Raw genomic sequence first — 72,089 nt, forward strand, 5'->3', positions numbered from 1 at the left:
CTGCGTGCCTTCGGCTTCACCCTGAGACAGTGCTACCAGCAGGTGGGCTGCCTTTTGCTCTTCATTGCCATGGGCATCTTTGCCTTCTCTGCCATGGTCTACACGGTGGAGCACGACGTCTCCAGCACCAATTTCACCAGCATTCCCCATGCCTGGTGGTGGGCTGCAGTAAGTAAACTTCTTGCTCACTTACATAAGTAAACATGTCTTACCTTGCTTGGTAGCCAGAGATCCTCCCTTCCTTGCCCTCCCCTTTCACTGCTGGCATTGCTGGCAGTCTTGAAAACAACAGGCTCAGATCAGTGAACATCTGCTCTGAATTCTGAGCTTACGGCACATCTGTGTGCACACATACACACAGATGCACTCATTCACCTCTCCATGAGCTTAAACCAAGGCTTGATCAGGCAGGCAGCCTTGAAATTCCCATATCTCCAAATGGAGACATTATTTTCACCTTTAAAGAAGGAGTGAGTAAAGACACAGGAAAAAAAAAAGTGTTTCCCAATTTAGTGCCATTGTCAGTGTTGCCAGAACAATAGGAGAAAAAAATGCATTCATTAGGGTATCTAGTTACAGGGTTTTCATTCTTATTTTATGTGTGTAAATCTTCTGTGACCCACCATAAAACTGCAAGATGACAAGTTTATTAACTACAGTCAGATCACTCAGACTGTAAAACTGAAAGCTGTCCCAGACAAATGTTAAAATCCATTAGGACCAACAGCTGTTTTACACAAGAGATTGTGTTATGTTCTGGTGCAGAAGATGTGTGTATTTATAGCACCCCAGATGAAACCAGGGGGTAGCCAGGCATTGTTGATGCTGAGGGAAGGCACACGACCCACATCTTGGCCATCCATAAGCCCAAGGCTTGTCCTTGATCATTGTCACACACATTTTGTTTCGCAGCAGCCTGCATAGCCCATTTTTGTGCGGGGCCTCAGGAGAACTCCTGACCCCTGGGCATGGCTTTGGGTCAGGCTCTGCCCCAGCCACTTCCCTGGGGAAAGAAGCCCATGCAAATTGACTGGGTAGGAGTTAGAACATCTCTGGTTGATCAACATGGACACTAGAAGCACCAAGATGCATATGGGGCTTGCTGGACAGTAATTCCAGCCTATTCAAGGTCACTTCTCCTTGCCAGCCATCCTGGAGCCCAAGGTCTGCACTTCTGGCTCAGCCATGGACAAGGAGGGGTGGTGGTTTACCACACGTCTGCAGTGATCCAGCACATGGCAGAAAAAAGGCTTGCAGACAAGCACAGATGCACACATTTATATGTGCTCATGCATATGTGTAACTGTGCTGAATGTCCTTTAAGCTGGGCCATGGTAGGATGGAAAAATCAGTGATTAAAGGAAATGGTTGTGTAATGTGGCTTTCACAGATCATCTGTAAGTGATATACAAAGGCTATGAAAACATTGGTGATTCATACATCACTAAAATATTTTGTTTTCTGAACATGCAGGTTGTAAGCCCAATCTTTAGGGCTCATTTTTTCAAACTGGTGTCACCATAATCATTTAGATTTCCTAATAAACTTACATGGCTACAAAAAGGCCTGTTTAGCTGAGCAAATGTCTTCAAAACAGGAGCTGTATCATACACATCGCAATTCCAAAGCACAAAACGCTTTTTAAAGCCTCTTCATTTTTAAGGCCGTAAATAAAAGCATCTAAATCATTCAAATTTTATAAAAATCCAACAGCATTCACCATCTCACACATGCAGGAGAAGAAGCATCCTCCTAAATTGTCACAGGCAATGTATATGACTATGCCAGAGGTACAGAACCTTATCACAGGATAACATTTTTGTCCTGGCTGGTAGAGATAAACATCTTGCCTTCATCTCAGTATTTATTTTTGGCAATATTTATCCTGTATTATCATCCAAATCCAGTGACTTAATTTCCATTAAACCAAATCACTAATCCTTTTTATTCCACAGGAAGCACCAGGTGCATCCTAAAAATGTGCTCACCCAGTGCTGTCTCCTGTACTCTAGTGCTTTCTTCTTTTAAAATATCATTCTATTTACCATTTTAGAGGATGGCAAACTCTACACAGTGACCTTCTGAAGACTTATTTCAGTGCTAAAGCCACAAGGGAATTACAGTGAAAGTCCTATGGTCTGTGGCTTTTTTTGTTTTAGGTTACTGTTTAACAGATACTCACAGTGTCTTGAGTATTAAGACTCAAAATTAAATAAATAAAAATTAAATTAAATTAAATTTTATTTCATTAAAAATAAAAATAAAATTAAATAAAAAATTAAAATAAAATTCACTGGCTGAAAAAGATCCCTTGCACAGACCAGAATGTGAGAGGTGACAGAAACATGCAAGGTTTTCCTGCCAGGAAAAAAAAAGTAAGTCATATTCACTAAGTGTAAAAAATTATAAAACATTAGGTGTGCAATTAAACTATTTAAATTAGGAGTTATCTTATGCTGACTATTTGACAATGCTACTACATCTTTCAAATGTAGCATCTCCATAATAAAACAGCTATTAATTTCTGTTCTGAATTTCACAATGGAAATATTCAGTGCTTGTTGTGGCACTGGACCCATAACACAGTTCCCTCACAAATCCATAGGCTACAAAGAGAAAATTGTATTGACTGAGAAGAAAAGTGTGAAGGTATGTGCACAACAAGCTGGCAAAGTGTTCAGATTCATATAAAGCAAATATATTAAACACCATCACTCTCAAAAAACCCCAGAACAAATCCAACAACCAAAGCTGAAACATTTTAAATAACCCTCAAATTCTTCTTCAAAAGGAAATTCAGCAAAAATTATCCCCCTGTGTATTTATTTAACACTATAACTGTAAATGTTGCAACCATACACTGCAAGTAAAAACTTTCAGGCTACAGTTCCTTGTAGGTATGTAATCATTAAAGGACATTTTGTCTAGAAACTTTGAAATCCTAGATCATAACAGGAAAATTTATTTCATAATTAATTGAAGCTTTTCATGTGTTTTTCCCTATTTCCTAAAATATATATTACAAACAAAGGCAAAACTCAAAATACAACCCACAGAATAAGTCCCAAATACAGGGTTTTATCAGCACAGTGGATTTAGAAACAGGACATCTGTTCCAAGTGACATGATGAGGCAGCAGGCTGGCAGCAATCAGCGGATTTGCATGGTCAGGGAGTCACAACTATCCTCTCCCCACTGCCAAGCACCCTCACCTTCTGGACAGGCTGGTGTGGAAATTGTCTGGGAATTCCCTCTGCAGGGCAGAAAGTTGAAAAATCCTCCTGAATGGTGTCAAACCATTGTCTTTCTTTACTTCATGAGAGGAATTTTTTTTTTTTTTCTAATTAGGAATGCTTTGCCTAAGATAGCTAGTATACAAAACAATCAAACAAACTAAACAAAAAGCAGCACAGAGTATTTCAGACTTACCATGCAAAGTACTAAAGAGCTAACCTTAACATTGCCCTTGATCAGTGAACACATCTATCTATGTATTTCTTCTCAGCTAATAAGTTGTCTGTTGGTTTGCCTGCAGGTCAGCATCTCCACAGTGGGTTATGGAGATATGTGTCCAGAAACTCACCTCGGGCGCCTCTTTGCTTTCCTCTGCATTGCTTTTGGGATAATCCTGAATGGCATGCCCATCTCCATCCTCTACAACAAGTTCTCAGACTACTACAGCAAGCTGAAGGCCTATGAATACACAGCTCTCAAAAAGGAAAGAGGGAAGGTGGACTTCACACGGAGAGCCATGAGGAAAATATCAGAGTGCTGTGGAGAAGGTGCATCCCGCCCTTTGTCACAGCAATGAGAGTTTGTGCTGTGGATATTGGGAGGCAAAGGGGATCAAATCAGCCAAAAAAACCCAAATCAGCCAAAAGATAAACTAGAAGGGCCAAAAGTAACAAGACTAGATGGTGAGATCTGTTTTGAAGGGGGGTGTTTTCGAAACCAAAAAGGCTCAGATTAAAACAACAGATTGTTTCAAACTCTGATAGCCTGCGAGCAGCACTTAAGTGCTCATTAACTCTGTGAAATTACATCCTTCAGATTACATCCTCTGGATAAGTCCCACATGAAGATCTAACCCCCTGCTAGTGATTAGATTGACAATAAAGACCCAACATAATTGTACAAGCAGAAAACAAATTGCTATCATTAAGGGTCAGCCACCTTACTTCTGTTAAGGCAGTGTCAAAAATTAAACAAACAGAATACCCAATATACTGACTGCATTACTTAAATTGGTTTTGCATCAGCTTTCTAATAGAGGAAAATGGCCTAGAGCACTCACCTAAATATTAGCAGCAGCTATACTCCTTAAAATGTCAGCCTCTTTTTCCATTGCCAGATAGATTTGCTTCATTGTTCCAATTTTATTTTTCAAATGCAGCCCTGCAAATGAGCCCTTCTATTTTCATGCCTAATCAAGCAATGCACTGCTTTTAGTATTTCCCACCATCCCATCTCTATAATCATCTTCCAGTATGACAAGTACTAGTGAAGAATTCTGGAGTCAGAGTTCATAAATCTTATTCATCAAATCGAAAACATTTCCAAACCTAATGCTTTTTAGTTATAGGATTAAGTGATAATTTATTTTGCAGTATTTAATGTATCTTCTTATTGGATTGTTAGAATAATAGACTTCTCAAGGAATATAACTATAAAAGCAGTATTTTAAAAATAATCAAAGGAAATACGTAATGGGTAATCACTCTTAAAGATTATTCATACAGAGGATTTTATCAGCACTTAACTGTAACCAATTTTAAATATAATTAAAAATCAAGATAACTTGTCTGGTACATGCAACCATTAGGTACACAATCCTGACACCTTAGCTCACCCCCAGGAGCACCTCATGTCATAAGATTACCATGTCTTCTTGCACAGCAGGATGGGATTTCTCATGTGTCTAAACTCATCCCAAAACTTAAATAACAAATAAAAGCAAGAATAATTAATGGAACTGCAGTTTTATGTATTACTTCAGAGACCATCAGGAATATATTTTTTTTTTTTTTACATAAGAGCAGTCACACCAATTTAGAGACAGTAATCTGAATAACTGATCTGAAAGAAAAATCGTTTTATTGATAATCAGATGCACAGACCCTAAGGAAAATAAAAAGTGTAATAAAAAGGATCAACAGTAACAGTGCATTGATATGACCCATGGCTGTTACTCAGCAGCACTCTTGCTGCAAAGCATCTTGATGACAGAGATGCATTTCAAAACTCCTGAACTCTCACGCTGTGTCTGTGCTGCCCTGAGGAATGCAAATTTCTGCGTTAAGATCTCAGGGCCACATGGGACACAATGGTGTGAAGCCCACCCTGGGACGGCTGAGGGTGAAAATGTTCATTAATTTTGACGTGTCCATGCAAATTGTGTCAAGCATGGGGACATTTCTCCTTTCGGTGGTGGGAAGGTAATTAGTAACCAACTTGCTCTTCTCATTCTTTACCTCCAGACAAACGTATCATAAGCCCATCTGTCACTTTGTTCTTTAGGAATGACAGTCAGAACACTGTGTGCTGATCAGCTCTGTTAAAAGCTAAACCATGTCTTTAAGGCACAGCTGAGCCCTGGGAGTTCAATGTGATAGATGTTTGCTGTTCTGGACTGCACACAATGCAGCAGGCACAATCCTGGCACTCACTGAGAAGAATAGCTGCTTTGCTTTAGCTTTAGGGGATTTGCATAGCCCTTCTGCACAGCAACAGGACAAGAAGCTTCCAGGAACCACAGGAAACCTCTTGCCGCAGTTCAGTCAGGTGACATGTTACAAGCATGCAAAAACACAACAATGCTTTATTTTCAACATGCAAATTGTGTTAGACCCATTAAAGGCATTTAAAATCTGATGATTACTGAATCTTCCAAAAACACAGGACACTGTAAATCAATTTCTTTGCTGAAGGAATTCATACTTGCATGGCCATGCAGATGGGATACAGATGCTCAGCCTTGCATGTCAGCCTCAGCAGCCTCTTGCCACCTACAGAAATACAGATCCTGAGCACTAACTCTGCTGAGACTGGACTTTTTCACAGCCTCGGACCTGACAAAGATAATTGGTCTTGTTTCCCACACCATTTGCCTCACCTGCAGGACCTACTCAAGTAGACATTTTTGAAGACCTGAAATGAAATAGATTTTCCACACCAAACACCAGCAGAAGAAAAAGGAGTCTTTCTTCTGAATCAGGAGTCAGAATTGAATGTCCTAGGCAAATGCTTTATATGTTCAGAAAGATTTCAATGCACAAATCAGTACTGCTCTAACTGTTCAAATGCAGCCTGAAGAGGGTCTCTTGCACCCCTCTAGCTGAATCTGTTCCACTCTGCACCAGGTAAATAATGGCCCACAAGGTGACAGTAAAAGGAAGACCACACAGCTTGGTGTTTCCAGCACTCAGCTGGGTAGAAAAGAGTGTGTCACAGGCCCTGCTTCAATTAGGAGCTATGAAAATACCCTGACCAAGCAGCAAAGCCTTCCCAAAAACCCTGTCTCCTCTGGCCAAAGCAATCTTTAGTTGGGGGCATTAGTTTGGAAGGAACCCAGAGTCTCCACACACTACAGCAACATGAAGATAAAACTCGTACTTAGAGCACCTCACAGGCTAATGGCTATGGGCCAAAACACTGCCAGACACAGAGGAGAGTGATTCCTGTCCCTTCAGAAGCACAAGACATGGTGACCACCAGGTTTCTCTCTGCCTGAGCACCAAGGCCATCACACTGGGAAGCTCAGCTCACCCAGCAGTTGTTCCACTCTTTTTTCTCAAAGCATTTGCACCCCTCATCCCCCATGCAGCCCCACCATCTCACAGATGGCAGCTTTGGTACCACCTTGTCTCTCCTCTGTGCACTGCCTCAGCACACAGATGTGCCTCTTTGGGGGAGAGGGGACAGATTCTCACTTACCTCATGACTAAGCTCAGTGCCAAGAGCTGTGACGAGCACCAGAGCTGGCACAAGGTACATATCACAAGTGTGCAGTCCAGAGGACACGCCTCTGGCACTGGAACACTAAGCATAAGGCTACACAAAGCTGCTGTTTTGTTTTGCAATACCTGTCACCCCTGCTCTGCTGAACTGAGGAGGCCAACTGGAGCTTAGTGCAGTAAAGCACTTCCCAGAAAATTAGAAGTTGTTGCTTGGTAAGTTGATTTCCCAAAGATTCGTCATTTTCTTCTCTGGATTATTTTATACAGTTTTATGTCTTTGGCTTAACTATTCCTGTTTTAGGGGCAACAAGAGTAAGTCTGTGCATTTCAACAGGAAAGATTATGCCTAAATTTGAGGTACCATTATAGGAGCCAGACAGTGCCTGGATTGCTCAAGGTTCTGTCCGTGCCACCACTTTCTACACTACCTGTGCAGACAGTAATTAGCGAGATCCTCCCACAAATTCTCTCCTACTCCTACCATACAAAGTGGACCTCCAGCCAGCTCAGAGGAAGGAACAAGTTCTTACTCCCACAGAACAGACTTTTGAGAACCTGCAGAGGGCTGTACAAACCTCCATCAGCTGGTTTTGAAAGAGGATTAAGCATTTTTGCCTTTTTTTTTTTCCTTTGGACGCAACGTTTCCTGCAGAAGACTCAGTTAATTTATTGTGCCACATCCATGAAGGCTTTTAATGGCATCACTGTCCCTTAATTACTAGAAGGAAACAATCAAGTGGCAGACTTGATGACATCTAAAAACAATGCTGGAGAGTCGTGATTGTCACGGTTACTTGAATTCCACAGGGCTTTGGCAATAAAAAGGTTTTGAAATAACAGATCAAGGGGAAACATGCTTAAACACAACAAAGACAGGCAATACTATTAAAGTAGACAGTCTTGTTTTATGAGATGCTAATTTGGCATAACTAAGGTTTTGGGGAAACAGGGTGGTGAATCCTCAAACCACTGAGAAATTTGGAATCTCTCTAAATATGGCCATGCTGAAGTCTTCTGTTTTAACTAATTGCAGATATTAATGAGACCCAGAGGGAGAAGGAAAATATATTCTATTATTATGCTTCACTGTAGACTTAGCAGACATGGTGTCTCTGTAAGACAAAGAAACAGTTTATCTGAATTGCTTGCCTTCATTTTAGGAGGACCAAACATTGTTTCTTTTACTCGACTTAGTCCTGGGAATTATTGTGGAAAAGGAGGAAAAGGGAAGGGAAGGGAAGGGAAGGGAAGGGAAGGGAAGGGAAGGGAAGGGAAGGGAAGGGAAGGGAAGGGAAGGGAAGGGAAGGGAAGGGAAGGGAAGGGAAGGGAAGGGAAGGGAAGGGAAGGGAAGGGAAGGGAAGGGAAGGGAAGGGAAGGGAAGGGAAGGGAAGGGAAGGGAAGGGAAGGGAAGGGAAGGGAAGGGAAGGGAAGGGAAGGGAAGGGAAGGGAAGGGAAGGGAAGGGAAGGGAAGGGGAAATAATGATTTAAAAATATGGGTACAGTAGTAGAAATGTAGACTATCCCTACATGAGTGGAAAGAATTCCAGTTAGAATATACTTCTGCAAAAATCCTGTCATAAAAGAACACCACTTTTTCAGTGCAGTTCAGGAGCTGTTTCCTTTTCTCATTCAGAAAGACAGCTACTTTAAGGGGTAGCTACAGCACACCACAGGTTAATAGGCATCTGGTACTATTCCCAGGTTTCTAAGGTAGATAGCAATATTCAGTGTTTAAATATTGTAAGTAAACGAAATTATTTTTTTAAAATATCAACTAGGAACACTTCAAGGTTCATGATGAAATATAATTACTATCAAATAAGACTAAGAAATAAAAATCATCACCTTGCTTAAAAAACAGCTTCAACTGTTTAGATCATTCTGGTTTTATGTCATGCAAAAATATGTTTATCTACTATTACAAAACTTTTATTGACTTTTCTATTTGGTAGTATAAAAATTACATGTCTTTTGATTGTAATCCAGTCCTTTATCTAGGACTAAAATAGGGAAAGGTCAGAGACAGAAGTTTTACATGTACTTAGTTAATTCAATGGAAATATGCTGAGAAAAAATAAAGCTTTCTACAAGTCCTGAGATAATCGAGGTTTTTAAATAAAACTTGTCAGACCCTAGTTCTACTCTAAAAAATTACTCTGTACTGTCATTCAAACTCCTTAAGTGGATTTGCTCGATTTATGAGCAGAAGAATTTGACATCATTAATAATCAGATAAGCAAGTACCATACTTTAAAGCCAGTCTATTTCCACCACTTAATAACTGTCCTTCAGGCCACCATGTTCACTTTTTCCTTCACCAGTTTTGGAAGATGCTGGTGGGTGGAGACGGGGACAAGAATGACAACACACGACAGTGAACAGCACAGAACAAAAAAAAAAAAAAAAAAAAAATTCCCAAACCCAGCACGTTCCAGAAGTTCAGGAAAATTCAGGAAATCACAGGCAGGTGACAGCACCCTCTGCTGCGATGGGGAGGGCTCTTTAGGGCAGGACAAAGTAGCTGGGTGGGTCTCCTTGTGGTAAGAGGAGCTCCTGGCATGGAACATTGTTCACTGCTGCCACTCAGAGGTTACAGGCTGCCAGATTCCCCTCTCCATGAACTATCTGGTGCCAGCTGCCTGCCACGTTAGCCCAGCTGTGCTGCACCTTCCTCAGGTAGTCTCTACCAAAAGCCTGAAGTCTTGTCACTCCAAGAGTGGAGTGTTCACAGTAGTGTAAAAAGTTTAGCCATTTTTAAATTCATTTGTAGAGAAATAATGCAGACATTTTTCGAATCTTTAATTTGTACTCCCTATTTTTTCTTCACTGTCCACTATCAGAAGACACAGAATTTGAAAGAGGCTCTAAATGTTAATATTTTAACCTGTTTAGATAAACAAAGGGAAAACCCCATAAAAATTGAAAATGTCTACATAGAAAAATGGGTGGCATCAATTTGTAGAACAGTCATTGAAAGCATTTCAACTGTAAGAACAACTGCCTTGAAAACTCATGCTGTCACCATGCTGTGAAGATGACTTCATAGCAAGTGTTGTGGCAGCTGATGCTCTTCATCTCATCACAGCCTGGGAGCAGAAACTCTAACAACCACAACATACTGAACCAATTCTTGTATTATCCTATTACTCTCCCCGCAAAATAATGTTTTTTCACAGATGTTTATAATTCAGTCTACCCTGGCTTGGTGGGGGGTGGTGGTGTTTGAGGTTTTTTGGTTTGGTTTGGTTTTGGTTTTGGTTTGGTTTCTTTTTGTTGTTGTGGGTTTTGGAGGGTTTTTTTGGCGGTAGAGGTAACTGTTGGTTGTTTTGGATCCGTTTTATTTTTTTCCCCATAAGTATCTTATTTGTATCATTTTGCAAACAGATACAAAACTTTCTGAGGACTTCTCAATTCAATGCTTATCGCACCCTCTTGTAAACCCAAAGGTCCTATAGGCTCCCTCCTATATGCATTTTATTTTTGGTTTTAAATTCTAATTAAATATGTAATGCATGTAAACACACTCTAGTCAGACAGACTGACAAGATACCTGAAGGGCAGGCAAAACCAGCTGTGGGGAGGACAATGGAAATCAGAGAATCAGTAGGATTCTTGCAATGTGTAAAGCATAAGTGTACTTGTAAGGCACATTCTGACTGAAAGATGCAAAAATCCAGCAATTAAAACCATCTTCTATGACAGCAAATGACAAGATGGTTAAATTCACTTCAGCCAGCATGGCCCTTGACAGAACCTCAATACAACTACTGCAAGAGGACAATCACAAAGATGATGTTTAGCTGGACATATGCAAGGAATTACTGCTGATAACCAAGCTTAACTCACATATTTTCCAGTTTTCCAGCCATCAATGACTTTCCCTTCCCTCAATCCCTTCAGGCAGAACAGTGTAACACCCTACTGTCTGCTTTGATGCTGCAGGAAAACGGGTTAGACCTTCTTTATACATTTACAGAAAAATCATCATGTCAAGGAAAGCTTGGACTGCTGAAATTTAGATTGCAGGGATGAGAGAAAAGGTGGGGGACCCACTATGACACATTCATGATCCTTAAACAGCAATGATTTCCAGGAATACCTGTTCCTCTTTTACGAGATGGTCAACACAAGGTATTTACTATTTAAAGACCTTTAAAAAGGTTTCACGTCTTAAAAGTATGGGATCTTAAAACAAGACACGTGAAACCACAGAATGGTCTAAACAACAAAAACCTTTTTGAAAGAGAAAAAAACGCAATTTACAAGATGGTGAATGTCAGGGAGCAACACAATGCAAGAGTTTTAAACCCCAAGCATAAAACAAAGAAACTGATGGAAGAATACTATGGTTTAGGGTAAATGAACTCTGGTGTTTTCACAAAGCAGCTGAGCAATGTGAAACACACTGAAGCAAAATGGATGGGGTTTGGCAGTAATCTTGAATTTGAAAATGCCAAATGTTAAATGGGCAATACAGATTTCTTCCAAGAAATCAGAAGGAAATATGTCTTGATTAATGCAATGAACTCTCGCATGAATCTGTTCTAAAGGCATAAGAAATTAAAAAGCCCCTACTTTTAATATGTGATTATTACAACTAATTTTTTAGATATAACACAGGAATAAAGAAAACACATGGCAGAACTCCATGTGTAAGTACCAAGTGGTATGCATATGTGGACGTGGCCTTGTGCCCATTCTGACAGTCTACAATCCAACTAGGCAAGAGATGGACAGGACTAAGAAAGAAAAGTCTCACAGCTTATGGGTCACAGTCTGTCTGCAAACTGTGCCCAAACATCCCTCCTTTATTCCCAGCTAAGTCAAACACTCTGCATTTTCTGTTGGTCCCACTTCTTCCTCAGTTCTGCAGCCAGAAACAAAGTCATTGTGTACCTTTTTTTTTTTTTTTTTTTTTTCTTTTTCCTTTTGAAGAAAAGGTAAGTTGTTGGAGTCAGTGGGAAAGCAAAACACTGCGTGCTCTTGGTAGATCCTGTTGCTAGCGGAAGGCTGATTCTTCTGTACCTTAAACCAAAACCTACTAAGGTGCAACTACACCCATCTGCATGCCTCTATTTCCAAGGAAATGGAAAATACACTGTTACACAGTAATTATGCATCAATACTGAGGAAATGGGTCTTCCATCTTCTAAGAACAAAAAATAAAACAATCATTACCATTTTTTCTGTCCTGGCACTCAGAATGGATGGTTCACCCCCCAGCTTATGCCAGGTAAGGTGAGATTTGTTGGCTGGTCTTAAGGGACAGGCATTTCACCTGGGGAAAATGGCTTTGGAACAAATGCCCCATAATTGCTGGCACAGCCTTTCTTCTGAGCAAGTAGATGACAAAGAAATTTAATTGCAGCCCTTGCACTTCCATTGTTTTCCTGGCAATAAAAAAATTACTAAAAGCTGTGTTAGGATGTTGGCAATAATTTGAGCACTTTGGATTACCTAAAGTAGGCAAAAGAGTACATATCAAAAAAAAAAAAAAAAAAAAGGCACACGCTTTAAAAAAAACCCAAACCAAGAAAAAAACGCTATTATTTCAGAATCTTTCAAAAATTTACTTCACACAACCACAGAGACTCCTGGCAGACTGGGACAGACACAGCACTGCATCCAACCAGCTTCCTCACTGGGAAAGAACAGGCTACTCCTTGATGTGGCTTAAGCCATTGAAATACTCTCTCATACTCCACATAACCTGCTTTCTTCTCCTTCCATTTAGGCTATTCCAGAATTTTTTCTCAATTAACATTAGGAACACACCTTAATAGTAAAATTTATGTTCTACCTCTGGTAGGAAAACAGTGGCAACTATAGCATAACCTTAACTGATGGCTACTTAATGAAGAGAGGCATTTCTCAGTTTGTGGTAAGGAAAACTAACACCTAGTCACTACAAATTACTGCATGTAACTTAAAATAAATGATGTATGCAGACTCAAAAAATGCAAATAAACTGCCTGGTAGAGATCCAGCTAAAGCAACCGTAATTAAAGGACACAATCAAAACATCAGATCAGATCCATGTAAGCACATTTTTACATGGCTCTTTGCTGTTTGGTTTATTACCATCTTCTCTAGCTATGACTTATTTTCATCGCTCCCTGTAATCCTCTTGACTGGAAGTATGTCTGTGCCAGATTCTAAGTATTAGTTCCCCTTAATAACCCAAAAATTGAGAAGGGTTGCATCAGATTTTTTTTCCCTCTCCATTTTTTTTTACCATTAATTATTCAGTCACAAATCTGTTGTGTATTTCATTCAGGTTGGATTTTTGGCAGTAACTGAGACTTCTTTAGAAACAGTTCACTAGAGTTTAAATTCATTATCTGCTGCTAATTAAACCAATCTGTTTTATTGTCACGAAAGAAAATCCTGTTACAGAAACTAATGAGCTCCAATCTTTAGTAACTGAGAGGATGTGTTTACAAGCAGGAACACTTAATGCCAGTGCCAATCAGATACTGCAATTAAGTACATTTTCTGTATGTATATGTTTAAGTCTAAATAGTTTAAAGCAGTGAAATGCATAGTTTCATCTTTATAAACATTTTGTTCCCACTGGTCCTGTCTGAGGGCAGTATTTGTTAGTTTACAAAAAATTATTATAAGATACTCAGATAGTTAAATCCATAAAAAACAAATAAATCATAAACCCAACGTAATGTGCAGTTTACTTCGGCCACTTTGGGCAGTACATGAATGTAATAGTAACGAAAATGGTTCCCAACACTGTTTATTTGCATCTGTTGATTTACTGATACTTTGCTGACTGTGCTCCTCTCTAATTCCAGCTAAGTTTATGAGTAGATGTAAATACTTAAAGGTTAATCCCAATTAGACCTGCTTGGCCCTGGCATTAAATGTTTCTGCTTGCAAACACATCTTCTCAGTTACTGAGGATTGCAGCTCATCAGTCTCTGTAACACCATTTTCTTTCATGACAATAAACCAGACTGTTTTAATTAGAAGATAGTGAATTTAAACAGTAGTAAACTGTTAAGTCTAAATTACTGCAAAAAAAAAAAAAAAACCAACCTGAACAAAATATGCAACGGATTCGTGCTGAATAATTATGGAAGTACAGAATGAATCAGTTTGGAAGAGACCACAGTGGGTCATTTCATCCTACCTTCCTGCTCAAGCAAGGTCATCCTAAAGTAGTTAGCTTGCTGGCAACTTATGGGAGAAAATTCTCCAAGTAAAAAAAAGAAAAAAATCTAACCCCTAACACTCTTACAGCTGGAGATTTAATCAGTCTGGTTCTCTGCTTGGACCAGTCCATCAGCACGGCCTTGAGCACCAGCAGGGTGGGTGTTCTATGAATGCCTGATTGAAGGAAGCTTCGGGACTTTTTTCTAAATGGGGAAAATAAAATATTGAGTTTGTTTTTCTAGATCAAAATAAGGTACAGGAAAAATCAATAGGATACTGATTTCGTATCACGTGGAAGTGAATTCACCCCTCCCCCATTAGCACTAAAAAACAAAAAAAAACCCTAGTTCCCTTGTGTTCATTTAGGCTCAAAAGTGTGTAGTTAGAAGATCTGAGTGAAACCAAAGTCCATTGAAAGTCAGCTGTTCCTTCAGGACTGTCTCTGAAAAAAGTCAGAAACACTATTTCCATTCCATTCTTGTCAGTTCCTAGGGACAGTAGCCTTCCTCACAGGGTAAAAATGGGACTTAAGTAGTCTTCCTGTTTGTTGGGGGGTTTTTGTGTGGGTTTTTTGTTGTTGTTGTTTTGTTGTTGGGGTATTTTTTAGGGTTTTTTTTTGTTTTGGTTGGGTTGTTTTTTTGGAAACCAGGAGGAAAGGGAATTAAAACAAATACAGTTGCCCAAAGACAGTATGTCCAGAACAGATGCTTCTACGGTAACCATGACACCATACATGCAAATCTTAACAACACTAAAAACATTTTTATTCCAGTTATCAGGAAAGATTAAAGCCTTGATTATGCGTTCAGAAGTTGCCATTAGCTCTTAAATATTGAGATTTCAATCTCTGAGAACAATCTTCTATTGTGCACAACAGAATGAATAAAGTGACAAGTTGTTTTAAAAACTATTTAATATACAAATGCATACACTGCTTCTGAAAACCATGGTACAAAATCTTACCAAATCTCATTTGACTGCACTGATGTAAATCGTTACTTTAGGTTCATTTAAACTAGGAAGTCAATTTCTCCAGTAATGCTTCTATTCCTTTTACATTTTTATACTGCTTCAGCTTTGGGATGAGCTTTTTTAGTTCTTTCTTGACTGTGCTTGCCATCTCTTCATCAGGGCTTCGGAGAAGGCTGCAAGACACAGGAAAAAAATGAAGGATATCAAAGGTCAGCATACAGGTTTATAGAAAAAGAAGCTGTCCATGACAAGAAACAATAACTACTTAAGAAGAATATAGTTCAAGCCAGATGCTATCACCCCCTATCATAAAAAAAAAAAAATGAAACACTCTATAAAATGTGAAGCACCAAGTCACAGAACACAGCCAGTAGAGGATAAATCAGTCTGCAAGAAACTGCTGACTCTCTGCTCAAAGCATGCTCACACAATGGGGCAGACCAGGTTGTTCATGGTTTCACCTACTCTGGGCTCCAAACCTGCCAGGCTGGGGACAGCCAAAACTCCCTGTGCCCCAGCCCCACTGCTGCACCATCCTCATGGGCTGCACCATCCTTATCTCTAGCCTAAGCCTCTTGTGTTTCAGACTGTGCCTCTTGCTCTCTGCTCATACGCTGCTGTGAAGGGACCAGCTCTCCATCCACCCTGCTGGTGCCAGGGATGCTCACAAGCTGCCCCTTCTCCCAGCTGAATCTGACTTGGCCCCACAGCCTCTCCTTCCAGGCCAAGAGACCCAGCCCATGACCATGCCAGTTGTCGATGCCTTTCTTGTAATGGGGGCCCTAAGACTGGGTGCAATGAAGTACATCTGATACCCAGCAAGCGCATTCACTATTGCACTTTCATGCTGCAGCTAGTGAAGAACAATGAAGCCTTACCAGTTCTGTTCTCCTTTTAGATAGTATTTTTGGAAAACAAATCAGGTATCTCAGATAAATTATCTTCCTCAGAAACAAAGAAACTTATCATAAGCTGTAAAAAACTATCAGCTTAGTAGTGACTGCCCTTTTCCCCTTCTTCAGTTAACAGTGAAATGTTCTTAGATTGAAATATAAGATCTACTGAGTTAATGGCACACCTAATTTGCTACTTCAAAATGATGAGTGAACACTGCCTAGAAAAGTGCCTTCTACAGCCAGTTTGTGCAAACCAGATCAGAAATACAAGTCTGACACACAAATAAACTAAGACTGAAACAAACTCTAACACCCATGTGCTGGTAATGACAGAGGCTGCATAATACTACAAGCCCTTACAAGTCCCTAGGGTTCTTCCAAGTGGCTCCAAATTTGCATCACCTTCAAAGCTTGTTTCTTACCTACTTTTTAAACAATGATTAGACATGGCAAACTGAACTGAGTATGACTTAAAGGAATTAAGGTAGCTTAAAATGAGATTTAAATTTTGTCTCCTTTAGGGCACCAAATGCTGTGCTGGATGGAAACTCTATTGGCAGAAAAACACTGGATGTCCATCTGACAACAACACGACTTTCAGCTACTGAATTCCCAGATTTATTTCTATGACTATGAAGTATTACAACAACCTTCAGCAGCAAACTGTGTTACACTTTTACCTGTAACAGTACCATTTAACCAACTGGCCTTCTTTAAAACTGAATTCAACACAGCTGAGAGTGATATTTTCTCATCTCTTCTTTGAGTCATGTACCCCTGATAAAAGCAAGAAAGCCCCAAAATCCTGGAAAAGCACTTGGTGAACACATTGGTAATTAACATGGAGAGGTATATATGCTTCACTCACCATAAGAGACAAGGACCACACAAAGCAGCAAGCCCCCCTGGACAGCATTTTACTTATCTCTAGAAATGAATGTCAGCTTCTGACAGTTATACATGTAAAGCTGCTTTCAAACGCATAGTAACCACAGGTATGTCAAGACTATGTTCTTAATACAGAACATCTGCATGTTTGATAACACAGCCAAAAGACCAACAACACAGCGACAGGGTGGAGTATTTTTAAATTACTATTCTGTAAGTTCTTACAAGTTCTAGAAAGATGGCACCTATGTATTTTGTGGATGTAAAACATAACTTCCACAGATTACAGAAATAAAGGAAGTCAATCACACATTTGGTGAAGTATATTCTCACCCATTTTCTACCCTGATGCCACACATCATTTACAAATCTAAAAAAATACAGAGAAGTCATATATAGGAGTTCAAATAGGCAAGCATCTATGACATTCATGTATGTACAACACTAAACACAGATGAGCATTTCTATAAAATATTTTTATAAAAATCAGGTATTTATATAAAAATCAAAAGCAGTATAGCAAGGAAAGGAGAAGGTTCAGAAGATAGCAGGTTACTGAGAAATGCACATGCAGTGACTACTTGCAGTCAAATAAGCTTATAGACAAATAAGCTTAAAGGACTAGATTGCCAAAAATCTTCAAATGGACTGAGTAATTCTGAGTTTCAGATCTGCACATGTGTGACAGATTGCTTCCGAAAGCCAACAACAAACCAAAAACCAAGCATGGCTTTAAGAGGAACTAGCATTGTCTGAAAATTAGCTCGAATGTTCATAAAGAATCTGAACATTTGAGATTCTTTATGACAAAAGAAGTGTATGGGTTTTGATGGCCTGGTTTTTGGTAGTGTGTGGGGTTAGAGAGCTGCGGGAACCTTCTCACCATGTCCAGCAGAGCCAAACCCTGATGGCTCTGAGGATGGACATGCTGCTGGCCAAAACTGGGCCAAGGGGAGATGCTGGTAATGCCTCTGTGATGACATATTTAAGAAGAATTTCAAAACAAAATAGACACAGTTTTGCTTCCAGCCAAAGAGAAGGAGGTGAGAACATGTGAGGGAAACAACATGGAGACACCAAGGTCAGTGGAGAAGGAGGGGCAGGAGCTGCTCCAGGCCCCAGAACTGAGATTCCTCAGCAGCCTGTGGTGAGACCATGGTGGAGCAGCTGTGCCCCTGCAGCCCCTGGGGATCCACGGGGATGCAGAGATCCACCCACAGCCCCTGGGGATCCACAGGGATGCAGAGATCCATCCACAGCCTGTGGGGATCCACAGGGAAGCAGAGATCCACCCACAGCCCCTGGGGATCCACAGGGGATGCAGAGATCCATCCACAGCCCCTGGGGATCCACAGGAGATGCAGAGATCCATCCACAGCCCCTGGGGATCCACAGGGATGCAGAGATCACCCACAGCCCCTGGGGATCCACAGGGATGCAGAGATCACCCACAGCCCCTGGGGATCCACAGGGATGCAGAGATCCACCCACAGCCCCTGGGGATCCACAGGGATGCAGAGATCCATCCACAGCCCCTGGGGATCCATGGAGGATGCAGAGATCACCCACAGCCCCTGGGGATCCACAGGGATGCAGAGATCCACCCACAGCCCCTGGGGATCCACAGGGATGCAGAGATCCATCCACAGCCCCTGGGGATCCACAGGAGATGCAGAGATCCATCCACAGCCCCTGGGGATCCACAGGAGATGCAGAGATCCATCCACAGCCCCTGGGGATCCACAGGGATGCAGAGATCACCCACAGCCCCTGGGGATCCAGGGGGATGCAGAGATCCATCCACAGCCCCGGGGATCCACAGGGATGCAGAGAACACCCACAGCCCCTGGGGATCCAGGGGGATGCAGAGATCCATCCACAGCCCCGGGGATCCACAGGGATGCAGAGAACACCCACAGCCCCTGGGGATCCAGGGGGATGCAGATATCCATCCATAGCCCGTGAGGATCCACAGAGGATGCAGAGATCCACCCACAGCCCCTGGGGATCCACGGGGGATGCAGAGATCACCCACAGCCCCTGGGGATCCATGGAGGATGCAGGGATCACCCACAGCCCCTGGGGATCCACAGGGATGCAGAGAACACCCACAGCCCCTGGGGATCCAGGGGGATGCAGAGATCCATCCACAGCCCCGGGGATCCACAGGGATGCAGAGATCACCCACAGCCCCTGGGGATCCACGGGGGATGCAGAGATCACCCACAGCCCCTGGGGAAGGTGCCCGTGCTGGAGCAGGTGGATGCCTGCAGGAGGAGGCTGTGGTCCTGTGGAGGACTGGATGCAGAGAGGGGGCCCAGCTTCCAGGCTGGAGCAGCGTGTCCTTGGAGGGCTGCACCCCATGGAAGAGTGACCCACTCTGCAGCAGTTTGGGGAGGATTGTGTGCCCGTGGGTGGGACTCACACTGCAGCAGTTTTTGGAGGATTGCTGCTCGTGAGATTGGAACCAGGCTGGACAAATTAATGGAGAACTGTCTCCATGGGAGGGACCCCATGGTCTCACAGGGGAAGGACTCCAGTCCCTGGGCAGTAGAAGAAAACCTCAGGTGACAAACTGACCAAAACTCCAAGGCCCTGTCTCCCTGAGCTGTGGGTGGGAAGGAGTGAGGGGCTGGGGGAGAATAGGGTGGGGCTTTTTCAAGGGCTTATTTTACTTCTCATTACCCTCCTATGATTCTTTTAGTAATAAATTCACTTCCTAACTTCAAGTTAAACTTGTTCTGCACTTTGAGTGTTTTCTCCCAGTCCTTATCTCAACTCATGAATCCTGTCATAATTTTATTTTTTTTTCCCTCCTCTGCCCAGCTGTGGTACAATAGGGTGAGCAAGTGGCTTTCATTTGCCTGACATTTGGCCAGTGTCAATCACTACAAGAAGTATTTGGGTTCTTTAAATTAAAAGGTTTTTAAACACTCAATGATTACTTTATGGTAAAAAAACCCCTACTGTTACTTTACACCAGACTAAATTTATCACTACTGTACAATTTGGGTAATCTCTTGATTTAGTACATGCAGTTAAACAAATATGGGATTAATAGCTATGTGATAGTGAGGTAAGCAAGTGTCACATGAAATGGAACAAAAGGAGATGGTTATGCTTGTGTGCTCTCAGCAGCCTAAACAAAAAGACATCATGCCTACAAAGTCATCAAGAGAAGTTCAGCCTACAAAGGATTTAGATCTAAGTGAAATAAACCAAAGACTACCAACAAAATTCCATCAAACAAACAAACAAACAGTCCTACAATATGCTTTTTTCTCTCATTCCTGGTAGTTAAGTTTCAGTGTGGGTGAAAATACTGCCAGTCTGGGAGCTAAGATCCCTGGCTTGGTAACAAAGGACACTTGTCAAGGCTCCACCTATAGTGACATGAGTAATAGCAGAGAAGGGGAAAGACAGCCATTCCTCACAGACTTTTCCACAAAATACACTACTCCTCTGCTGGTTTCTTTAATGAGCAATTACCAGTTCCATGTGTTATCTCTAAGTCTTCAATGTCTGTTAAAAGACTATTGTCACACTGATTCCCGAACAGTTTATTAAAGTGTTAAATACGTGCAAAAAAATATTAATTGACTTTACAACTTTATTTTAACAATCCCTACAGCTTAATACATTCACAGGTTAAAACTACCAGTTCTTCTCACCAGTGATCTGAGTGATAATGACAAAAAAACCTTAGAATTAAACTCAGATTAGTTAACAGAAGTGAAAATTACTTTTGATTCACCTCGCAAGAGCACAAACATTGAAGGAGCCCTATTCTAAACTAACAAAGACCAAAGATGGATAGCAAATAGAAAGGAATCTAAAGCAACTTTAGGAGAGAAAAAAGTAGAACAGGAAAAAAGAGAACAAGGGACATAATCTTCAAAATCATGCTGTCTGTTTGAATTGTTTGCTGACTTTGGTTCAGTCAAAGTCTTTATGAGGTGCCAGAAGGGCAAAGCTGATACACAAGTTCCAGAACACAGACCACACACTCCAGGCTACAGGACAAAACCTTGGGTTTCTATGACCTGATACTGACAGGTAGGTACAAAGTGAAAGCAGTGATGCTTAACACTGCAGTTCACTCTTGATAAAACAAAATGTTAACAATAATCTGATCCCTGTGGGGTGTTTTTGATCTCACTAGTTGCATGGTTCACTGCTTCAATTTGTGAGCCAGGTAGCTCATCACAGGTCTTTGCATAGTCTGTTCTTATGTATGGTCTCTTCCAAACACTGCTCTACTTCAGCATGAGAACTTTTTAGGCTTTGCAACTAAGGCACCAACACAAAGCAATAATTTACCAAAACAAACAAAACAATTTCCAGATTTTTTGTATGCTGCCACCAGTCCTAGATACTCTAAAGTTAATTATTTTAATGTAGCTATTTGTGGACTGCTCTTTTCAGAGTTTTGTGCTTGTAAAACAAGACATGATAGGCAAAAATTTAAAAATTATTTTGTTTTTAATCTTCAGATTTGAAGATTAATCAGATTGAGCTGATTCCTAATACTACAAAAGATGGAACTTGAGGTATAACCCATGTAAACTCTGGATTTAATTTTTCTAATCCCTGTTTCATTCAAGACTTGCCAGCTGCATTCAAGACAGCACACCCTGAATGTCATTTTGTTGCTAGAAATTCCAACTGATGTTCTCTCAGCTGTTCAAGAAATCAACAATGTAACCTAATCAGAAGCAGTCATGTGTCTGTCTAACTTACCAACAAAGAATAATGGCACCTCGATTTACTTCTGCCCAGGTCTTCAGATTATCAATACCAACATGCTCCACCAGTGTTCTCCCAAAGCAAACTGCAAAATGTGGGAAAGAAGCAGGGGAAATAAAAAATGAGACAATATCTTTCTACAAAGAAGCCTGTTGAAAGCTCTCTGTAGTTTTGATTTAATCAAATTGTTTCCAGTCCCCTAAGCATTCACAAAGTTCTGCTCCCTCAAAATAATTGACATGCAATGCAATGCAGTGCTCACCTTTATAGATATTAGACTACTTCCAAGTACTGCATGGAATTTGTTAGACAACAGCAGCACTGTGTGACAGTTTACTATTATAAAGTACACAAAATTGTTTGTTTTTCAGAAAGGGTGTGAAAGGCTATTAATATCTTAGAGAAGGCATGCAATCCAAAGAGAGAACTTGGCAAGAATCACAGAATCATTCTGGTTCAACAGATCACTGTATGCAATATACTAAACACAGAAACACCTCCGTTGAAAAATGCTACATTTTTAAGCATCTGTCTCTACAACTGAAGGAAAAGAATTTGAACAGAAGTTACAAGTCAGATTTTATACAACTTGTTCCCCATGTGATAACAATTTGCTTGGGGTTTAATGACAATTTAATAAACTCAGGGCAACAATTCTGAATGGTACATTTTGGAAGAAACCAAAGGGAACAGCATGTGATTAAACTGGAAGTTGTACAGTTTTTGCAGAAATAAATCCAGACTACTATCATCATTTCAGATAGTCACGTCTCTCAAAGACACTAATAAAACTTTTTTTTTGCACATTTTCAATTATCTGCTTGAGAAGTGGGACAACAGCCTACTTTCAGAAATATTTAGTAAAGCAAAACTAACATTTTTAAGGGAAATACTGGCTACCTGAATGCAGCAAGAGGAAAAGAAATAAAAAGTTTAACAAGATCTGATAGTCCTACATTGAAGAAAAACCTATTATACATTGAGGAGTTCCCTCAGATTACACTTTGCCAACCATTTGCTTTCATTTTTTGAGCTTTTTGTATGAGCAAAAGTAAGCACTATTAGGATAGAGTGATACACACAGAAGATTTTACAGTTATGTAATAACGTAAGTTTAAAAGCTAAATTAAGATGAGAACATCTGTGCCAAATATCTGCCTTATGGAACACAAACTAGCAAAGATGTCCTATTTTTGTGCACAAATTATTTTAGTAACAGTTACAAAGAATTAACCCAGCAGCACTAATGAACACAGTAAAGATTACAGCCTGGCTTACAAGCATAAATGAAACAGGGGTTCCTGTAAGAAAGACTTTACTGTTTCTATTATTATCCTTAACCTACTATGCAATTGAGCAAAGCTATCAAGACATTTTAAGCACAGAAATAAACTCCCCCCAAATACACAATAAAGCCCTGAGAAAAAACCCCAACTACTGCTTGCATTGCAAAAAAAGCAAACATATTCTTGGCATTCTCTTTGTACAGCAGCTCACAACAGCAAAAAGACAGAAACAATAACGTGACATTTTCCATATACTAGTATGCTCAAAGAAATAACTAACTATCTTATTTGAGGTCAGATAGCAAATTACTCTGAGGTCAATCTGAGCAAATTAAGCTGCATTTCCAACATACCTTCTTTCCCACTCTCTTTCAATTTTTCATCCTGCTCTAGCAACCATTTCAAAACTAGATGGCCTGCTGGATGTTCTGCAATGTGAAGCTTTAAGGGGAACAGACAAAACAAAACAAAACAAAATTATTTAGTGATGTTGGTTCAAATTTCAGTTACATGTCTGGCCATCATTATTTCTGCTTGATGTATTCACTCTGCCATCACACTGATTCAGTGAGTCATGACCTATGCTAATATCAACAAGTTTGATGTAAGTTTCTGGCTGCTCATTCAAATTGATCATTTTTAATTCTTACCATCTTCCCTGTAACATTTAACTTTCAGTAATATAAACTATGTTTACCAACATTTCATCCACCCTTCCAAGGACTTCAGTCTCAATAAACAGAACCTCCTGGTCTAACTGCCTCTGCCAGAACTTCCACACCTTTCACATTTCCACACTCAAAAATCAGCTACAGCATGGTTCAGAGAAAGTCACAGAAAACACGTGTAGTTCACATAAAATTTCATAAAATGTTTATCAAGGAATGCAAAATACAGAGCTAAAACACAACTGTGGAAATCTGGAGGATATCTATCTTAAACACAGCATACATTGTGTTTTTTTTTTTTTCCTGGTCTATGAACACATATCTGACTTGAGTTTAACAAAGTAGGGGAGGGCCACTCTTTGAGTAGAAGGTCATACTGTGCAGACAAAAAGCTCTTATCTAAGATCTTTCCCCTTAAATGGAGATATGCACACCTAAAAGGTAAGAGATCCTGTCCCTCTCAGTGTAAACAGTCAAATGACCTATAAAAAAGAAAAACTTTGCTAAGTGCTTGATTGCACAGTGATAACATTAGAAGAGAGACTGTTCAACATGCTTATCAGCAATCTTCCCACTAAGTGTTTAAAGCACTTCTGAAGATTGAAGACCATGAAGCACCTTGCCCTATAGCTCACAGGAAATGCTAGCTCAAGCCACCATCATTCCAGATGGACTAATAATAAACTACGAAATCAACAAATCAGAAAACAGGATCACATCTAATGTACAAGTGCTATCAGGGTACTACACTGATGTCTTACACAAAGGAAAACAAGACCAGACTTCATTGCAGTAATGCAGAAGATGTGCAAGATCTCAGAACCTTGTCTTCTGTACATTACCTGTCCATCACAGCCCCCTGGAACCAGCTCTTCTGCTGCCAACTTGGCAATTGCATCTAGTGCAGGCTGGATGTCACCAAGAGCTGTTCCTAAAATATCAGCAACCAAGACAAAAGTAGCTCTGTCTACCACTACTTCTTGGGTATGTTCTTGCAAATATTCCAGCAAAGGTGAGGAAATGGCTTCTAGGAGCTCCTGGCGACGGAGTTCAGTATTCTTCTTGCTGATGAAAGAGACAGCGGGTTACTGCAGAGGATTTGCATTGTATGCACACCAAGGAACAAGAAATTTCAGAAGGTATGTGATATTTGAGACATTTTAGATTCAAATGAATACAAGAATTATTGGTCCCTTTGTTTCATGTACAGTTAAATGCATGTTGGACAAAGAATTTAAGAAGACATGGAGTGAAAAAGCATTTAAAGCTACCCCAAAACATCATAGAGTTTTTTGTTAGCAACATTTACTACTTCTTTTCATTTTGTTATCTCAGCTATGGAGATGTATTTTTTACACAGCTTACTAGTCATCTAGAATTGCTCCTTCTTCAAAAGCTGGTAAACATCAATGTCAATACCAGAGACTAAAATTAAATTACCAATTTCCATTTTCATTGCTAGATTTTGAGATATACTTTAATGCTACCCCAAGCACCAGTAATGCATATCACAGATTTTCTTCTACACAAAATTTGATATATGAGCTTACACACAAAAATATATCACAATATTTGCAAAAGGGGCAAATGTATTATTTATATATAATTACATTATTTAGATTTATTACAATGAAAAGTTGAAATTAAATAATGAGAAAAAGTTGCATGACTTCTTCTGGACTCTTAAGAAAAAACATGTAACATTCACATCTGAATTACCTATAGGCATTTCCATCTCCCTGTTGCAGAAGTGTGATGATTTCTGGAACAAAATGTGCAGGATCTCTAGGACTTAGCAAGTACAACAAGACCTTCTTTCCGTATTTGTTGTTTATTATATCAGGCAAAGAAGCCTTTATTTCCTGTGAGAGTGAACAAAGCACAAGAAAACATCAATTAAGTAACAGTTCTTGGTCATCTGCAACTGAACTGTGAAAAAGCATCAGGAGAAACTCTAAATGACAGAGACATGCTATCTTTTGTTGGTAATGTCTCAATCTTTTTGGAGTCCTCATGAAAAAGAAGGATTTTTTGCTAAAATCTGCCCAAATCCTTACACATGCCAAGTGTTCAAGGTTCAGTTGCAATCACACACAAAAGTTTAAAGCACCATACACAGACTTTGGTCCAGGATAAAGATTCTGTGGACCTGAGAGATGATTACAAAACACTTTCCTCATGAGGATTTAAAGAGCTTAAAACCCTCCTTTACCTACAAATTCTCAGCTATACTGTAAACCCACATAAATTATGTACTTCACAATACTATCAAAAGAAACCCTACAAACCAACAAAAATGCCCACAAAACGACAAAAAACCCCCCCCAAAACACCCCTGGCTTTTTCTCCCCTCCAAGTCTTATTAGAATTTTACCTTCCTAAACCTAGATTTTTTTATGGACAGAATGACAATCTCTATAAGGTATTTTTGTTGTCTAATTGCTCTTTGAAGTAATTTAAAAGATTGGTTTCCACCTCACCCCCACCTAATTTTCATTCACTATCTGAAGAGCTGGTTTCTATCCCAAGATTTTTCTTTTTTTCCTTTTCCTGCCATCCTTTCTCTATTCTTGACCTCACATATGTCCAGATGGGCCAACTGTGTACACATGAAGGCCACATCTTGTTCTCAATTTTCTGTCCAGACTGGTGTGGCAGGATGACCAAACAGTGAACATTCCATCACCTTTGTGTGGCAGCTGAGGTAGCTGGGATTGATAATACCTTAGCCCAGGTGGCTTATGCAGAAACTATAAATCTGAGACCATGGGAGGTGGGACATGCTCCTACTTTTCAAAGCAAGCCTCATCAGAACCATTTTCTCCTCATATTCCTTCATACACAGATTTGCCTCATCTTTATCTCCCTGCCAACTCTCCTAAACCAGTCAGCCCTTACAGTCACAGTATGAGAACTACTATTACAACATGTACATCAATGTTAATTTCTCTGATGAGAGCATGCAAATTTCTCTGCTTGTAAAATCAATTTGGTGACATCATTATTCTGAAGTTTTTCACTGATTGAATCTCTAAGAAATACCAGCAGAGCTCAAATTTCTATGATGAAATACATTGACTTTAACGAGACTCCAGTCACCCTTCATTCAGAATCAAAATTTGAGCAAGCACTGAACTTAGCTTAAAAATTAATTCAAATAAGTAATTAAAACAATGTATGAAAGTGCTAAGGTCTGCTAGGAGAAGAAAAAACTAATCATGATACACAAATGTAATGAAAGAGAAAAGATGGGAAGTATAAAGCAGACGGACTTCTACCTTCATCCTTCAATACACTGACAAACACACTGACACTATTTAATATACTGTTTTCGGAGAAATTAAATTACTTACTGATATAATTAGCTGCTTCACAAGTTTTGTGTCATCAATGCAATCAAATGCTGCCAGCAAGACCAGATGAGAAAATTCACCCTGCAAAGATGAGACACCAAAAACCACATGAAGTCATTTTTTTATGAATATACTGACTTAGAATCAGGATTTCTCAGGGTTTGTCTCAAACATAACACAACATGAAGCACAAGGAAATACTGACTACTGTCATAGAATGAGAGAAGTCCAACATTTAAGTTTCTCTAAAAGCAAGGCTTGTTAAGAGAAATATGTCATTAAAACAAAGGTATATCTTCCACTTCAAGTGGATATACTGTTTTATCACATTCAAGTTATTAACCTAATCCTACTGTATTATCAGCATCTGAAATAACAGTATTTTCCCAACAGCAACATCACATACAGACTTCATTTCTATTGTAGATTTGCTTAAAACTGAACAAAGTCACATACAATATTTTTAGAGATCATATCCCTACAATGGGCCATACAGACCCTACTGCACTGCTGGAGATCAAGTCTCCACTACACTCAAAAGGGCACAAACAAATACACTTCTATGTCAGAGAGGCTCTTCATCAAAGTGCAGCCAGATCTTCTGTGCTCCACTGTTGTGTCAGCTATTATTTATCCACTGTCTCATGTATTTCCATACAATACAAAATCCATAAAATGAAAGCAATAATTTGCTCTAGTGGAAAATTATGGAGAGAAACATTACCTCGACCAGTGGCCTTCAAGGTGGGTTGCACAAGACAATCCACCGTGGTGCAGAAGGAAAATAATTCTGGCACCATTAATAAAAAAATAAAAATAGACTGGTTATTTTTATCTCCTCCTTTCAAATTTTCTGTGTCTGTGTATGCTTTATAATGTACACTATTACAGTAGTAAAAGCATGTAATTTATACATAAATATATATATTGGGGATGCATGCCTAGGATGTGATCAAAATGCTTGAAATGATTGAGACCACAACAACTAAAAGCAAATGAAAAACCCCACAGCAACCAGGAAAGAAAGTTTAAAAAGCTTTTCTTTACAGCTGCAGTTTTGCCCAACCCCACTGACTCTGGTTTCAACTGTTATTCTGCTGCTTCTGCAGCCTCCAAACACATTATTAGTTAAAACAGAATTCTTCCACTGTATGCCAATGTATTTTGAAGCTTCCTGACTTGAAAAAAATATTGAGAATCTTCAAAGAAATACCCATGTTGAAAGAGCCTTTTCAATGACATCTCCAACACATCTTGATTTTTCTTCCTTTTCTTTATACAGCCTGCTTTATTCCCAGCCCAAGAGAATTAACCAATGAGCCATATGAAGTTGTAACACAAAATTGGGAACAAAACAAAAAGTAGAACGAAAACTGAGGAGTAATAATGAACTCAGCCATAATGAGGCACAGCACTACATGTAGTGCCCACAACAAATCTTCTTGGTGTGTCTCTAAATATTCCATACAGTTCAGTTATTTTATTTTATCTAATACACCACTGCTATTTACTGGTTATATTAACATCTCAAAGTTGTTCCTAGTACCAAAGAACATTCAAGCTAGCCTTTATCAAATGCTAGTTTCAGAGACTATGAAATAAATGTTTAATGAACACTCACCGTCGCTATTTTTTCAATATACGTCTTCATAGTTTTCACAATGACTTTTCTGTCCTATCCAAAAGGAAAGAGAAAACTCAAATGAGCCTAGAATAATAGTGATTCTGAATAACTAAACTGCTATTTACAGCTTTCAAAAAGATCATCTTCCAATTTGCCTTCTAAAGCAAAGGCATCTACCAAAGACTCACACATAATCTATTAGTTTACACCTAGAACCAGTGTGAAAAGTTAAACCTGAATTGTGACTTGACTCCAAAAAGATCCTGTAGTATATCTACAAATCCAGATCAGTGGGAGATGTCAAGAAAACTTGGGAAAAAATACAGCAAACAAAAAACCCCAAACACAACTTCACTCACATTTTTTCTGTTAATAAAAGAAGTATGCATTTCATCTCTTCATTTGGAATGAAACATAGTCAATAGAACCTGAAACTAGCTTGGTTTAAACCCCTATGACTAGTAAAAATATTTTGTCAGAAAGTTCCCTCCTTGTATTTTTTGGCTCTTGGAATCACTGCTCAGTCTTCTTTAGATCTATTACTATGCCTAGATCCTAAGAACTCAATTTTTTTTCTGCATTCTTTAAGAAGTAGATTATTTTAATAAGTTGGTTTGTTTTTTTTTTTTAATATAGAAAAACATAAGAGGCATTACAGTATTTCCAAGATGTGATGACATACATTACACCAAAAGTATTTCTGGATACTGTATCAATAGATGAAACTAGAACACACTTCCTATAACATTTTGTAGATCTTGGCATTCCAAAGCCAAACATGGTTCACATTAAGGACTTTTTTGCTGTTCTCTTCCTACCATCAATTTCACTTTTATTAAGAAAGCCATGGGACAAATGAAATACCAATAACCTTACAATGGAAAAATGGTTCGCAGCCAAATCTCTGCTAAAGCTAAAAGGAGATGCTTCCATTGCAAAAGTTCTAATGAATTCATTTTATTCACAAAAAATCCCCACTGCTGAAGTTTGCCAGCAGATAAAGAGGGGCCAGTTTTCAACCTTGCTCTCAAAATTTTTAATTGCATGAATCTGTGTACAAGCAGAAGGACCCATGTGGGCAGTCAGAGAGGACAAAGCAGAGGGAAGGCAAACATTACCTTGGGGGTGCCATGCCACAAACAGTGCATTGCCACTCGGGCTCCATCATGAGTGTGTGCCAGGTAGATGACAGCCTCTCTGATAGCTTCTATCATTTCCTGGGGAGGAAAAGGTGATAAGCAAAAAGATGGAAGAAAAGGCTCGGGGCAGGTGGATGAGGGCTTGAAAGGATTATTTTGTCTGCCCACACACTACACTGATCACTGGCTCTACAGAACCACTCTCATTTCCCTGACCTATGAAAAACTGCCTCAAGAGGAGGAGTCCAAAAGACTGTAAATGACACAAGCTTTCTTCCTTTAAAACAACACTGTTCATCATATTCATGCCATGAAATCACAACTGTATTAAAGGTCAGTCAGCTGACCTACTACAAAAAATTCAAGAAAGGGTGCTCAGAACTGAGACAGAAATTAGAGAAAAAGACAACCATTAATTTAGGAAGAAATCTTTGAAGCTGATGCATATTCATACATACAAGAGTACTATCCAGCAAGTGAAAAAAACTAAGAAGTCATTTATGCACCAGGTTACGTTATAAATCAGATATGACAAGATATAGCCAAAAGTTGTGTCTTCATATCCAAGGAATTACGTTTTCTGAAGCTATCTGACAATACCATCGACCAAAGAAAAAAAATCACAGCTGCTTGGGCAGATACTACTTCTGTTACTATCCAACAGATTTCCTTCAAGTGCAGCTCCCACTTATGCCCCTTTCTATCCCTAGTTCTTCTTGCTCTGTAGCCAAAGGCTCCAAGCATTTTACCAGTTACTCACAAACTGCTCTGTCACAACACAACTGGTGTCACTAGCTGTAAGCATAGGCAGGAACAGATCTGCTGAAGAGGTTTCCAAACCCCAAAGAACATGTCCACATACCAGCACATTTGCACAGAAAGTCAAGCAAGGAGATTTTCCCTTATTCCCCCGATTCACGGAAGTCTGTGAATCCAAAAGCATTCTCAGACACAGCATTGAATGAAATCATGCAGAATGCTCTGGGCTCTGAAGATTTGGACTCAGAATAGGCCACAAATAGTCAGCCCACTTCCAGTCAGTCTGTTAATTTAAAAAACCCTTTGAATTGTTAATAAACCCAGAGCTAAGAATTCAGGAGTCTGGTCTGGCAGAAAGAGGCATGAGACAGCAAGCTTAGAAGGCTCTGCCTCACTTGAATCGAGATGTTTCTGAGCTGCAGAACCAAGGTGAGGCTGGATGGACACATCCTGAAGACAGTGTGGTTGGATAGGGATAGGCGGCTCGGAAGACATTCGGTTGTAACGGGAAGGAAAGAACACTCCAACCCCCCAAAGATAAGTTATCACCACAAGAATGTAAGCCCCTACTAACATGTGCCAGTACTTTTCCATTCTCCCTTCTAACCCAGGAAATGTAGCAATACCCCTCTGACGTAGTGAAGACCCCAGAGTATATAAACTGCATTTTTGAGATAATAAAAGCCTTTTGTAACCGTCTGCCACATTGGTGAATGCGTTGTTACTAGGCCCGGCGGTACCAGCAGAATGTACACGCCGTGCTGTCGGCTCTGAAGACCAAGCCTCCACAGTTGCTGAGAAGAAACAGCAACAAGACAGATAAAGCCAAACAGGATACCAGCTTAAACCACTTCACATCACACAGATGGATTTAGGCCTGTTGGGGGTTAGGTTTTGCTCCTTTTTACTCTAAAGAATTTTTTCCCCATAAGTTACCAAGGAGACTAAATGTCGTACTTAAGACTATTTAACAAAACAAAGGGGTGGTCGAGGAGGGGGGTGGGGGTTTTGAGGCAGGAAACGAGCAGAGCTTCAGGTAGCCTGGGGGTCTGGTTTTTGGCGTTCAGGGAGAAGGCCCGGCTGGGTTGGTGCTCCTGCTGGAGGATGTCACTGCAGTCCAGTCTTGGAAAATCTGCCATCATCTGCTCACCCTGAATTCTGAGCTTCTCTGCCCGCCCTGCGAGAATTCTGAGCTTCTCTTCCAGCCCTGCCCTGCCCTGGTAGTTCCATCAGCACTGCTCATCTGCTACAAAGTGACCCTGCATCCCCCTGCCCCGCAGGGACACCCTGCCCCTGCCTGCTGGGACATTCTGCCACTCTACAGCTACCAGCCCGAGACTCCTTTTCCACTGTTCCAGCTTGGTGCTCTGAGGATCCTACAAAGGCACCGAGACCAAACTGCCCTGGGTTTTTCTGAAGCAAAGTTCTCCAGGTTCTTGGTCATGTTTTTCTTATCAATGCTGTAGGGTTTTTTTGTTGTTGGTTGGTTGGTTTTTTATACATACCAGTAACGAACTGCTATTTCTATTTTCAGAATCTTTTGATTCAGAAGCTTTTCAAAAGCTTTTAACTTAAAAAAATTATAACTGGAAAAAGGGTGATGGTGGTGGTTTACATTCTCCATTCCAAGAGAAGCTCCAGCTTTCTCTGGCAGATACCTGTCTTCCCAAACCAAGACAAGGCCTAAATACAAGAACATCTGATGTAACCTTCAATGTGCAGTTAAATATGGATATAATAGACTAAGGTTTGGTTGCTAACAGAAGGGCCAATCTCACTGTATTTTGGTCAAGAGATTTTTGGACAATCACTGCAAGTTTTTAAGAAACTACACACTGGAAAGGTGGACTACTGCAAGCAATGGCCTCACTTTTACCATTCCCCAGCTACTAAGAAAGATCATTTAGCAGGAAGAGAGGAAACATCATAGTCATCTCATTTTTTAAAAAAAAATTCAAGTATCACATACACTACTGTGAAAGTTCACTGTGACTATAAATCTCCATACAACATTACTCTCCCATCATCTATCCAGAATCACCAGATGTGTAGAACTCTATCAATGAAAGATCTGTATTTTTCTCTAGTTAGCTTAGTACCTTTTCACAAGATAAAAACCACATTCAATGGAAAGGCAAAAAAAGACAAAAAGCAAAATAAAGATACTTACAGATCTTTGTTTCGGAAGAGCGTAAGTGAAAAAGTCCAAAAATACTTTATGTACCAGGGAGTGCTTTATCACCACCTCTCTGTATTTGGATAGATGAAAATAAGCAACAAGTTCACAACAAACCATCATTTTAAATTATGCTAGCAATGCCTCATTTGTTTTTTAAAAAGTTAGGCAGTGAAGTGAGCAAAAAACACACAGTCATTTTAGATTCAGATGTTTAACCTTTACCATACATAGAAGAGTCTACCAAAACTTACAAATTATAGAACCCATTTTACCATAAAGACCAGTGAAGAATCATATAATGCATTATGGAAATACATCACAGTGCAACATTTCTACCAACTGTCTGACTGGGAGAGAGGACACTTTAATTCATAGAAGCTGAGTTCAAAATTAAGGCAAGATATTCATTATGACACCTGGGACAAAACCATATTCTACTCAGCACAGCAACATTACAGCTTAGAAGAGTATCAGTATCCCTGCTGTCTTACAAATATAACAGTGCCATTGTCTGTGTGTCAGAAACAAACTGGTTTGTGCTACATTGTCACACTTTCGGCCAACTTTTGTCCTTACTTTTGTGCCATTGGTGTAAGAATCTGTTTCATTTCATCTAAGATGGCCTCTCTCTTTTCAGGTTGAGTTTCTAGCACTTTATCCAGTGTTGAGACAGCTGGTGTCTGAAATGAATACACAATCAGAGGTTTAAGCATACCAGTATAGTATCAGAGTTCATAAAAAAATTACAGTGCTTAGACCTTTTTCACTCAAACGCCATGAACAGCAAAACCGAAATTAATTTTCTGCAAAACTAACAATTTTTTACAATTTTAAAAATAAAAATTGCCTTTTCTGAGCATGCCAGAAGCTGTAAACTAAAGTTTCTATAAATTAAATATTCCTCATTAGCTAACAAACCTTACTTCTATAGGCTGAGCTGCTTTTTGCCAGTTATATCAGCTCTTCATGCCAGATACAAGGCAAAATACACAAAACTGGCATTGTGTCAGGGTCTGCTCCTGAGCTGAGCAGAAATCCTGCTTTATGGACTCATCAGAGGGCAACACAACAAGTTAATGAGCTGAGAAGCTAACAAAGACCCAAGAAATTCCAGTTCAGGAACAGCAGAGAGGAGGAATATATACCATATACCTTACACACAGAAATATTGCATCTTAACAAAAGAATTACACTGGTAACTCTTTTAATCTGCTGTTAGAAGTCTAACTGCAGAAACAATTAGAATAAATATTTTTAAAATCATCCCTTTTTAAAGACTACATTGCAATTTATTTATAAACCTACATTGTGCTGAATCTTGGTTTTGCACCACAATGTATGGCTACTTAAGGCAGTAATGCAAAAAATACCAGAATGATGAAAGCTAACACTGCACTTGATTTCATGGGCTGTTTGATTCTCAGTGCAAATTACAGCCCATAATCACAACATGCCTCTCTCTACTACTCACTTTTACACAAATGCCTAACTAAAACTTATAATAACCCATTAGAAAATATAGGTTTCAGAAATGAGCTGTTAATTTTTTAAGACTATTTTAACAGAAATCTTGGGTATAAGTGAACAGGTGAAAAAGTCATTGGAGTGGAGTTTAGTAATTGTACGAAACAGTTCTGTACTTTGTAGCAAAATTCCTAACTCTAAGGGATAATCAACTTTCCAAGTCAGCAAAAATTAAAAACAGAATTTAAAAAAATGCAGTTTTTAAGAAGGTTCCAACTGCTTGCTGAGGATCTGCCATAGACCTAGGTTTCAGTGGAGTTTAGATTCAACCCCTACAGTCTCCACAGAAAAAGAGAACAGAGAGAAAAATTAAGCCTAAATGGAACACTCTGTGTGGATACCAGGCACTTCTGCCCACACTCAGTCCTCTTGAGATATAAGGTAGAGATGACAGAAGACTCATCTGTCTTAATTAAGTATTAATGAAGAATTACACTTAAGTCTTACCTCAGCAAGGATGACGTCAGCCTAGACACTGTGAGAACTGAAACTATTTAAGAATAAAACTGTCTTTGATGAGCACAGCAAGCTCACACATGAACACAGCATATTTTACATATTCAGACTTAAAAAACAAAGTAACAACAATTTCATCTAAACTAGAAATGTGAAAGTAATCATTATATTTAAACATGCTGAACTAGGCTACCTTTGGACAGCTGACAGAAAGAAATGTAATCAAAAGAAACAGCAGGTAAGAGAGGTAAGGCATTACTAACACAATACCTTACAGGCTAAACTGTTTTAAACCATGAAGTATTGAAATACCACCTTGTAAACCTGGAAAGTGTTCCCATACAGCTCTTCTGTCAGCATGTTCCTCTGCTCCAGAATGGCTTTGTCATTATATGCATACTCCACCACAGCAGATGCTTCGGCATGACGGAGCATTTTTCTCACGTGTCCTCTGAAACTTTTTATTATTTCTGCAATTTGCGCTTTTGTCCTGTTTTGTAGGGAAAGAAAAACAGCAAGAGTTAAAACTTACAGAGATAAGGTTACCTACTGACAGCTTTATTTTTGGAAACACATTTAGGTAGTAAGTTTTATAATAGGAACCATGAAATCTATGAATCTGAATCAGCCTTATGGTACTTGGGAAAATATTTTAAAAAAACGCCAGAAATGTGGAGAAATTAAATTGTAAGGCATTTCAAGGGAAAGTAAACACTGAATAAATTCTAGAAAATAACAAATGCCATCCTGAAATGCTTAGCAAAGAAAATTTTTAAAAGCCAGTGTTTTATATACAGCTAAGATCAACTCTGAGCATACATCTCACCATTTTTTGTCATGTTTTCCTTGATGTGTACGGCATTTGCTTTACTTCTTGCAAAAAGGAAAAAAAGTCTTAGCACTCCCTTGCTTTTAGTCCATAACATTGCAAAGATGTTTCCAGAGATATATTTTTTACTTATGATCAATCCACTACAGATTAAGAAGCAGCATTCACATTGAAAATGAAACAACAAAACACTGATGAGCAAACTCACTTGATACTCACCCATACATAAGAAACTTCTTCACAATATTTCTGGAATATTTTGACTTGCTCAACTCTACCAGGCTTTCTAGAAGAAGGGAGAAGCATTCAGCAGGTTTATTTTTCATTACATTAACTCCATTAAACAATACATCACTATTTAACTAAGTATGAAAAGTTGACTAGAAATGACACATCAGTTCAGAAAAAAAAATTAAAATACTCAAGAGAAAACAACATGGTTTGTTTAAATGCATCCTGACCACAATACAGAAGCATGTAAGTAAAATGAAAATACCTTTCAGTTCTTCAAATGTCTCTTGCCTCTGCTTCTCATTACCATACTGAATAAAGCACTGGATCACTCGGGTTGAATCATGTGCAAATGCCAGCTAAAGGACAGAAGTATTTCATTACTCTAGGCTCTTCAAAAAACAAAATGCACTATAATTATTTTAATGTTTGTGCTCTCTGGCACAGTTTCACGCCACTTGTAATGTCAATTATAAAATCAGAAAAGCAGTTACCTGCTTATTACAAACCAAGACTTATGGGTTTTTACCCCTTCACAAGTCCTCTACAGAAACACAGAAAGAAAACACAGACAACAGCTGCTGACAATTAATGACATGCATTAAGGGTTTTCATACTGAAATAAAAACATTGAATGGTATCTCCATTTTGGTCCTCTTCTTTATAATTTCAGAGTAAGTGTGATGAAACAGTTCCATTTCAGCACAGAATATGAAAAGCTCAACATGTTCTTCACTGCAAATTTATACTTTTCAAGGATAAAGCAGAAAGACTGCTTAGTATAAACAAGCATGAGGACACTAACTTCCATAGAAAATTGCAACTAATTAGTTGTAACTAATCAAACCTCTGAGTTCCTGAACCCCAGCTAAAATCAAATTTCACAGGACTAAAGCTACTTGGCACCCTTTTACAACAGACAAAGCATCCCAGAACTACTGTCCTAAAATACAGGTGCCAAATGCAGTCTTTCAGCCCTGTTTTTGTTCTTTTTACCTACAGTTTCACCATTGTTTAAAGAAGATTTTGTGAATTTGTGCACTATGCCATTAGTTTTTTCTTACACTTTTAATTTTCCCATGGAGAAGCTTCTGTAGCTCATTCATCAGCTTTTCTCGTTTCTCTTTATCACATTTTTTTCTATAAGAAAAAAAAAAAGAAGAAAAAGTAAAACAACTCTAATTGAGGAAGCAGCTTCTTTTTTAGTATGATTCACTATAAATTAAGAAGCAAGACAGTACAAATAGAACCAGGTTGGCTTCTCCCCATCCAAATTTACACTGTCATTCATTAACCCTTCACAGAGATGTGATTAAGCTGTTTCAGTTCATGGAAATCAAACTAGAATCTCACACTTTCTTGAGTAAAAATATTTTTTAAACATAAACTCAAACTTGCAGAGTTGCTCATGGGTCCAAAGATCTGTCAGCATGCAAAGCATAAACATTTAGAACAAGCAAAATTAACTTTTCTTGCCGACATGGGACACCAGTTCTAGAATTACATCCTCAAGAGACAATGAGCCTTCACAAAAAAACTCATGCAGAACCAGAGTGTATCAGTGCATGCTCTGTATTTCAGTATTCAAGACAAAAAAAGGCAATTTCTTAAGCAATTACTGACAAATTTATAATTTTTAGCCTAAAATACAAGTTCAGTCCAGACATTCCTAGGACCATAGGCTACCATACTCTTTTTGAAGTGCCTACAGAATTGCATGCAGTGTCACTGTTCACCCAAGGAAATTCAACTTGGAAATACAGTTTTATATAATTACAAGATGAGAAACACATAAATCCTGGCAATTTATGACTAGAAGTCAGTAGAGTGGAAGAAAAAAAGTCATTACCTTCTCATGCTTTCCCATATCTGTTTTGATTTTACAATTATTTCATAATTGCTTTTATCATTAGTTTGTCTGGTTTGCTTTAACTCTTTCTTTTTCTTTTTGAATTCATTCCATTTTGGCTTCTTAGAATCTGACCCTTAGGACAAAAAATAAATATATTTTCTACAGTCAACAAAAGAGAGCAATAGAATTCTTTGCCAGTCTAAACTCTGTCACTTCTATGACTTGAACTGCTAATAATTCAGGACCTTTGCATGCAGTTACCCAGCTAGCCAACATGAAACCACAAATCTTAATTAAGTGTGCTAAGCTAGCAATTACTGCTTCTAGACTACTGGAAGAACAAGGCAAACAATTAATTTTCCTCAAAACTGTCACAGGGTGCATGACAGATCTCTTTATAGCTTGAAAATTGACTGAAAAGGTACTTAGCTGCTGTGGCTGCTCCAGTAATTCTCCTGTTCTAGTTCCCCTGTTTAGGTCACATACACGTTTTCCCTCATTCTAAAGGAGAACCCTAACTCAAAATACTTATCTGAAAACTCAAGGAAAAAAAGTTAAACCCTTTTTACACGCCTAATTCTTTTACTCAGCCAAAATCCTTCAGTATAGCATTTTACTACACAACCACTGTACACTGCCACACAACGAACCTGGGCAAAATAACTTTATGAAAGAGCCACAAGTTATGCATTAAAGACACCACCTTAAATTTTTAGAGCTTAAAGCACTTGTCATTGGTATTTAGCCCCATGGCATTTAATCCATTCAAAACCCCATGCTTTCCTTTTCAAAAAGCATATTATTGATTTTTATATCACTCTCCTAAAGCAACAGTGACAAGAAAAACTCGCTTTGAGAGCAGTGCAATACAGAGGCTGTGATTTACTCTTATGAACAACACTTAAAGGTTTGCTGTGGGTTTGCTTTCTGAAAAGCAGCCTAATTACAACATCCTACTGTTATCAGATTTTTCAGACACCCAGTACATATTCCATGTGAATCCAGTCTGCAAACATGCAAGAACAGCAACAGTAAAATACTCAACATAATCTACTGTCCTCCAAACAAATGACATTTTTGCAGAACTTCAGAACCCCTCATTTAAGATTACACTTCCCATTTTACAACATTGATTAACTGCCCCAGCAGAGCTTTACATTAGAGAAGAGGACAGGAAAAAGATCTCAAGCAGAAGAAATTAATTTGAAAAAGAAATCCATCAAACACGATAAAACCAGACAACTATTTAGGCTTTGTGTATAAACACCAGAAAGAAAAAAAAAAAAAAAAAAAAAAAACAAGCCGTAAAATGTAAAAGCAGTGTTAATACCCATTATGGGTTTTTTTCTCTCAAAGGATAGTCTGGACCACAGAAAGGAAACAATGTAAAGGATAATCAACTTTTTTTCATGAATTTCTATTCTAAAGCTTACAGCAAGTACTTTTAGAACTGTCCAAAACACACGATGAAAATCTCTGTGTTAGCAAATCACTGGCAATAACAATTGCCAGTTTCCAGCTAACCACTTAACACTGCCATTAAAATAAACACAGCTTTAGGATGGTATGACAATTTTTAAATTTGCTACTGTGTCTTTACTTTTGACTTCCAAGAAAATTCCAAACTGCTGATTTCCATGACTTCAGCCTCAAGCTTAGTCAAGTGAAGTAATTTTTCCCACAGCAAAGACTAAACAGGAAGTAAACCTGGAGTCATTCAGCCAATTTAGAAAGGCTGAGAGAAAGAGGAAGGTCTTGATGAACAATGTGTTTCCCAAAACTTGTTTTCCCTTGAAAAACAGGCTTAAAAATCTGCTCACCTCCCTCTTCACCATCCTGGAGTTTTCTCTTCTTTCCAAGCTTTTCTGGTTGCTGTTTCCTCTTAAACTGTTTGACAGTAGCACTTCCAGGTTTTAACTGTCCTTTAATAAATTTCTTGGGAAAGGATTTAGGCTTTCCTTCCCCATCTCCTTTGTTAAAGACTTTCTCTGCTGGACCTGAATCTATTAACACAGAAATTAAAATGCTATCATACAACTATTGTTGCTTCAAAATTAAAAAAAAAAAAATAAAGTTGCTGTAACAAGAATTAAGCTACTTCGTAATAATAATTACATATTTAACAAGAATTCTTATGTGCTTCTCAAAGCCGGTGTTTTCACCACAGCCCCTGGGTGTGTAAGTTTTCTCTAGGAAAGTTCTGCCCAGGCATTGTTTTCTGGACAGCACTGTAACAGCTCAGGCATAAAAAGGATTATTCTACATTAAGAGTTCCACCACCCCTGACATCAAAGTCATCAATCCCCAAATCCCCAAACTTTCATAGTTCATGATCAGAGCTGTTTCAACATCATCTGTTTTAAACAGCAGCGAAAGGCATATTCTCAATCCTAACCCACAGCAGGTTCCCACTCAGCTTCTCCTCTCAGGTAATTTTATCTCAAGGTGCAGGAATGCCAAGTCCAAAATCAAAAGGTTATCAACTTGAAAATTTTAAACTGAGAATATTTTAGGTGAATCAAACAAAGAGCACACTGCTGGGCCAAGTTCAGCTCACGTCACCTCCAAGCAAGCCAGTAAACAACCACAACCACTCAGTCAGGGCTCCTACTGACGACCATTCGCCTTCTTACCATTATCTTTTTTAAACTTCCTTTTCCCGTGCGGCGCTTTTCCACGAGGTCCTCTCGCACCGTTCCCCACGAACCTCTTTTTACCCTTGCTCTCCATCGCGGCAACACTGCAAACGGAGCAAGAGACAGCATTACCGCACCGCCGCGGCTCCCCCGGGAGGAAAAAACAGCCTGCGCCTCCTGGCAAACACCCATGGAGAAGTGGCACCCTCCCAGCGGACAGTGGGGTACCCGAGGCACAGGCAGGGAGGCTCAGGGAGGCCCGCCCAGGCGCACCCGCGGTCCCCGCTCCCCGGAGCCGCCGATCGCGGGCCCGCCGCCCTCACCCCACACGTGCGGCCCCGACCGCGCCTGCCGGCTGCGCGCGCCCGGCGCCGCTTCCCATTGGCCAACGCTCCGCTGCCGTGCGACAGTGCCGCGCGATCTTGCCGTAAAGCGCGGCGGGGGCGGGCTCTTTGCCGTGAGGGTGGGCCGGGCCTGGGGGATCCGCCGGGAAACGGTCTTCCGTGTGGTGTTGTGAGTGGTGGTATCCTGAGGGAAATTAGGAACGGTATTCCCAGCCGGACGAAGGAAGTGATGCTTTCCATCTGCTCAGCCCTGGTAAGGTCTCAGCTGCAGGGCTGGGTGCACTTCCGGGCTCCTTAGGACCAGAGAGACGTGGAACTCCTGGAGCAGGTCCAACAGCGAGGAAGAGAGGTGACTGGAGTATCTCTCAGGGGGAAAGGCTGAGCGAGAGAATTCTGTTCACGGAGTCATAAAATATGCTGAGTTGGAAGCGACCCAAAAGAATCGTCAAGTCCAGCTCCTGGCACTGCACAGATATTCCCCAGAATCACACAGTATATCTGAGAGCATTGTCCAAATGCCTCCTTAAATGCCTCTGTCAAGCTTGGTGCTGGCACCAGTTCCCTGCTGAGCCTGTTCCAGTGCTCAGCCACCCTCTGAGTGAAGAACCCTTTTCAAATACCCAGCCTGAAGCTGCTGTGACACTTCAGGCCTTTCCCTCTGGCCCTGTCACTGGTCACCACAGAGCACAGATCAGTGTCTCTGTCCCTCCTCCTCACAAGGAGAATTGCAGTGAGGTCTCTCATCCAGGCTGAACAGACTGAGTGATCTCAGCTGCTCCTCATAAGGTCCCCTCAAGGCCCTTCACCATCTTTGAGGCCTTCCTTTGGACACTCCCCAGTAGTTTTATATCTCTCTGTCATTGTGGCCCCCAGAGCTGCCCCCAGCACTGGAGGTGAGGCTGCCCCAGGGCAGAGCAGAGCAGGACAATCCCCTCCCTTGCCCAGCTGATGCTGTCCCTGATGTCCCCAGGACACGGGTGGCCCTCCTGGCTGCCAGGGCACTGCTGGCTCATGTTCAATTTGCCATCAACCATCCCCTTCCCCTTCTGCCTGGCATCCTGGGTCCCTCTTCTCAGGCATGGATTGCTGGGGACACAGTGGAAATGAGAATGTGGCACAGCCTTTGATGCCCGGGAGCATCGGATGGCACCAGCTCTGTGCAATGTGTGGTGGTTTGAAAGTCCTTTGGCAAGGGCTGGTTCCCTCGAGGGGGGCTGGGTGAGGGCTCCTGGACATGGAAGGTGCTCATAGATGTGTTATTATTACACTTGATTACTGAGGTAATTCTCTTTTCATCTTCGTTTCACTGAGGTCCCATCACTAACGTTTGCTGAAGCAGTTCCAGGAAGAGGGAGTGTTTGCAGAGCAGATATGTGAACCCAGAAGAAGCTGAGGCTCCTACTGCAAGTTGGGCTTCTTTGAACACACTCTCATGGTTCTAAGTATCCTAACTGGGAATCCCTGAGAATCAAGCATCCCTGAGAGCAGGGATGAGAGAAGCACATGGTTACACCTGGCTGAGCCCAGCCAAATTCCAAGACGTTTTCTGATGTCAGGAATACTTCAAATGTGCCCTACTAAATAGCCATAAAACTTGTCAGTTACCACTTCCGGTGATCCTTGTGTCTCCCAGCCTCCCACTGTGTGCAGATGCTACCTTTTTTGGGCAGCTGAGGGAGAAACCTGGAGGGCTGCTGTGTGATGGAGCACAGCACAGAGCACAAGACACAGAGGTGAAAGTTAAGGGGTGTAGCACAGCTCCTGCTCTGTCTTTTAGGTCAGTTTCAACAACTTTCCAACTGCTTACACTGAGGAGCAACCTTTTATGCACAAAGGTCTGCCTTTCTGCAGTCCCTTGACTGCCACACTGAAGTTGCTCTCCAATTCTAAGGCCAGTTCTGGATGCCCTTCCCTGAGGAGCAACATGCTCCAGCACCTCCTGTAAATGTGTCCTGAGTCTTCTGTGTTGAGTATGGGCTGCACCTGTGAATTGCAGTGTTTTCTAAAGACAGATTTGGCAGGTGTCTGGAGCTCTCTCTCTCAAGAGCTGGTCCAGACTCCCCAGTTCTGATGGAAGTTGTGTCAGGGGCTCCTGGTTGTGTCTGAAGTAAAAATAGAGATCGAGTCAGATTTTCAGTTAATGCAGCTGCATACCCAAAACCTCACATGAGGTCTTAAATTGGTCCCTGTTCTTTTTATAACTTTTTAGCCAATGAAAATGCATGTAAGGCTGTTCTCAGTAAAAGTAATACAGTGTTGATACTTTGCTCTGCCTGTATCCAACCATTTCATCATGGAAAAAAATCCTTTCTTTTTCTTTGCCAGTAGCTGGCATGTAGGCATAACTGAGCTTTGCTGCCCAAAAGGGTCACCAAAGATGGAGATCTAAAGATAGCCTGGAACTGGGTGCCAGTTACTCCTGCTGCCAAGCTGAAGTTGGCAAGGGTGGTGACAGCACCTGGAGTTTTTGTGAGTTACCAATCATTCCCTGGACTGTGGCACACAACGGAGGCAGCAGAGCCACAGGCAAATGGCCACTGACTTGGAGAAAAATCTCTGAAACCACAGCTGTTTCTTAATTATTTTGAGCAGCATGTAGCTTCCTCAGAGGAAGATCAGTTTTCCTGGGGCTTTTCATTCAAACCAGCCTTTCAACAGCATGTGAAAGGCTAAAGGCTGATGTATTGTGCTTAGAGGTAACACTGCAGTTATGTTTTTGGTGTTAAAATGATATTTGCATTTCTGATTTGACTCTAGCTCATTTGTTCAGAATAAGACATACACTGAACCACAGAAACATATTCTATAAAAGTCACTACGTGCTTGTGGATGACATTACATGGAGAGAGATCTCATAAAAATGTGTTCTAGAGCTTTATAGATTTCTTCATTTTCTAGGTGGTACACAAGTGACAGGTATTTATATGGCTTGCACTGTCAGTACTTCTCACAGAGTTACAGAAAAGGTAAAAGACACACACATCCTATCAGTTTAAGTTTTATATTATGCTGTCCTGGGGAGAAATTACAAATATATTCTGTTGTACTTCTGCAGGCATAGAGAAATCTCAGAACACTTACAAAGGGTATGCAAGATGACTCATGTCTCAAAATGGTTCCTGTCTCAAAATGAACTAAATTGCTGAATCCATTGAGAGAAAATTGCAGTGTTTAGCTGGTGAGCCACAGGATTATTCTCACACAGGGAAGTACCTGGAAACAGGTGCTGAATGTTTGATGTTTGGTACAATTCAATTTTAAATGTTAGTGCAAGCTAAATTTCAATTTAAAAGAAAGAGCTGGAAGAACAATATATCCTTCTGCAAACTGATTTTATTCAACACCAGTAGGTCTATTAGTAGGTCTATCTAAAACCTCTCTTTTCAGATGCTGCATTATGGTATATCCCATGCATACCTATAAATGGATGAAAGAATAAAATACTTCTAATAAAAATGTATGATTCTATAGCTTACAGCACTAGCTGAACTAAGTAAAATTTAAAAATTCCAATATAGCTTTATTTTCACTCTGTAGTAAAAACTTACTGGCAGTTTTTTAGTATTTAATAAAGAATTTTATGAAATTGAAAATGTAAGCACAACACTTGGCCAATGTATGTCAGAGAAATATCATTGGAATAAAGCCATGAAATCAGTCCTCTGTGGTATTACTGGATTTGTTAGAAAAACATGATTTCAAATTTGAATTGGAAGTGTTTTCATCTTGATTTGCAGCTGTGCAAGCAAGTGTAAAATGCTGCCAAATCCACTGTAGTTTACTTTGCAAAGGCAGAGGCTTTCTCTTGCTGTTAAGTATAACATCTCAGGCCATTGCCTTCACATTGCTGTGGGAGGGGGGATGGTGGGGGCTGAATGGAGAAGAATCAATTTAAATAATTTAATGAAGCCTCACAAGGAGAGCCTATTAAATACAGTTAGCGTGCTGTGGGAGGATTTCACAACCAAGCACTCTTAAGAGCTATTGTATATAAGTATAGTAGTCAACATTATTGAACTCAATATGGTTAATTGGTTAGCAACTATGAAAACAGTTATCCTTTACATTCAATTTTCAAACTAGAATACTACTTCATATAACTTTGGGCATTTCTAGATGTAGCAAACAACATTTTTTGTTGTTGTTGCTTCAAAACTTACTAGAAGTTTCTTTTGCTTGTAAGTAAGTAGACTTGTATCACCTTTAAATATTCTCACACATGCAATGGGTGCTAAGAATAAGTACAGAGATTTTGGAAAACCAGTGAACCTGCTCATAATTATCCTCTCAAAAAGGCTTTTAGATTTGAAACCAATGTTAGCCAAACCAAAAACATGAACAAGCCAGGCACTGTCAATGTCACAGGTCAAATCTAAGGAAATTGGGATTTTTTAATATGCCAGTGAAAATTACTGATTTTTCATCAGACTCCATGGGTATTTGTTTGTAGCATTACTGTGGAATTTTCTGGTCTGAGTCAAAAATACAAACCAGGAAACAATGGATACGTTTTCCATGTGTACTTCCAGAAAAAAATCAATTCCACCAGCATATTTTTATGCCAAATGCAACATAAGACTGAGAAAGGCACAGCCTGTTTTACTTATAAATCCTCTTTTCTTCTCCTTCTTTTGGAAGAAGCAGGCTCCTTCCTCCTGCTTTTTTGTTGTTGTTGTTGTTGTTGTTGTTGTTGTTTGTTTATATGTAATTAACAGCTTTTCTTCCAAAATCTTCTTCCGTAAACACTCAGTTAAGGTCCCTGCTCAGCTGGAATGGATTGCAGCAGGTAGATTGTTTTCCTCTGCCTTTAAGAAAGGACATGTCCTTCATTTACAACATAAATTTATGTACTTAACAGAGTGCATCTTGGCATACTGCTGATTCCTCCAGTCATGCATAACAACAGAGAACAGCAAAGGATTTAAGTGCGCATTAGTTCAAGTAAGTAAATGTCAACTATTTTGTCACAGCACTAAATTGTTACCAAAGTTGTATAAAGTTTTCTCTTTTGCTGTTTGTCACAGAGCCTAAATAGAATTTTGACATGTAAGTAACTACTGCTAATACAAAATAACAATTCTGCACAAATGCAATAAACTGTAACTCTAATAATAAAGTCATGAACTTGTTCTTCTACACTAGGTGTGCTTTTATTTCCTGTCCTACAAAAGCTGACCACTCTACAATGGTATATTTTAGTCAAAAGCATTTCTTGCCTAGAAAAACAGAGAATTTCTCTTCTTTTGCAATGATAGGAGAGAGGATACTAATTTCTCTCTCCTCTTACCACTCAGGCAACTTCAACAAATCAGGAAATCACAAGAAATTAAAGTTTGTCTCTAATGTGAAACATAATTCTTCACAATTTCAGTTTCATCCTTAAATAGCACTCACCAAGGTGGTCCTATACTTAGTTTTCTCTTCCAAGAGATATTTCTATAATATACTGGAAAGGTCTATAAGTGCAAAAAAAGGGATAACACAGGTGTTATGGGGAGACAAATTGACTGAGATTTCAAACTTTTAAGATAAAGATCTCCCAGAGTTGTAGACTGGTGAAAGAACTGCTGGTTAACAATTGCCTACTCCAGAATGGAGGTCTTCTCAGCAGATAGTTTGAGTCAGTTCTTAAAAGTTTGCCATTTTCTCAACTGTTATAACGGATGCACAGTTTTTGGTTCATTTTTTAATATTAAAATGTTACTATCAGGTGTTAAACTGAATACAAATCCACATATGTCCATTTTCGTTTATATACTATTCTAAATTCTTGACAGTTCTAATTTCAAAGACTAATAATTTGTTTATCAACACAAATTAATGGAAGTCCATTTTAGAACTTATTGAAAATATCACTCTTGTGGAAACATACCATAAAATCAGACTCACATGCAAACATGTTAGCTCCAAAAATCACTGATATACCTGATGTACATTTTACACACCTATCAAAGACTCTTCCATTCAAGCAAGAAACAACAATTTTTTTCCAAAAATTAAAAATCATAAAAAATAAAAGGTGCGTTTCTATGGCTTAGAGGTTGCTTTGTTTATTATAAAATAAACACATTTTAATGTCCTCTTCTGCAATGCCATTTGGGTAAGTTGAATTCAGACACTATGGAAATACTTGAAAACTAAATTAAGTATAGAAAGCAAAATTACTTAATACAGGTTATCCTCTAGAAAAAAGTTAGGAGTGGTCCAGCCAGCAAATGAAACCTTTTCACTTAGTTTTTCATTCCTTAATCACATATACTAGTCTATCATTGCTCACAAACTCTTTTTTAAGTAAAGCAAACTTAATGTGAAGTCTTGTATCACATTGCCCCAAATTAAGTCATTAATAATTAATATCTAGCTACAGAATAAAGGTGAAGCAAGGAGACGTGTGATTTTTTGAAAGAAGTGACAATTTAATGTGGTGTTTACTGAGCAATTAATTTCTGGTCTTAAACAGAAGAAGAATCTCAGCTGAGAAATCGAAGCCAAATATATATTTCATTCAGGATGCAAGTGTGTGCTGCAGTTCTAGGAATTGCTCTGTTCTCTAACTGAGAGACAGAGAGACAGAGAGACAGAATGACTATGCTACAGCCTATTTCAGTCAAGTAGGCTGAAATTTATTTTCTCTTATGTGTTTCCAGTATCAAAAGCAGTTGAGTGCAGAAGGTCACATCAGTAGTTTGATGGTCTTGCCAGATTTCTGGACAGGCTTTAGGGTCTCCATGCAACAGCAGCTGATACTGCTACTTAAACTACTTAACCTGAAGATAGGCACCCTAAACTGCAAATGGCACCTGTAAATGGCAGGTGAAGTATGGCTAAACAATTCTTTTCCTTTCTTCTGTCTTCCAACAGGTGAAAATGCAGCCTTCTTAATCTTACTTTACCTTTCTACAGATACATTATGCAGCACTGATGTGTCATTATCCCCTAGAATGGACATATGGAAACATTTCACACTGTGCCTCTGAAAGGACAGACACACCAAGCAGAAAATAGGGAGAAGGGCTGAGGCACTCTTAAACTACTTTTTTAATTTTGAGCTTTCGAGAATTGGAAGTGGACTTTCTACAAATCTAAACAGAGATGAGGGCACCTCTTTTATAGGCCTATTATTTTTGTTGATATCAAATAAGAAAATAAATGTCAAAATTTTGGTATATCAGTATACATATGTGCATTTGATCTGTATTCTAAGTACTTCAAGTATGAAATATGAAATGAATGCTTGAAATAATCTTCCTCTGCACATTAACCTCTTATCAATTAATGGAAAAGTTTAATAGGTATTTTTACTTCCAGGTAATATAAGGGGGATGGAAAGGGAAAACACCAAGGAAGCTCTTCTCCTTGTCACAGGAGTGTGGTCTAGATACAAAACCATGCTCAAGTCTTCAAACTTTTCAAGAAGCACTTAAAAGAGTAACTTTGGATGTTTGTCCTCATTATTACATCATCATACAAATCCTAAACTATAACAACTTTTTTCAAAGTGGATAAATTAGTCTAAAACCCTTCTGACAGCATTTCTTGATAGTGATAAATTCTGCATTACTAGTCCTATGCTAATTACATAAAGGTAAGATGCCCAGATGGCTGCGTGTCTTAAAGATACCTCAGAAGACATCATTAAGGAAAGATCTCAAATGAGCACAAGAGAGAATACGAAGTGGCACCAGTTACTGCAAGTGATCTTTTATCCCTTTCCCTATGTTTGCTATACTGTACTAGCACTGACAAGTTCACCACTAAGCCATGTTCCCTAAGCATATTTTAAATATGTCCGGAGATGGTTACTTAATCCCTGGGCAGCCTGACAAGCCTTTTGTTAAAATTTTTTTTTTCTAACTTGGACCTCACCTGGAGCAACCTGAGGGCTGGCTCCTTTGGTCCTACCACTTGTTATCTGGGACAAGAGACCAATCCCCACTTCACTACAGCCTCCTTTCAAGGAGTTGAACACAGCAGTAGGGTCTCCCCTGCTTCCTCTTTTCCAGGCTAATCAAAGCTTGCACCTGCTCAGGACCACGCTGTGCTGTGGATCACTCACCCCTCACACACAGTGCTGACAGTTACAAGGTCTGGGGTAGGGATCAGAGAGAGGAATATGTCTTGTTGATTTGAGGTGCAGACCTTTCTGCAAATAACTTTAAAATTGAAAGCTCAGTTCACAAAAGGCATACTTTTATGCTTGCCAGTTCAATTCAAGCAAGGCAAATAATGTGTATTAAATAAAATACATATTTATTTCTTATGAGGCACACTTTAGAGATTAATGGATACACAAACACTATTTTTAAACACAAAACTCCTTTTGTCAATTTTTAAACATTACAGTATATTTCTCAACTCTTCATAATCTGTGATAGTTTAACATATTTTGATATCTAAGAGATAATTTCCTTAATTCCCTTTGGTATTTTCTTGTAAACTGAAGTACTCACTATTTCCCCGCCATCTTTTTATCTTCTCTATGTATAGTTCTGCTTTTTTATTTGCTTTCATGTCTTCTTGTCTCTCCTGTCAAAATAGATACATGGAACATGGTGTGAGTATCATTTACAGGAACAAAATACAGGCTCTTCCAGAAATATTTAAAGAAGCAAACTTTCAACTCTTTGAGGAGCAACAGAAAAAAAAATTCATCCTGAAATGAGATTTGTAAAACATTTCCCATGTCTTAATATATTCCAAATATTTTTCCTCAAAAACCTTCCCAAGCCAATGTTTGACAACCATGTGGTGCTTTGCACAAAGAACCCAATTATGGTAGAAGGCTCAGTGAGGGATTACAAAGGGTGGGCTTAGGGTGCTTTGCATCTGTGTGGTGCCTCAATAGAATTTGCATCTCAGACTGGAATCAAAATGGCCTAATGCTGAGTATGAAACTGCCTGGGTAGACTTTCTGGAATAGTGACCAGCTGGGCCATCAGGACCAGCGTTTGATGCAAAATCATAAATTGCACTTGTCTGAGCCACCTGTTTTGGAATGATCTCCTGGAGTAGGGTTGTACTCTCCAAAACTCAAGACCAGTTGGGAAAACCTCTTCTTCAAAGTAAACCAGCAGAAAAATTATTCACCCAAGAAAGGACAGTCCTTAGCAGGGTTCAAATTTATTTGTCCCTGACTTACTTTCACAAGCTATCTTAACAGTAATTTCACCTACTAGTAAGAAATCAAAACTACAAACCTCATCTTGCCTTCTATTTGAGCTGACCTAACATCAGCTCCAGTTTGTGAAGTATTTCTTGCCAGGCTGAAGCCTCTTATAGTACCAAGCTCCTGTTCCTGATCTTTCACCTTCTCCCTGAGAAGTTAACCAGACTGGGTTTCTAGTCATTAGGTCTTTTGACCACCTCTCTGTTGTGCTCTCATGGCTCTTTGCTGCAACCTTGCATTGGGTTTAAGTGGTGAAGTCCTATAAAGGGAGGGTTAGAACAGCAGGGGAATGGCTTCTGTGAGAAGACACCAGAAGAGAGATAGTGCTCCTCTCCACCAGGGGCTAGCTCTGCTCAGAAACTTCAACAGATTTGGCTGGCTCCTGCTTTTCTGCCATGACTGCCCTGCAGGTGAACAGGTGAACAAGGCTGTAGCAGCCAGACTGATGATATGAGACTGGTACAGGATTTACCACAGCCATGGAGATTGGCATGTGGAGCTGAGAGCAGGACTTCCCTGTCTACAGCTTCAAATTGCACATCCTTGGCTCCGCACCCCAGATGCCAAACCTGTCCTTGTCAGCATGTGCCCAGAACAGCAACAGAAGCCATAGAGAGCAAGGGTAGGGAGTCTGCCAGACAGTGTTACTGCAGCTGGCACGGCCAGCATGGACTGTGCTGCAGCTGTGTTTCATGGTGCTTTGTGCAGGAAGATTGACACTGCTTGGGAGTGCTTGGTTTATTTGGCCAGCACTTTGTTACTTACCCACCACAGCTGTAACTGGATTGGATCCTCAGCACCCAAACACATGCATACTGCTTCTCTGTTGAATGTTTTTGGGAAGGAACTAGTGGCAAATTGATGCAGAGATCAAGGTGTCAGTGAACTTTCCAAAGAGGCTGTGATGTCCCATGGGGTGTGTTACTGTGAGCTTTTCGCAACACTGGAAGCCAAGTGCTGCTGCTGCCACAAGCCTGCAGACCTTCATCCCGCCAGCAGAGCATTCACTGGGGTCTATCAGGAATGTCCAGTCCCAGCTTCTGCCTCCCTTCCTTGCTTCCAGGCCATCTAAAGTAGCTGTTCTATCCCTGGATGTGTTCAAGGCCAAGTGGGATGGGATTTTGAGTAGAGTAAGGTATTCAGGCAAGGGAGTTGGAACTAGATAATCTTTCAAGTGCCTTCCAACCCAAACCAGTCTATGATTCTATGACTCTATGTTGCCCACCCTCTAATGTCACTGTACCCAAAACATTGAACCAGCTGCTCTGTGACATCAGCCCTGGGGCTAAAGGTACTGCAGGCATTAGTCAGCAGCTGCACTGAATGAACCCTCACTCTTTGCAGGGGATATCTGCCACTGGCAGTGATGAATTTGCTGTGCCTCCTTGTCCTACTGGCAATGTGCAGGTCTGTGCTCAGCACATGGAACACATGTGGGTAAGTGGCCTCAGCCTCTTGGAGGGAGTTTGGGCAATATTTGAGCATTTTTCCCTGTCCCCTCTGGCCACACTGCAATTTTGTGAGTCCCATGCAGGAGCTTCAGTTCCTTGACAGTACCCAGGCTGCTGCACAACTTGTCTGTGGGGCTCAAGCAGAAACAGGGGTGGACAGACACATGCTCCATGAGATTACCTGGCTCTGCTGTCCATGCAAACTATGCCATGTCAGGAGGGAAGTTGGCTGGCATTCAACTTGAGCAACAGCAAGCCATCAAGCAGGACAGCAATGACTTTGTGTTTCCAGAGGAACCTGTGGTCTCTGGCCCATGTCTGCTTCCCATGGCCCCGCGACTTACGACTATGACTCCATGGACACAGACTATGATGAAATGCACATCCTCAGTGGCCCACCTCTCCAGTCAGGAGCCTGGGCTGGGATTGTCAGCATCCAAGATCCCTGGGAATCAGGCACAGGGCATATCTGTGAAGGATCCCTCATCAGCACAGAGTGGGTCCTCACAGCTGCCCACTGCTTCATCAATGCCAGGTAGGGAGCAGCAGGGAATGGGTTTATCTCCACAACACCAGCAGATGCCTTGCTGGCAGTGCCATGGGCTACTCCCATTCTGTTTCCCTGCAGTATGCCCAATGCCTGGGCATCGCAGACCCCAGCTGAGAGACTACTCAGAACACTCTGCACTCTTGCCACTGCTTCCTAGAACCCTCTAGGTCAACATTCTCTGAGCCTGTCATGCTAGGGCAGTCATACACACTGCTTTCTTCTCTGACTTGCGAAGCAGAGGACAGGGAACTCCTGTGCTGCTGCAGCACATGGCTCTGCTCCCTCTCACTTCTTTCTCCATGTGCTTCTTAAGGAACAGCAATATGTGGCAAGTGGTGGCCGGGGCCACCCGGTTGACTCATCTGGGCCCTGAGGTGCAAGTGCGCCAGATTAAGCAGCTACAGGTTCATGAGCACTACACTCCTGGTGAGGAGAGGAATGACATTGCCTTGCTGAAACTGGACCAGCCTGTCGTGTGCAGCCACCATGTGCAGCTGGGCTGTGTGCCTGACCCCACACTGAAAGTGTCAGAGCTCAAAAACTGTTACATTGCTGGCTGGGGTTCTAGGGCTACAAGAGGTGAGTTCCCAAAAAGGACACATGCCCTGAGGGCAAACTTGGCACACCAGGGAGATGGGATGGGCTTCCCAACAGCAGAGGTTGAAGCCAGAATCAGGCTGCAGGATGTTTGCCTCTGGCGAGGTAGTCCTGGTCCATTTCCCAAAGCCAGACAGAAGGGGGAAAGCAGAGCAACATGGTATTTTCTTTGGGAACCCCAGGGAAGCCCTAGGGGAGGGCTGCACCTCCCAGCAGGGGAGGGGAATGGCCATGGAACTGCTGTGTGCTTGTTTCTTTCTGTGCTCACAGTTCAAGGACCAAGGGATGTCCTGCATGAGGCCAAGGTCCACCTCATTGATGTCCAGCTCTGTAACAGCAGCCTCTGGTACACAGGGGCCATCCACACCCAAAACCTGTGTGCTGGTTACCCAGTGGGTGGCATCGACCCCTGCCAGGTAGGAGTGTGACAAAAGCCACTCAAGGCCCCCAGCAGCACAGGCAGCCTGTGCAGCACCACCCCAACATATCCTGTCACCCTCCCAGCCTCAGCTGCCCACCACTGTTAGGGCTCCCCTTCCCCATTTGCAGGTCCTTGTCCAGTGTCCCCATTGTCCCAGAGCCTGGAACTACTGCCAGGAAGCAGATAGTGCTCTTGGCAGTCCAGAGGTTGAGATGCCAACACTGGAACATCCATCCTCTGCACATCCTGGATTATTCTCATCTGTGCAAAGATGAGAGACAGCCCTACCATACACACCCCTGACCGGCTCCCAGCCAAAATTCTGGAGGCTCCAGCACTTGAGCTGAAACTTTCTCTACCAGGAATACAGTTCTGTCAAGGGCTGTGAGAGAGAAGGAGATAGCTCTAGTGCTGACAGCAGCCACCCAACATTACCTTATTCCTCTCTTGCTCCACTGCAGGGTGACAGTGGTGGTCCTCTGGTGTGCAAAGACAACAATGCTGCCTTCTTCTGGCTCGTTGGAGTGAGCAGCTGGGGAAAAGGCTGTGAGAGAGCAAACCACCTTGGAGTCTACACCTCCATTCAGCACTTCTATGACTGGATCCTGCTCCAGATAGACCCGCAGCCAGATAGAAGGGCATCAAGACATTCTATGACCACCCTAACACCCCCTCAGATGCCAAGGCCAATACCAACACCATTGGACAGGTTTAGCTCCTGCCCATTTTCACTCCAGAAGCTGGTGGACTTTTTTAATCGAGTGCAGGAGCTCTTACAGGTCCTAAAGAGAAAACTGGCTAGAGAAGCAGGATGAACAGGATCCAGTGCAGCCTGTAGTGGACAATGACCATTTTCTTCTGGGGCAATGCCTCCTGATCCAAAGGCAGCCTTAGTGCCTAAGGCTGCTTTATCCTGCTCATGCTTCTCCTCTGCATGTGCACAAATCCTGAATCTGACTTAGTTGTGGAAATAAAATTGTCTGATTTCACTGTTAACGATGTTTTCAGTCCTATTCAGTCTCCCATGCAAACCAAGGCCTTCCATCCACATCTGGTACATGCAAAGTTAGGCTGAGGACAGATCAGGTGCAATAGAAAATACTCAGTCCAAAGGACAGAAACTTTGGTCAGAGAGGAGGGCAAGGGTGCAGTAGAAGGGAACACAGGTCACAGAGCAGCGGAGGGCTTACAGATCTTCAAAACAGCAGTTAGAAGTCCAAAGTGTCTTAGGTTGCCTGGTGGTGGCATCAGTCTGTGTTTGTGTGCACAGTGCAATGGAGAAAAAGCAGATTTCATTACCCAGGAGACATGGTTTTTGTAGAAAAACCCAAGCTTTACACCAAGGACTGAGTGAGGAACTTGACATCCAGCCACAAACAGCACATGGAGAAATTTCAATTAATTTCCATACTGTTATTTGAGGAACATGCTGTGCCTATGAATACAGGGAGTGAAGGTGTGTTCATGTTTCAGTAGAAAACATCCAATCCAAATCACCTGGAAAGGCAGAACAGGACTGGACTGTGCTTGTGTTTATGAAGGGGATGGTTATGGATACTTGGGTGCTTGTAAAGGCATTGCTCTGTCTATGTCAACCCCGTTTGTTCACAGTAACTGTGTAAGTCTCTGTGTCTGTGTTGGTGTAACTGGCTCTTTGGAATGCACACAATGCACAGAGACACAATTTTGTCCTTTAGGAAGCAGAGCTATACCTAACAAATACTTCAGATCTATCAGCTACCCCAGACACTACTCACCCCTGATGTTACTACTCCCAAACATGAATTATCATACCAGCCAGGTAAAGTTTATCCATCTCAAGAAGTCTCACTGTATATAAGCCAAGTTGAGAATTCCTTGTTACTGTTATGAAATGCAGAATGAGTAACAAATTGCCATTTTTATGGTAAGGATATCATAACTAATGGTTCTTAAGTAAGATATTAACTCAGAGTAATAGAACTGTAGGGCTGAATAACACTGAATTTTCATTGCTATTTGTTATTTATGCACTGAGAAAGAAAATTTCTTTAGGAAAATTATGACTAAGACCTTTTCAAGAGCTTGCATTTAGTAGCAGCTCTCACATTCCTTTCAGTCTCATAAATACATGCAGTGTGAGTTGGGACAAAACACGGTGACAATCAGTTTTCCTAAAGCAAGCCGATATTATTGCTCCAACATTTTTACTGCAGTATAAGGATGGAAAATTTCAAGCAGAAAAAAATAAATCTAATAATCTATTCAGAGAAGCCATAAGCCACCATTATCCAGCACTATCACTGAGATACATCTATAAAGCAAAATCCATAGCAGTAAGAGTGATGCCAGGCTGCATTTTCCTTAAGGAACTGCTTTTGGGCTATAAACACTCCTGCACATCTTTCTGAGTATATCTTATTACTGCAGGAGATAATGGCAAACACTTCATACTTTTTCTTTTTTGAAATGATACTAAACAGTAAGTTAGAGACTAAAACTACAAAGTAATCATTCACTTGCCAGAGATGATTGTTCCTTGAAGCTTGATGGTTTTTATATGTTCCCTAAAGTATATGTTCTTATATTACATACTTACTTTATGTAATGGCATTGCTGTTGGACATGAAGAACAATATGTAATTACATGCTTTACTGTTGTAATTTGAACCCTTGGGCACTGTGTTAGTAATGATATTTTCTTTATCCACTGTTCTTTTTTAGCTTTTTTTGAAAATTATTCTTTCCCCAGTTTCTTTAGGGAATCTTACTTACAAGCATGGTCTCTACTAAATACTGTTAATTTAAACAACCAGACCTGAATCCTAAGAAAAGTTAAAGAGGGAACATGACTGAAGTAATATTTATTATTTTTTTCTCTCACACTACATTTGCCTGTGCTCTTAGACAAGTCTCTGAACTGTTTATAGAGCATTGTTATATATGTTTAAGACAAGGACAAAACACTGCACTAGCTACTGGAAATAAAATCCCAGCCAAAACTAGGACAAATGCAATACATGAAACTACCTGTTCTTGCAACAGTGAACAGTGAGAATTCAGAACTGGAACTTAAAATGTTATTAATTTCAGGTGCAAAATCACCACGTTTAAAAGAAAAAAAACTGCAAACAAACAAAACATGCTGTACCTTTCAGTAACCCACACTGATAATAACATGCTCAAAAACCAAGTGCTTTGAACAGGACTGTTTTGTGTCATGACATATTTGCAATCTGAGATTCCTATGCACTTTCACTGCATAACCAGTATTAAAAGATGCCTCTAAGTTTACAGCGCTTTTGTTACAGGGATGTAGCAAATGACAGGGCTGAGGAGTAATGTGCTCTGATGACATGTGAATGGTGATACAGAGCCAGAAAAATAAATACTTAAGAATGAAGACAGAGAGATAAGAAGGAGATAAGGAGATAAGAAATTCACGGTAAAACCAAGAATGAGATACTTTTTAAAGAAAAGTCTTATTTCTGAAAGCTCTCATTTAGTACAGAACAAGACAATAACATGAAAAACATCCCTGGATGAAATGTTCCTTGTATTAAAAGAATGTATTCAGCACTTGTGCACTGACACTCATTTTCCTTTCTGAAATGTCCTGCTGTTCTTTTTCTAAAACTAGAGGACCTTGCTTACTTAGTGATGGATCTTAACCCATTGCAGGGTCCTATGGGGTATTCTACTGTCCAGTAATTTATTTGAGTGTCTTCGCACAAGGGCTGCAGGTATGGTCACTATCTTTTCTGCTCCCATCTTCACAGAATCACAGAATCATTAGGATGGAAAAGACCTTTGAGATCATTGAGTCCAACCTACGACCACTGTCCACTGACAGTGGCACTAAGTGCCACATCCAGCACTTTCCTTAAACACCTTCATGGACAGTGACTCCACCATGTCCCTGGGCAGCTCATTCCAATGCCCAACCACCCTTTCTGTGAAGAATATCTTCCAGATGTTCTCCATCCCTAACCTAAACCTCTCCTGGCATAGTGTAAGACTGTGTCCTCTTATCCTGTCACTGATTGCCAGGGAGAAGAGCCCAACCCTCATCTGGCTACACCCTTTCTTCAGAGAGTTGTAGAGAGGGATGAGGTCCCCCATGAGTCTCCTAAATAACCTCAGTTCCCTCAACTGCTTCTCACAGGACTCGTGCTACAGACCCTCCACCAGCCTTGTCGACCTGCTCTGGACATGCTCCAGCAGCTCAATGTCCTCCCTAAACTGAGGGGCCCAGAACTGAACACAAGATTTGAGGTGCAGCCTCAGCAGTGCCCAGCACAGGGGGACAATCCCTGCCCTGCTCCTGCTGCCCACACCATTGCTGGTCCAGGCCAGGATGCCATTTGCCCTCTTGGCCACCTGAGCACTGCTGGCTCCTGTTCAGTCACTGTCACCAGCACCCTCAGGTCCCTTTCTGCCTGTGCACTGCCCCAGCCATTCTTTCCCCAGCCTGGAACTCTCCCTGGGGTTGTTGTGGCCAAAGTGCTAGACCTGACATTTGATCTTGCTAAACCTCATATTGCTGGATTCAGCCCATCAATCCAGCCTGTCCAGGTCCTTCTACAGAGCCCTCCTACCCTCCAGCAGATCAGCACACTCCTCTACCTTGGTGTCATCTGAAAATTTGCCAGTGGTGGGCCTTAACTCAGCAGCTATGATATTGCAGCCTTGCTTATTACAGAGGAGATGTGGTATTTTGTAATATTATCAAGGGGAAAATGTCTTTAAACTAAAACAGGGTAGTAGGTCTAGATTAGATGTTGGGAAGAAACTCTTTACTCTGAGGGTTGTGAGGCACTGGAACAGGTTGCCCAGAGAAGCTGTGGATGTCCCATCCCTAGAAATGTTCAAGGCCAGGATGCATAAACCTTTGAGCAACCTGGTTTAGTGGAAATTGGGGCGGGGACTAGATGGGTTCCTTCCAACCCAAGCCATTTTATGACTCTATGAACATGATCAAATCTTTCAACTATCTAAATAGTAATAAATATTAAAATGTTATAAAAACCTTAGTACATTTCTCGCAAAGGAAATGACGTTAGGAAAGCAGAATAGGTACTTGTTGCAATCTCACAATTTAAGCAATTTTATCTTTCATAGTTTTACTAATCCCATTTCCAGAATGTAAATCTTGGCAACAAGATAGAGAAGGGTGTGGGTGTTGGGGTCTTGGAGGTGCAGAGAAAGGAACAGGTAGGTAGTCGTGCTGCAGAGCGATTTCAGCCAATGATAGACTCTCTTTGGGGACACAAACCAAAGTGAAAGCAAATGCCAGTACTGAAAAACAGGCTACCATTACCCAGGGAATGGGTCTTTGGTGGGCAGAGTGTCTTGGAATGGCATTGACTCAGCAAGGAGCAGAGGAAGCTGCAGGGGGGACAGGCACACCAAGGATGACAGAAGCAGTTAGCACTGGGAGGGCACTTGCCTGGGACAGAAGGAGGAGCCCTCATGCTAAGGACCTGCACCTTTCAGGGACAGGGTGACCACATCTATTGAGGGGACAGGGTTGGCAGGAGTGCTGGGGTCCCATGGCCCTGAGAGTCCCACAAAGCCCTATTTCCCCAAAAGTGGAGGTTGTCACAGCGCTGGGGCTCCTGCAAAGTTCAGGAGCCCCTCTCTAGTTCCAAAGGAGTATTCCAGAGAGAGGTATGAGGTGTCACAGACCTGAGGGTCCTGATGAGCCTGGCCATCCCATCTGGTTGTCCTAGGGAGAGAGGGTGTCACCACACGATGGTCTGAGGCAAACGGGGATGTGTCATTGTCCCTGAAATCCCACCAGAGCCAGCATCCAGAAAGACAGTTCTCATGGAGTGGGGTGTCCAGGGCCATGCTGGTGACATTCCACCACACAAAGGCAGCAGACAATGGGCCAACACTTGACCCTGTCCCAGGCACCATCCCCTGAAGATGTCTCTAGGTCTGCAGGGAAGTAATCACCCCAGCCCTCTCCCAGGCCAACTGGTCTTCCTTTTCCTGAGCCTGCCTATCCTTCCAGCCCAGCCTGGCATCTACCTTACAGCCCCAGATCAGGCAGCACCCAGCCCCAGCAGCCAGCATTGAGCTGTAGTACAGATCAGGATCTAGGCTTGTTCTCTCTCCAGGAGTTATATTGACCACGTAAAAAACCAATCATAATAAGACAAAAACAAGATGCATTTTCACACTGAGGAAACACTTCCCACCTTCCAAGCTTCAGGACTAGGATGAAGTCCCTCCTGTCCCCTGAGGTCAGCCATAGCGGGAGGCAGAACAGTTACCCCCAAAACCTCAGAAACCCTTGAGGTGGCTGTAAAAAATCCCACCTGCTGAGCTTGCCCTCAGAGATGAGGCTCTTCAAGTGGAAGTTGCACAACTACTCCTTGAAGTCCATGTTGTCCATGGGGCCACAGTCTTGGAGTCTGCAGCATGTAGACACCCATGGCCCTGTCAGCACAGACCCATCTGGGGCACCTTTTGCTTTCCACTGTGGGCAACTGTCAGGAGTTCTTCTAGTAATGGATGGTCGGGAATGAAATTAAACCAAACGAGGCAAACATTTTATCTGTGAACTGTTTATTGGAAGGGAAAGGAAAAGGGAAAAGGAAAAGGAGGAAAAGGGTTTGTCCAAACAGAATTCACAGAATGACTGGGTTGGAAAAGACCTTCAAGATCATTGAGCCCAGCTCAGCCCTAACTCTTCAACTAAACATGGTACTGAGTGCCACATCCAGCCTTTTTTAAAACACATCCAGGGATGGTGACTCCACCACCTCCCTGGACAGACCATTCCAGTACTTTATCATTCTTTCTGTAAAAACTTTTTCTAATATCCAACCTATATTTCCGTTGGACTGTGAAACGAAAAGAGGGCTAGAAGAGATGGAAAAGGAGGAAAATGGAGAAGGAAGGGGGGAGAGGGGACAGAGAGTGAGAAGACAGAGAGGAAGGGAGGGTGTTAGTGAGTCAGGGAAGTGCTGTCAAGGCAGCAGGGGTGTGCTGGCTGCCTGTCAGTGCACGGGCCAGGTCTGACGAGCCTGAGCAGCTCTCCGAGAGGCACAGCCTCCACAGCCACCGCCGGCACTGGGGCAGCAGGGCTGGACACGGGGCTAGGGCAGGGATGCAGAGACAAAGCAGGCAGGGTGTTGGGCAGGGACATGGAGGCAGGACAGACGCAGGGGCGAGCAAGAGCTGGCGAGGGCAGGAGAGCCAAAAGTGAGCCTGGGGCCAGGGCAAAAAGTGTGAGACTCAAAAAACCATGACTCAAAGAGCAAGCTTCTAAAAGCCCTGCCTGTTTGTTATGCAGTTAGTGTTTATACCCCTGGCCCCTCCCAAAGCCTGCCTGCTGACAGGAGACCATCATCCCAATCCAACATTTTGCTGTCTGATCGGAGAAGCCCCTCCGGCGAGTTCAGTGTCTCCTACTGCCTAGTCCATGTGAGGTGTTGCCAGGCAAAGTCCTCCCAAAAACACTGCTTCCTGCACGTGGCACATATCCGACCTCTCCCCCAGGTGCCTCTGACATCCATTGTTGAGGCATAACAAAACTAAATCGGCATCTCATAGCACCCAGATGTCTTATTCTGTCTTCCGTCTTTTGATTAAAAAGCAACAGCTCTCAATATGTGTATCTGCCTTTCTGTCTGTTCATTCAGAGCCTTTGTGACCTTTGTTCCAGGTTAGGACTCCACTAGTGTTACTGTACAACAGCTTCAGCAGTCAAGGGAGTAAATTTACACTGTAGTCTGCATTATAGGACTTAATTTTTAGTTCCTTTAAAAATATTAAATTTTATGTTCTGGAAAGTGTTCTCAGGCTGTGTACACAGGCTGGGGATTCCCAGCGCTCTCTATCCTTCTTGTCAGAGATGCCTTTAAAACCCCACAGATAAGATGTGCCTTCCCACTCGAATTCTGCTCCACCACAGTACACAGTTGCCTACTGCCCTTCAATCTGTATCCAGCTCTGGCAAAGGTGACCATGAGCTCTTTTCCTCACGGTGATTTCTTTAGGCTAAGCAGGGAGATGGATTTTTCTTCCAGTGTTTTTCTCGGACGCAGACTTTCAATGCACAAATTTCAACATGCCTTTAAATTCATAGAAGCTGACTTTGCAATTTGTAATGGTATTATTTTAGTGTAGGGGGTGGACATAATCAAATCTTTACAGTAAAATAGGTAAAATCTCCAGTGGAACTTACATTATGGCTTGCCTTATATATCACTCTTAAAATTTACTTGCTGTTCTGTTTTATCCCCTTACAGAACCATTAAGAAGTGTGGTTAAAAATGTTTTTCTGTTCCTACTCTGTTAGCTGTAAGTGAATATTTATCCATTTTCTAATCATAATGCTAATAAATAAATGTAATAACATTTATAAGTAAAGACAATAGTTAACTGAATTACAGCAAGGTATCACAGGTGCAGTTATAGAAAATTCATAAAACTCAAGCAAAAGAAGTAAGCGAAAGAAGTAAGCAAAAAAAGTAAGCAAAACTCAACCCACGGAAGTAAGATCTAAGCAGTCCAGTGGCTGATACTAACGAATAATGAAAAAAATGCCACTATTTTAACAGAATTATTTGAGATATTGATCAAGATGCTAAACAGTGTTGATTTAAAGATAATGAACATTTGGAATTCCAAATTGTAATTCCAAATGTGTTCTTCAGAAGCAAAACTTGCTGCTTTGATATTTACATTTCAGAAAAAAAAAGACAGTGCAGTTATGATTTGTTTATTTTCAAGTGGGACAGTCAAATGTGGGGGAAAGTCAATACTCCTTTTGTCATCAGGAACATCATAAAATAGTTACATTCCTTCCACCAGCTGGACTCCATACTTTTATAAATGTCATGCACACATGGCAGTGAAAACACTAAACAGTCCAACAATTTTAAGAGTTGTATTTAATAAATGATTTATAAATGGTTTGCAGGTTGAAGGTGAGAATTAACCTTTTTGAGCCTTGTAGCATTTTGGCCACCGACCTCAAGTAGAGCCAAAATGTCACTGAGAACATTCAAGCACCATTCTCTGCTCTAAGTCTGCCCATGACGAATGGATCTGCAGCAGACAGGTCAGCGACAGACTGTTTGGTAAGTGAGGTACATACCAACTTCTTCTCTGGCACTTAAGGATGTTTCTTCATGTTGCTCTTATCCCTGCTGGCCATTTGCTAAACTAAGAAGCCTTGCCTGTAGCAGATGTCCAGGCCTGAGTTTTGCTTCTGCTCCTTCATAGTGTGGTGTGCAGGTATGCTCCTGCTTCTTCCTTTGTAAGCCTGGCAAACTCCTCCTGACCTCACTTGTTTCTATCTTGCTGCTCATCCAGCCGACGTCTCTCTTTTCCAGGGAGAACACATGACCACACATCAGCTCAGCCACTGGAAATGTCCTGCACAGAGATTACCAAAGAGTCAAGTCCTTTATCTACAAGCTTTTACTGCCTACCTTTTGATTTTTGCTCCTGGGAGGTAGAAAAACCTGAGACAGGGTATATTGTACACTAGCCAGTTTGGGGGTTTTAAATGTTTTAATTCTAATACAGAACACAGATTAAATGACATTTCCAGGGCAACACTGTGACCACTCCATCAAAAAAGAATAACCTGAATGTTTTATGTTCTTGCGTATTTGGGTTTTCTAAACTTGGCAACTTTGGCAACAGTTTTCTGGCCACATCGATTGCTTTTTAAAATATCTCACTAGTCTTTTCCTTTTTTAAACTAGATTTTCAGCTTTTTGTAAATAAATAAATAGAACTGCAACAGTTGATGGCACCAAAGAACAATCCCTTTCTTTTAAAATATAGACTAATGTCTCACAGTTTTTCTCCTTCCCTCTGCATTTTGGCAGAAGTCTTTTAAGATGGTACAGTATGCTTTTACAGGAATAATGCTGTTACGGGCAGAGAAAACACTCTATTTGTTCTCCTATCCACCCATGTCCATCCATCCATCCATCCATCCATCCACCTAGCCTACTTTTAGATCTCCAGTTACAAGTCTGAGGTTTTGCTATTACCCAGAAGTGGCTGACCTTTAAGAAGCTGAAAGAAAAGTAACTGAAATCAGCCAGCAAAACTTGAATTTGGCACTGAATGAGCCGTCGTGCTTCTGCTTCTCTTATCTTCATAGATGTGTGGCAAACACAACTTGTTTGCCACACAGATGCCATGCTGGTGGCTTAGCAGCAGTATAAACACATCACAGTATGCAGTGAGAAATACTACGTGGGATCTTATTAGGCAGAACAAGAAGCAGAGACATTGCATCATCCTAAGCAACCTGATCCCCCCAGGGGGGTTATGGGTCAAAGTAAACTTGCCAGCTCTGCTGTGTTACAGGAATTTGGGTGAATGAAAGACAGGAATGTCACAGCATTGACAATGACATCAGCTTCAGGAGAAGAGGCACACCATGCTTGGCAGGCAGTGAGCAGAGCAGAACTTTTGCTGGATGGCTGCAAAAGTGTAGGGCCACCAGTGTCTCTAAATTTATTTCCAATTCTGATAAGCATTTCTTCTTGTATGTGTCTGATTTGCCTCAATTTTGAGAAGATGCTTTCTTTCCCAGGCTTCTGGTGTTTCTGGAGTCTGGCTGTTGTCTTTTCCCCTCTTTTAGCACTGGCTGTGCTCTCTACTCTCTTGTGGCTGTTGTCATGTCATGATGTTTCTGCCTCCTGAGCAGACAGCTAGGGTGTTTGCTGTGGCTCTAAGTGGTCCCCTACACAGTGGGTTTCCAAGATTTGTTGATGATACTACATTTAAAATCTTCTGGTAGACTGGTAGCTTTTATTTTTAAACACGCTTCAACTGTACTTGCCAGCTGCTGCTCTCACTTGCAGAACAAAGTAAGATGATATGTATGTGGTGAGATGACAGTGTGCAGCATTTGTCATTCAGCATTTTCCTTTAGACATCTCTCTTCTGTGTGTTTTTTAAAAGATTGAGAAACCCTCCCATTCCTTCCCTTTCTCTCTACCTTATAAAATATGCTTCCATAAAGTACAATTAAGGTCTGAGTGACTCCTCTAAAAGAGGAGTGTGTCATTAAGAATGTAGTTTAAATGCTTTCACTATGTCAGAAGTACTTCAACTGTGGTTCATGATAATTTCATTAACTCATCTTCTTCATGCAGGGGTTTGCTGTGGCCACTCCAGGTAAAATGCAGACAGTGTTGGTCAGAGGTTTTTCATTTATGTCCACTATGAGGACATTGGGGGAAATAACCCCAAAACAAGTCATTAATTTACAATTGATGAACTGTGCATTGCAGCAATTAGACTTCTAAACCATTATTTAAAGGACCTCATATATGTGATTTTTGGCTCTGATTCAGGGGAACTGAAAGAGCCCAGAAAGCAGCATTATGACAATCTAATCCAAACCCCAGAACTGCAAAAGCCATAGAACCTTCTCTCATAGTATCTGCCCTGAACACATTAAGTTTTACATAATGCTCCAGCTTTTCTTTCCATATATTGCACACCAAGTGTGAGATCTGAAGAACCCATGGTATCCTTAGGTATCCCAGGACTCAGTGATTTGCAATAGTAAACTCATGGAAGGACACTTCAGGCTGTGAATTAGACATCTCTTTGGGTACTGTACTTAACCCTCAAAAAAAGCCTTGCAGGTTTCAGGTGCTACGTCTTATTTCTCTTAGTTTCATTTGCAATAAAATGGTCTTAGAGCGAGATGATAACACAGACAGAAGATCTGTGTAGGAACTGTCTACCCATGTGGAGCAGAGAGCCGTGAGGCAGTGCTGGCCACAGCCAGGTGTGTACATACTGCAGAGAAACAGTTTTCTTCCTTATGTGAATCAGACACAGCCTTTTATACAAGCTTTACAAAAACTCCAGTCTCTCTGAACTCACTCCCATTCCGAAATTAGGAAGATGTTCTGGATTATCTCATCTGTTTCCTCTTGTTGTGCTAATGCAGGGCCCCAATGTCACCCGAGTCTCTGCTTGGCTGCAGGATCAGTGTCCTGCCCATCCTCAGCCATCCCAGTAATGGCTCAGGAAATTGTGCTGCCGCTTGATGCCCTGGGCTGGGGAACTTTTCTTTGGATGAAAGCTGGAAAAGGTCTTTCAGGTATCTAAGGCAGACCTCATGTTGGCACATCTTAGAGTTACCGGAAAAGTACTAAGGCCAAGAACTATGTAATATAAGTGACGTGAAATAAGATCCAGAAGCTAATTGCAAACAAAATAACAAAAAAAAAAGAGAGACAGAGCCTAATTAAACATTATTTGTAGGAAAAGGCAAAGTTTTGAAGTCTACAAAGTATCCATGGATATATTTTCAGTTCATGTGAATGACTGCTACCTAACAATCCGTATTTTAGAAAACTGGCATGTGTTGAATAATAGCTCTTAGCATATTGCATCAAGCAACATTTTACTGAGATAATAAATGACTTCTCTATGAACTTTTTCCTGATTTTGAGTACATTGAAAATCACTCAATCTGTATGTGCCCCTAAAGTAGATATCAAGGTCCTCATCTCTCCATTCTTCTCTAGTTGTATATTGTTTCCCACAGTTGAAAATAGAAGATGCATAAAGCAGAACTGCAGCAGTATTTTCTTTTGACTGGCCTCTTCCTTTTCAAAGCCCACTGAACTTGTGTTTCTGGCAACGTTTTTTTTTTTTTTTTATTACCGAGATTTTAAACGTACCAGAAGATTCATGTTGCACCTTTTACCTAAGGACAATTTGGCATGTATATTTAAATCCTTGCTGGCAGTCTACAAAGCACACTGAAACACATGTGAACCATGTGATTCACTGGAGATAATACACGCAGGACCCATGAGTTACACAGCGAGAGTTATATAGCTCTATATATATATAGTATATATCATATAGTTATATAGATATTCATTGATATTTGTGTATTTATATATTGCTACAGTCATAGCAACCTGTAATTACATTCCTTGCTTATTGGCAGCAGATCTACCCTCCTGATGAACAACCCTTTTTTCACACCATGGAACGGAGCATCCACCAGGTCGCTCGCTCCCCCCAGTGCAAGGCCAGTTTCCTAAATCCATGCCCCCGGGGCAGTGCCAATTTCCTAAATCCATGTCCCCGGGGCAGTGCCAATTGTCTCAGTCCCTGCCACCCCCAGGCCCACCGGGCCGGGTCTCACCGGTACTTCCGACCTCGCCGAGGGACGTGAGCGACAGCGGCGAGTCCCCTTCCAGCCATGTGCTGCAAGTCGTCGGGCAGGCGGCTGGTCACCTCCAGGCCAGCGTCCAGCTTCTCCTTGTTGGCCTTGGTCAGTCTCTTGATCTTTATGAGGAGGTCGGGGCGGTCGTAGCGAAAATGCGGGTTCCAGAAGTGGTGCAGGGGCCTTTCAGCGTAGCTGGTATCGCCCCCGGCCATGGCCGGCATCGGCCCGGACCCGACCGCGCTGCTGGCCGGACTCACCGTCAGCTTGTGGAACCCGTACAGGTTGAGCTGACGCACGATGCTGCCGAAGTTCTTGGTTTTGAAGAGCTCCTCCTCCCCGGGGGCGCTAGGCCCCACGCTCAGCAGCTCCTGCTCGAAGAGCCCCTGGTCGATGAACAGCCCTTCGCCGCGGGCGTCCCAGCGCACCGAGCGGACGCACGGGCTGTTGACCAGCAGCCAGAGCTTCACGGGGAAGGTGCAAGGGCGGGAGATGACGGGGCGGGAGAGGGGCCAGAGGGCGGCGGAGGAGGGGCGGAAAGCGGCCGGCAGCGGCGGCTTCGCCATGGCGCCGGGCGGCAACTGCCGCCATACGGCCCGGCGCGCGCCCAACGCCCCGGGCCCGCCAACCGCCGCCCGCGCGCGAGGGCGGCGCCGCCCCGCCCCGCCCACCGGCCGGGCCCCGGCACGCGCCCGACGCACGACGCGCGGCTCGTGCCGCCGCCGGCCCGGCCCCGCGGGGCGCGCGCCCGGCCCCCTCAGAGCCCCCAGCGTCACTGAAACTCTCTAACACTCTGTAACAACTCTCCAACGCTGAAATTCCAGCATTAGAAAGGAGACTTTATGTCAGTGCTGGGTTCACCGGGGACCGCTCGTCCTGGCACACACCAGCTCAGTTCCTCAGTTCTCTTCTCCCTTCTTAGAATTTATTTACGTATTCAAAGCTGTACATGTTATAGTTGAGCATGCATATAGAGTTTGGGGAATGGTCTCAAGGAGGTCTTTGGTGGTTATCTGGGGGATGGCTCCCACTTCACTTTATCCTTTCATGGCCACAAGTTCACCTGAGGCCATGACTTAAAACTGGCTCATGGCCTGCTTGTCTTGGTTGAGCAACTTCTGTCCTTGGTAAGAAAACTTTTTTTATGGTTTATGAAACTTTAAACAATGGGTCTCAGTTTCTCATCACAACTGAGATACTGCGGACAATATGCTTTTGCAGCTTTCACATCATCAGGTTCTTCAGTGTCCCCAGCTACACCCAATGTCCTCAGTCCTCTGCCCCTGCCATCCCTCAGCACTCCAGCCTCTGCCATCCCCCTGAGCTACTCCTGACCCTCATCCCCACCACTTCCCCTCAGCCCCCTCAGTTACCCCTGACCCTCATCCCCACCACTTCCCCTCAGCCCCCTCAGTTACCTCTGACCCCTCATCCCCACCACTTCCCCTCAGCCCCCTCAGTTACCCCTGACCCCTCATCCCCAGCAGTTCCCCTCAGCCCCCTCAGTTACCCCTGACCCTCATCCCCACCATTTCCCCTCAGCCCCCTCAGTTACCCCTGACCCTCATCCCCAGCAATTCCCCTCAGCCTCCTGAGCTACCCCTGACCCTCATCCCCAGCAGTTCCCCTCAGCTCCCGCAGCCCCACCATCTCCTCAGCTGCCCCCAGCCCCCTCAGCCTCCTGTCCCTTCAGCAGCTCCCCGTTCCTTCAGACCCGACGTCCCTGAGGAGGACAATGTCCCGGTGCCACCAGCAGCTCCCATTGTTCCTGTGAGTGACCCGGCTGAGGAAGTAATGCAGGGTGGATGGTGGGTCTGGGCAGGAAGGGGTTCAGAGCTGATGTGACATGGAAAACAACCCTGGTGCCAGTGAGAGGGTGTCCGTGCCCATATGGGATGCCCAACTCCTGGGCCATAGGCATGACAGGCTGGCTGTGCTCACTCTGGAGAAGCACTGGGCTGGATCAGTGATGGCACAGAGCATCAGCCACTCCTCAGACCCAAAGGTCACCTATGCTGCGTGCGCCAGAGCATCACCTCTGTCTTGGGAACACATAATGAACAGTGCAGGTCAATGACTGCAGATCTTCAGTAGCAACAGGAAAAAAAACCAAACCAACTATGTGGGATGTTCCATGGCAGAGCAAAGGGAATAGGAGTGATGTAGTCACCCTAAAATGGGGCAAGGTACTTCTGCAAAAGCCTCAAAGACAGTTATGCTCTTGACTCAAAATGTGAAAGGGAAGTGGTGTAACATAAAACAAGCTGGTTGCAGTGTCCTGGGCACAGATATGTTACTAAAATGCAGCACAATTACTGGAGTTTGATATGGATGACTAACTGCCCTGTTACCATGTCATACCTACTTGCTAGGTGCTGTGTATTAATCTATCTAAAACTACTCAAGACTCACAATTATGAAATGCTGAATTATGAAAGGCTTATAGACCCACACTTTAAGGCAACTGCTGTAGGTTGATAATCAGAATCTGTTTTTATGCCTTGATCCTCCAGAAGGTCCTTAAATCGCTTTCTTTTGTAGTTGTTTTTCAGTTTTTTTCTATGCATGCTGACTAATTTGGGGATCGAAGGCAAATTCTACAATATGGGATATGAAGGAGGCTGGTTTTCAGTCAGCAGTACATGAGGGAGAGACAGCTCAGCCACTGTTTGTCAAAAGGGAAATAGTCCTGTAATATGTGGGCAATCTCTGGCTGCAATTCAATAGAACCAGATTATCCAGCCAAGAAGCTACTGAAGAGTAAGGGGATATTTTGGTGCAGTATTGCATAGACTTTGGGACCAGTATCATTGCAAACAGGTAACAATGACAGTGCCTATATGCAAGATAGCAAGTGTGGTGGAGATAGCACTCCTTCTATCACCTGCAAATATTGTAGTTGTCTGCTCCATTTAACCTTAGCTATGGATACTTGTGCTGGCTGTATGATTAAAGCTTACAGAAAAATACTTACCAAACAGTCTGCCTCGGACAGCACTTTTGCTCTTGCCCTGAAAATAACTGATTGCTCCTTGGATTCACAGCAGGAACATCAGACAAACCAGAAAAAACACTACTGACTGCTGACTTCGGTCAAGGTTTCAGCCAGTGAGGGAGAGGGTGGAGGCTGAATAAACTCACAGACTGATGCTGGGCCATCTGTGTATGATGATTTTCCCTGAAAATACAGTGCAGGAAGTATAGTGGCTCTGCAGCTGGCAGGAGTGAAGTGGAGCAGCAGCCAACACTAGCTCTGGCAATTAAATTTTAGGAGAAATAGTTGCTCTTAGGTTACATAGTAAGCGGCCTGGCACTGGGCCAGCAGATTCAGCTTCGCTCTCCTCCCCCTAAGCCACATCACATAACTGCTTGCAATTCAAAGTCCAGCCAGTTGATCTTTGAAGCTGATCAAAGAGAGGGGTTCAACCTGCTCTGTAAGAAATAGGCCAAACAAATTGTCAGAGGTCACAAAACACTATTTTGTCGTGGTGGAGTTCTCACATATGAGGGGCTTTTTATCTTTGGCAAAATGCTCACTTAAATAAGTGAACCGAGCAAGCTCTGTCTGCTCAGGCACAAACTCATATTTTCAAATGCATTGAAACATCCAATGCAATAGTCTGGAAGCAATGTCTGAGACTTTTTCTAGCAGCTAATCAGAAATCCCTGATTTGCAAACTGCCTCAAACAAATTGCTGTTTACTCAGCCAAAGCTTGAAAACTGATTGCATGTTCCTGTGGTATAGCTATATTTAGATTTACTTGTGGGGGTCATTTTCTACCTCAACAAAAGCTGAAGAATCAGAACAGATGTTTGTAATTCTAAAATCAGATTTTACTTTTACCATATTTCACAGTCTTTCAACAGTTCTTTCTTCCCAAGTGCCCTGCTGCCCTTTCTTTGTCATTTCACAAGGAAAATGAGAGTCACTGGTCTGGTGGCAGAAGGGTCCCAAAACAATCTTCTTATTATAGTGAGTAGTAAGTCATAGCTGTGCCATCCATCAGTTTCTTCTGTAAGACAGGGGTGCTGGCATTTTCTTTTTTATCAAGGCAGTTGAGTACAGAAAGAGGTGGAAATACTCAGATATCGTTACAAGCCTGCACAAGACAAATATTTTCTTGCTGCCATACCAGACAGAGTCTACATTTCAGGAGTCTGCAAAACTCTGAAAATCCCTTACTTCCAGGAAGAACTTCCACTCTGAAAATCCTTGTGGTTGGCCACGCTGGCTCTAGATTACATAAAACCTCATAAAGAAGTTTGCCTCCATGAAAATTCGTGTAACTTTTATAGTTTGTAAAGTAGTGTCTCTCAGTCAGGAATTTCCAGTTTATCTCCCCATATCTGCTCTCACGCCCAGGTGTTTACTGGGAGTTGTACCCCTGGTGGCACCGAGAGAAATAACTCATTAGCAAGTGATGACTTACAGGTCAGAGAGCTGGCCTGGGTTATCTCATCACGGTCATGTGTGTGGGAGAATTCAGAGCTATTGCTCCAGCTGGTCTTCTGTGGTAGGGGAGATGTCCTGCCATAGTGCCATCTCCTTGATTCCTCATAAATTCCCTCTCAAATTGCACATTAATGCATGTTCTCTTCCTCACCAGTACTGCTTCTCTTCAAAACCTGCAAGTGTCCACTTTTCCTCAGGCAGTTAAAAAATCTCCAAATAACCAGACTGAAATTTCACACTAAAGTGATAACATCAGGCCCACTTTGAGAGCAAAGCAAGCAAACCTTATATAGATTCCCTGATAGGTCAAAAGGCAAATGCCACACTGTCCACAATAAGGGGTAATCATTTATTTGAAACAAAGTTTTGGAAGAATTAGAAATAGCCCAAAAGACTTAAGCATCTGATGCTTGAATAGAAAAGAAGCAAGCAGAATTCTGTCCAGCTGCTTTGGTGACAAGTAGCTGCTTTTAAAAGCCCTTTTTTTCAGGCCACAGTAAGAGAAGAGACCAATTAATGAGATGATTTGTGGTACTTTTTCCATTGGGAGCATCTGCTTCATTGTACAGCCAGCAATGCTTCACTGAGCACCAGGGAATACTGAAGGTGGTGGAGGGCAGTTTCTACTGTCAAAAATGTAATTTCAAGTACCACCCATTCCAACTACACGCACTAGAAATGCTTCCTTGTGGTGCTGCACGAGGGCCTTTATCTTTCACTAATCATTCTAGTGCAATTTAGAGCAGGATTTATCCTTTTCTTCTATTTTGAATAACTTGTTTGCTATGCAGCAGTATGGCTTACTTACCTTTGCTTGTTTCTTGGTAAAATTGGAAATGAGTTTTTTCAGTGAGTTTTTAATATTGGAAGACCCCTGAAGTCCGATGAAACCTAAAGCTGCTCCAACAACAAACAGAAGCTATGCACCTCAGCCACTTTATTGTATCCAGTTATAACTCCTGCAAAACCACATACAGCTATTTGAAAATTCATTTACACCTCCTTCTTTATTAAAAAAAAAAAAAAATCTTGTATGGCATGACCCCTCCAAGCACCAAAAATGACTGGTGTAAAGTTACCAGATTTGCAGAAAGAGAAGGCCACACTCCTTTTCTAATTACAGATATATTTATTTTTACTTTATTTTTGCTAGTTCAATGTCCACACCCTTCTGAGAACATAATTACATTTCAACTATAGTTTTATATGAATAAGACTTAAAGAGAATAAGCTATCATAAAACAGTGAAGGAAAAGTTATGATGATACATGAGTTCTGATTCTTTAGATTTCATCCCTAACAACAACAGCAAGACTGAAATGATCAGATCATCATAACCTCAGCACCAATGGTTTGATTTCCAAATATCTGTATTAAAGAGCTGCAGTTTGCTTTCAGCACAAAAGAACCTAATCCTATGAACACATGCAAATGTGATACCACCCATGCACCTTCCACGTATATGCCAACTGAAGTCAATGGCTTCAATAAATCACACTTAGTATACATTTTGTAGGATGAGGATTTGTGCCTGATTCTTTCAAAATCATAAAGCTCAGAGAGGCAACTCTCATTGAAGATGTGAAGGACCTTAAATAAATATAGAAAGATGCAAAGGATCTTAAAGAAATACAAGTAATAATATAAAATGTGATAAGACTTTCCCTTGGGCTTTCACTAATTTTACTAACTCTTAAAAAATTCATGGCCTTCCATAAATGAAGACACAAACAATCTAAAATGGTAGTCTTTCCTGTATATGTAATGCTCAAATTTTACT

At 41.5% G+C, this 72,089-nt stretch overlaps 3 protein-coding genes across 3 annotated transcripts in view; 2 read left to right on the forward strand and 1 right to left on the reverse strand.

Moving 5' to 3' along the window:
- Nucleotides 1-3,932, forward strand: part of KCNV2 (potassium voltage-gated channel modifier subfamily V member 2) — a 5,198-nt gene extending 1,266 nt beyond the window's left edge. Inside the window, exons 1-2 of the mRNA XM_066338516.1 lie at nt 1-168; nt 3,536-3,932. The exon at nt 1-168 is cut by the window's left edge and continues 1,266 nt beyond it. Of these exons, the coding sequence (XP_066194613.1) occupies nt 1-168; nt 3,536-3,811 (444 nt within the window). The 3' untranslated portion in view covers nt 3,812-3,932. The remainder of the gene's footprint in view (nt 169-3,535) is intronic.
- Nucleotides 3,933-15,018: 11,086 nt separating this feature from the next.
- Nucleotides 15,019-40,503, reverse strand: PUM3 (pumilio RNA binding family member 3). The gene is made up of 18 exons (XM_066338837.1): nt 40,485-40,503; nt 40,159-40,265; nt 39,346-39,528; nt 37,523-37,658; nt 36,738-36,813; nt 35,939-36,032; nt 35,662-35,728; nt 34,929-35,103; nt 33,210-33,313; nt 32,625-32,703; nt 29,675-29,773; nt 28,554-28,607; nt 26,933-27,013; nt 25,299-25,441; nt 24,422-24,644; nt 23,265-23,352; nt 21,620-21,710; nt 15,019-15,268 (listed from the first exon to the last, which is right to left on the reverse strand). The coding sequence occupies exons 2-18, from the start codon at nt 40,253-40,255 to the stop codon at nt 15,139-15,141; spliced, it is 1,920 nt and encodes a 639-aa protein (XP_066194934.1). The 5' UTR covers nt 40,256-40,265; nt 40,485-40,503; the 3' UTR covers nt 15,019-15,138.
- Nucleotides 40,504-51,436: 10,933 nt separating this feature from the next.
- Nucleotides 51,437-53,564, forward strand: LOC136374294 (acrosin-like). The gene is made up of 4 exons (XM_066339593.1): nt 51,437-51,657; nt 51,986-52,251; nt 52,540-52,685; nt 53,152-53,564. The coding sequence occupies exons 1-4, from the start codon at nt 51,437-51,439 to the stop codon at nt 53,503-53,505; spliced, it is 987 nt and encodes a 328-aa protein (XP_066195690.1). The 3' UTR covers nt 53,506-53,564.
- The last annotated feature ends 18,525 nt before the right edge of the window (nt 53,565-72,089 follow it).

The sequence above is a fragment of the Sylvia atricapilla genome, chromosome Z, assembly GCF_009819655.1.
Source record: "Sylvia atricapilla isolate bSylAtr1 chromosome Z, bSylAtr1.pri, whole genome shotgun sequence".
Lineage (NCBI taxonomy): Eukaryota > Metazoa > Chordata > Aves > Passeriformes > Sylviidae > Sylvia > Sylvia atricapilla.

What these genes read in the sequence shown, in the direction of transcription:
- PUM3 (XM_066338837.1), bottom strand. Translation starts at nt 40,255, where the DNA reads ATGGAGAGCAAGGGTAAAAAGAGGTTCGTGGGGAACGGTGCGAGAGGA. An exon ending in GAAGTTTAAAAAAGATAATG is followed by an intron (nt 39,529 to 40,158) that starts GTAAGAAGGCGA and finishes CTGTGTTAATAG; the next exon opens with ATTCAGGTCCAGCAGAGAAA. An exon ending in CCAGGATGGTGAAGAGGGAG is followed by an intron (nt 37,659 to 39,345) that starts GTGAGCAGATTT and finishes TTTTGTCCTAAG; the next exon opens with GGTCAGATTCTAAGAAGCCA.
- LOC136374294 (XM_066339593.1), top strand. Translation starts at nt 51,437, where the DNA reads ATGTCTGCTTCCCATGGCCCCGCGACTTACGACTATGACTCCATGGAC. An exon ending in GGGTTCTAGGGCTACAAGAG is followed by an intron (nt 52,252 to 52,539) that starts GTGAGTTCCCAA and finishes CTGTGCTCACAG; the next exon opens with TTCAAGGACCAAGGGATGTC. An exon ending in GTGGCATCGACCCCTGCCAG is followed by an intron (nt 52,686 to 53,151) that starts GTAGGAGTGTGA and finishes GCTCCACTGCAG; the next exon opens with GGTGACAGTGGTGGTCCTCT.